Source organism: Helianthus annuus, chromosome 13 (assembly GCF_002127325.2).
Source record: "Helianthus annuus cultivar XRQ/B chromosome 13, HanXRQr2.0-SUNRISE, whole genome shotgun sequence".
Lineage (NCBI taxonomy): Eukaryota > Viridiplantae > Streptophyta > Magnoliopsida > Asterales > Asteraceae > Helianthus > Helianthus annuus.
In genome coordinates, this window is record NC_035445.2 from 123,867,000 (window position 1) to 123,939,088 (window position 72,089).

Sequence of the window (72,089 nt, forward strand, 5' to 3'; positions counted from 1 at the left end):
TTTCAATCAATTTGAAAACTGGGTTAGAAATTTCCTTTTTTTTTTTTTTTGTCGTTTTCCTCATTTAAATGGAGGGTATAATCGTCATTTTATGCCTGAACTCCATTAGGAGCTCTATCATTTAAATGAGGAAGACGCAAAAAAAAAAAACATAAATTTCTAACCCAATTTGTCAATTGGATCGAAATAACAACAAAAATAAAACCTTAGGGACGATTTTAGCATTTTACTCTATTTTTCTAAAATTTTTATTTGTATAAAGAGTTACCAGCGACTACACCAAAATCTTTTCTAATTTTTAAATGAGTGAATTGCAAGGATTGTCCTTTATCTTTATACCCATTTGCAGGCGTTGTCCTTTATGTTTAAAATTGACGAATTTTGTACTTTATGTTTTCAAATCATACACGTTTTGTCCTTTAGCCCTAACCCAGTTAGATTTTTCTGTCAAATCTGATCATGTGCAATGCACATGAGGGTAAAATTGTCTTTTCACCCTATTCCTTAAAAATACTTGTAATAGAAAAAAAAAATAAAAGATATAATAAATAAAAAAACCATGGGCTTTCTCTCATTCTCACTTCTCCCTCTCTGTCTCTCTAATTTACCACCACCACCATCCTTACCACAACCACCATCGCCAACAAGGCAACAACACCACTACCAGCCCTCCTTCAACAATCATCACCACCGCCATCTGCTAACCCCCATCACAACCCTCCACCTACCACCATCTACCAACCCACACGTCAGATCTGAATAGTCTCCATCAACGGTGACTGATGTCAGTCTGTACAGTCGACGAAGATTGGATCTGAAGAACAGTCCTCATCGGATCTGAGGAATTGGTGCTGGATATGAAGAAACCCATCATCGGATCTGAAGAATTGACAGTTTTTGAGAGATAAGAGGCACTTAACGGATACACTGTAGGCTCTAAAATTACCTTCATTTCCATTCGACCTATCATTTTTTCAACCTCTAATTCATAAATATAAACCCAATCATCATCATCACAAACACCACAGTGAATGCCCTGGACACAGATTGATGCCACTAAAACAGAAGTATACCCAACCCATTCCATGACTTCTTCCGTAAACCTAACCCCATTAATCAAGCCAATCTGATAAGTTGAAACTAGAGTAAAAGTCAAAAGTATAAAAATCCATCAATATTTCTAGTTTCTAACAAAGAGGAAAATGGCAATAGTGACGAACATGGTAGTGATAGTGGTGGTGGTAAGTGGGAGAGAGGGAGAATTGGGGAAGAAGAGGGTTTTGTTATGATATATGAATTTTTTTTACATATATTTTTTAAGAATATGGTGAAAAGACAATTTTACCCTCATGTGCATTGCACATGACCAGATTTGACAGAAAAATCTAACTGGGTTAAGGCTAAAGGACAAAACGTGTATGATTTGAAAACAAAAAGTACAAAATTCGTCAATTTTAAACATAAAGGACAACGCCTGCAAATGTGTATAAAGATAAAGGACAATCCTTGCAATTCACTTTTTTTAAATTTTTATTTTTACTAGGATTTTGACCCGCCGCGCGTTGCGGCGACGTCGAAAGTTAAAGTAACTCGTATTTATACTGTATATTTGACCCGACTCTTTACTTAAAAAAATTACATCGCCATCGAATGAAAACGTAGTATATCTGACCCGACTTGCTTCACAAAAAAAAATTATGTTGAAACGTAGAACAACTCAAATTTATACCGATACATACATAAAAATATGCACGTAAAAAATGTTTTTTTAAACAAAAACGTATTATATTTGACCTTACTCGTTTCCAAAGCAGAACACTTCAACAAAATAGAATAGAACAGAACACTTCAATGATTATTAATGCCTTACTGATCAAGTTTATTTGACTCTAGTGTATGTATTTTCAGAGCCGTCCCCGAGAACTTTAAAAAAATATTTAGGCCTCGGGCGACAAAAAGAAATTAGGCCCAAAAATTGTTACATAATACATGGATGCATATCTTGAGATAACTTTTTCACTCCACCACCAACATTTTTCTTACATAATACATGGATATATATATATATATATATATAAAAACTTATAAAAACTTTTCGGACCCTTTAAAAATTCGGGCTTCGAGCGACGGCACGGGTTGGCCGGCCCTGTGTATTTTTAATAGAAACATAATTCACAATATATAAACCTTTTTTCATAAGAAGAATTATTTCAGTAAAACTTGATGGTGATAATTTCTGAATTTGAAACATCAAATGTTAAGAATATAGAAAACATTAAAGTCATTAGGTGAACCAAACGTACAAACTAATTATTCTATTGGAATAAATACAATAATGGGCCAACACCCCAGGGAGTACCAAAAAAGTTGAATTGAAACAGAGAAAGGTAGGATCGAACCGACGTTGAAAGGATTCAAAGAAAACCTTACAAACCACTACAGCACCATTTACATTTGATTTAGTGTTTATATTATCAATATTTAAGTAAAGTAAAGTCGGTGGATTGATGTAATATCCACCGACATTTACTTTTAAGATTATACTAGTTTTTTTACCTGTCGCGCGTTGCGGCGGCGCCATACCCGACGTGATAAATTATAGACTACAATCAATCAGACTCGTATCCGGACTAAATTTACGTTGAAACATAGAGTAATCCGAATTCATGCCGTTGAATGAAAATATATTATATTTGACCCGACTTGTTTCCAAACAAAATTTACGTCGAAACGTAGACCAATCCAAAACGTACATAAAATAAATACTTGTGGCGGCATCGTACGCAACGTGATAAAGTATAGACTAAAATCGACCCAACTCGTTTCTGAACTAAACTTACGTCGAAACATATAGTAACTCAAATTTATCTCGTCGAATGAAACATATTATATTTGACCCGATTTTGTTTTCAAACAAAATTTACATCAAAACGTACATAAAAGTAAAACATTTTGTAACTGACCCGACTCATTTTTTTTTTAAATCACGTTAAAGCGTAGACGAACTCAAATTTATACGGACACGTACATCAAAAAAAAAACAACGCAAAAAATTAATTTTAGGATAAATTCGAAACTTTTGAATCTTTAGAGGTAAAAGTGACATGTATAAAATTAGAGGGTTTATTTTGTCATTATACCAAAGTTTATGGGGTAGAAGGGGTTTGAATCTTTAGAGGTAAAAGTAACAAGTATAAAATTAGAGGGTTTGTTTTGTCATTATACCAAAGTTTATGGGGTAGAAGGGGTTGGTGGATTTCTCCACCGACCTTATTATATATATATTAGAGGTTAAAGTGACATGTATAAAATTAGAGGATTTGTTTTGTCATTATACCAAAGTTTATGGGGTAGAAGGGGTTTGAATCTTTAGAGGTAAAAATGACATGTATAAAATTAGAGGGGTTGTTTGTCATTATATCAAAGTTTATGGGGTAGAAGGGGTTGGTGGATTTCTCCACCGACCTTCTTCTTTAATATATATAAAATAAATAAATTTTCCCTGTTGACTATTTGACCAAAATCTGAAAATGTACAAGCGGATTCGCATTGGGTACAACAAACACCGAGTCAATTTTTGTGCCAAACAAAAACCATAGTTTCGTTTAGTATCAACGTTTTGTAAAATACAACAATAACAACGACGCATGATTCGATGTGCAGGTAAAAGTGTACTACACAAAACTTCGAAAAACATTCTCAAAATCATCCCATCTTCAATACCCAAAGCCTGTAACAATCACATCATCAATTCCCATGTTTCACAAAGATTTTACAACAGCACCCGCCACCTGTTCGACGAAATGCCTCAGAGAGCACAACGTTTATACACCAACTTTTTTGATGTTCTTAATCTTGTTGAGTGTTGTAAAATGAGGCCCAATCTTCAAAGTGTAGTAAATGTTCATGCTTTAGCATTAAAAGCCGGTGTTCTTGCCCATTTACCAGCGTCCACGTCACTCGTTATGGCGTACTCTCGAGGGGGAGATTATGCTTCTTCGGTTGCGGTTTTTGGTGAGATTTGTTGTAAAGATGTGGTTGTGTGGAATGCGATGATAACGAGTGCGGTTAACAACGGGTTGGTTAGAGATGCAGTTTGTGTGTTTGTTCAAATGTTGCAGGATGGAATCAAGTTTGATTCTTTAACTCTTGTGATTGTCGTTTCAGCGGTTTCAAGAACTACGATCAGATTAGCATGTTTAGAACTTATTCATAGTTTAGGTGTAAAGAACAGTTTGCTTTCGGATTGTGATCTGCGTAACGCTCTGATTAATTCATACGCTAAACGCGGTGACCTGGGCTCGTCGGAAAGAATGTTTCGTGAAACAGAAATGAAAAATAAGATCTCATGGAACTCTTTGATAAGTGGTTGTTTAAGCAATGATCGACTCGATAAATCTTTATGGTATTTCAAGAAAATGGTTTCTTGTGGAACCGAGGTTGATAACGTCAGCTTATCGTGTGCGATTTCAGCGTCAACTTCTTTGCTAGATTTGAGTAATGGAAAAGTTGTTCATGGGTTCGCGATAAAACTCGGATACAACGAGACCGCTCATGTTTCTGTACTAAACTCTCTCGTTTCGTTATACTCTAAATGCGGAGATGTTGATGCCGCCGAAACTGTTTTTAAACGGATTTATGTCAAAGATTTGGTTTCTTGGAATACAATGATCAACGGGTTTTCTTCAAACGGAATGATTCTTGAAGCCTTTGATCTTTTAAGACAGATGCAGTTAACGGGATCAATCCTACCGGATGCGGTAACAATACTTTCTTTGCTTTCATTATGTGCAGATTCGATGCTTTTAATCGAGGGAAAAACCCTTCATGGATTCGTGATTAGAAGTTTTAGTCGTTTTAATCGATCGTGTGTTTTAGTGATGAACAGTCTTATGAACATGTACTCAAAATGCAACCAAATGGAAAAAGCCGAGACTTTGTTCACGTCTACACAAGATATCGACTTGATTTCGTGGAATACGATGATATCCGGTTATGCGCAAAATGGGAATTCTCGGTTTGCGCAACTTCTATTCAAGAAACTGATGCATCGGTGTTTGAAATGCACGCTATCAACGGTTTTAGCGGTTCTTTCTTCTTGCAATTCACCTGAATTTCTTCGATTTGGCGAATCGGTGCATAGCTGGCAACTGAAATTAGGGTTTTCAAACAATATTCTTTCGATTAACTCCTTAATCTGCATGTACACGAGTTGTGGAGATTTGAAAGCTTCTTACGCATTGTTACAAAGCGTTTCAACGGTTGCTGACACCGCTTGCTGGAATGCGATGATCACAGGCTGCACGCAAAACGGATATTATTCCGAATCTTTAGAAACGTTCAAGTTAATGAGACGAGAATCGGACACAAAACATGATTTCGTTACACTCGTAAACGTCATATCCGCCTGTGGGAACCTTGATTTGGTGTTTCATGGGAGACTCGTTCACGGGTTTGCGCATAAAACTTTAGTTGATAAAGACGTTCGTGTAATGAACGCGTTAATTACAATGTATGGCAGATTCGGGGATGTTGACTCTGCAATGTTGGTGTTTGACTTGTGTTCGAACCCCAATCTTTGTTCATGGAATTGCATCATTTCCGCTCTTTCTCAAAACAAGAAAGCTAAAACCGTGTTACAGTTGTTCCAAAATCTTGATTTTAAACCTGACGAGATCACTAATTCGACAATTTTGTCAGCGTGTACGCAACTTGGATCGATCAGGCACGGAAAACAGGTCCATGGACATGTTTTAAGATCGAACTTTCACGAAAATTGTTTCATAGTCGCGGCTCTTATCGACATGTACAGCAACTGCGGAAGATTAGACATATCGATCTGTTTATTCAACTCTTCGTCGGAAAAGAATATCGCAAGCTGGAATTCGATGATTTCCGCATACGGGTTTCACAGTAAAGGTCAAAAGGCGATAACTTTATTTGACGAAATGATAAAATCCGGTGAAAAACCGACGAAAACCACTTTTATCAACTTATTATCAGCTTGTGCTCATTCAGGTTTCGTCAATGAAGGTTTAAGATATTACAACCGTATGTCTGACGTATATGGCGTTGAGCCCGTTACGGAGCACCACGTTTGCGTGGTGGATATGTTGGGCCGATCGGGGAGGTTAAACGAGGCTTACGAGTTCATAGAGAAAACGGTGGTGAAACCAGATCATGGTGTTTGGGGGGCGATGTTGAGTTCGTGTAATTATCATGGAGATGTGGAAATGGGGAAGAAAGTGGGACAGATTCTTTTCGGTTTGGAACCTAAAAATGTCGGGTACTATGTTTCGTTAGCGAATACATATGTTGCTGCCGGAAGCTGGAGTGATGCAGTTAAGTTAAGAAACTTTGTGCAAGATGTGCGGTTAAAGAAGCCGGTGGGTTACAGTCTTGTTGATGTTGGTTAGCATTGACTAAAAAACAAATTGCAACTTAAAAATTTATTGGTCATAAATAGATAAAATATCTTGTACCAAATTTGTACACACATCTTTAATCTAACAAGCCTATTTAGCTTAAAAATGTGAAATATAACCAAATAGCGAATAAAGCCATAGGCGAATCCAAAGTGAAGAAAGACTACTAAAGGTTGTTAATTTTTGCGCAGTAAGTTGGTAACGACTGGAAAATCCGGTGTTATATCAACCGGAACCTGCAAATAATCAAGAAAATATCCATCAAATGAAAATATAGAAATATAAACTGGTAGTATTGATTTGGATTTTTGGTACGGGTCAAAACATGTCAAGTCAGATGACCAGAAACGAAGTTTTTTCCCAAATTTATATTTTTAAATATAATTAAGAGAGTAAAGTACATAGATGGTCCTGTGGTTTACCAAAATTTTGGATTTGTTCCCTAGCTTTCCAAAAGTACAAGGGTGGTCCCACTGGTTTGCACTTTGTAACGCATTTAGTCCCCGGCCATCAATCTAAAGGTTTTAGTATGTCCAAGTTAGGGACTAAATGCGTTACAAAGTGCAAACCACAAGGACCATCCATGTACTTCTAGAAAAAGTTAAAGACTAAATGTGTTACAAAGTGCAAACCACAGGGACCATCCGTGTATTTTTGGAAAGCTAGAGACCTAATCCAAAAATTTGGTAAACCAGAGGGACCATCCGTGTACATTACTCTAATTAAGAAGTCAAATATGATTATAAAAACTATAATATCTCAGTCATGATCTATTCTTCTAAAAAAAATGATGTGTGATGCTATGCATTAAAAACACTTTCAAGTTTTGACCCGTTTGAAGCTTTTAACAAGCTTGCTTTTTAAGCAATAATATTTATTCTAACCGGTTATGAGTAACAGGTCAAAATTGCCACCTCTTACCGGTGATTTGTATACGAGTAACATAAGTTCAATATCATAAAACTAGAACTATGAGAACCGATAACATTTGAAATTACCTGAACCTTTGCCAATTTTTCCAAAGCAATATTCAAAGGCTGTGTCATTGCCCCATATGTTTCAAGAAGCTTTTGTGCTGCGTCTTTGTCACCTTTGGCCTGTATCGTAAGTATTTCCCTACTTAAGCTCTCGACTGCGCCTTCAATCTATTAAAACATATGAAAAAAATCCAAATAAATATGAAATACTTTTATAAAAAAAAAAAAAAAAAAAAAAAGACTTGGAGAATCATGCCTTATCAAAGTCAACGGAAAACGTTTGGTCAGGATGCAAAACAAAGCCCCCTTTCTCAAATAACCAGTTAAACTGTAACGCTTGTCCCTTGCTGATTAACATGAACCAAAAACCAATTACCATAAATATTAAAACAGCACACAATGTAATAATAATAAAAATAATAACATAAAGTTAAAGAGTGGTGATTAGCTGAGTTACCCATGAGCTTCCTCTAGCCCGAAACGTACTGAGCGAAAGCAGCCAGCCAGGAAAGAAACATAAATAGACTTAACAAGGCTCTTTGGAAGCAAATCCTGGTCAACCAACTAAAAGTCAAACAATCTTGTTGATATATATTACTCTTGACAATCAACCAAATGTTAAAGTCAAAATTTTGTTGGCCGAAGCATATACTTCCATATACACACAGAACATTTATATTGATCACATAATTTTTACAAACATTATACAGCATACACGATACATGTACATATACTTATTGTAGGCAGTGTTGTAAGAATCGCTAGGCGCTAGTCCGCCGATGGGGTACCGACTAGCGATTAATCTGGATTAATAGGGATTAATTAGTTTGAGATTTTACATATATATACACACATTTTTATACGTAATTTTTTTAAGTAGACATGTTTTAACACCTTCTTCGACCCATATTAGGACGGAGATAGGATTAATTGCCAGAATTTACAGTTTTGGCCGGAACCTGGTCGGAATTTACAGGTTTTGGCCGAATCGCTAGACTGCCACCAATTTTTGGCCGATTAGGACCGGATTTGACTACTTCTGACCGCCTAGAGATTAATTGGCCGATTAGATGAAAATTACTCGGTAAACCTCCAACTAGCGATTAATCGACGACTAATCAGAGGCTAGGCGCGATTTTTACAACCATGATTGTAGGTAAAGTGATATAGCGAAGAGTTACTATTTAATATATTTTAATATTTTGAGATATGGACCTCATGTTACAAATAAATAACTTTACTATTTTTAGCACAAAAACTTAAATTTAAAGTGAATACGTATACGGTATACTATGCCCTTACTACTAACTAACCTTAGCAATAAGGAAATTTAGGGCCCAAAGGCCAACAATGTCGGCTTTAGCTTCTTCAAGGGCCGAGTGAAGTTCTTGTAGCTCCTGTTTCATAATGAGGAAACAAATCAATTACGCCATCCAAAAACCTATAGAGAAACTGTAAAAACGATCGAGAAACCGACCAATCTCACAGTAGACGTTTGACCACTTGGAAGTGTTATCGTATGCGGTCCAATCCCGTGACAGCACTCGTGGCATATTGTGTGAGTGAAAAAAGAGTCAAAGTCAACAAGTCCCCGCTGCTCTTTTACAATACACAAATCAGCTATAGGCTGAAGAATTAGCTTGAACCTGCTTAAGCATTAGGAATTAAGAAAACTGGTTATCAAATCATTTTCGCAACTTAATTTAAACGGTTCTAAGAATATAATCATGGAGTGTTAACTTTACTTTGCCTCAGAAACATTCTTCAACATGACCATTGATGAACCACGATCTTTTACGATACGCTCATCGTTTGGAAGATTGAAAGCGACAGTTTGAGGTCCCTTCACATCCTTCATTAACATTACAAAAAACAAATCTTATTTAAATGGTATTCTGTATAATTTTGTTAAACTAGAGATTTTAAACGCCGCACGTTGCGGTGGCATCAAAACGTAAAGTAACTCGGATTTAACCCGACTCGTTTCCGAACAAAACTTACGTCAAAACGTAGACCAACTGAAAACGTGCATAAAAATAAGCACGAAAACTTATTATACATTTATACCAGACCCAATTCGTCTCCGGAAAAAAATTACCTCAAATCGTAAACCAATGTGAATTTATACCAGCATGTACATAAAAATAAGCACTTAAGAATTTAGTGTTTTTTAAGTTAAAGAATGGTCTCACGCATTGCGGCGATGTCGAAACGTAAAGTAAGTCAAATTTATATAATCTAATAAGAACGTGTCCGATAAAATATACGTCGGAACGTAAACCAACTTGAATTTATGCCGACACGTACATAAAAATAACATAAAACTCGAGTGGGTCATAAAATGATTTGGTTCAAAGTTTTTAGAAAGTTAAGGGGGTGTAATAGTCAATTCTGAAAGTTGAGGGGTGATGTATACAAAAAGACAAAAAAGGGCATGGGTACTGTAGCTAACCCCATGCCCTTTTATATATAATAATTAGGCAAAAGATCAAATACAAATAATCTTAACATACTAAACATACAAATTGAAGGAAAACCCAAAAAGACAAGGTGGCATTTTTGTAATTACCACCAACTATCAAAGTTACAACCAAAAATACCTAAAAAAACACAAATTTTTTTTTAAACATTTTTTATTAAAAAATCGCTACTTTTAGTAGCAGCAAAAAAAAAAAATGTTTTTTTTTTGCTGCTACTAAAAGTAGCGATTTTTTAATAAAAAATGTTAAAAAAATAAAATAATTTGTGTGTGTTTTTTTTTTTTAGATTTTTTTAGGTTTTTTGGGGGGTTTAGTTTTTAGCATTTTAGCTTGGGGGGGGGGGGGGGGGGTTAGGTTTTTTTAGGTTTTTGGGGGTGGGGGGTTTAGGTTTTTTTTGGGGGTGGGGGGAGTGGTTAGGTTTTTTTAGGTATATTTGTAGAGTAACTTTGATAGTTATTGATAATTACAAAAATGCCACCTTGTCTTTTTGAGTTTTCCTTCAATTTGTATGTTTAGTATGTTAAGATTATTTGTACAAGAACTTTACCCATAATAATTATGTGTCTAGTAAAACAAAACTGAAAATTTTATGGACTCACCCCTGAATTATAAACAAGCTGGATGACTCGAATAGGTGCAGCTATCACATCTGGTGATTTGTACGTGTCGTCCATTGGAAGATTTTGTTCCAAAACCTATGTACTCTAATGGGTTAGATAAACTAATACATAAACAAAAATAAATAATATTGAAATTAAGTAAACTTGATCATGAATACATTCAACGTTATACCTGCAACTGATCCCCAAAGAGTTTAACTTGAGCGGTTGCTTTATCATCCCGAATCCCAATAAATGCCTCGAATGTCGCCTAAGGAAAAACCATGGTCATTACCCATGAAGTACATAACAACAAGAAATTAAAAAAATATATATATAAATAAAAATAAGCAAAGTTGCAAGACAAGATTACCTTGTACCCAAATAGAACATCTTCATAAGTCTCGTATGGGCCGATAGTAACATCCAACTTAGAGTCCTTAGGAAGATAAAGGAGGAAAACGATGAGAGCCAAATTTAGCAAAAAGAAGGTATTAGACAAATATATATTTAGTTTATATTAGAGGGTTTATTATGTAAATGTTTACTCTATTTATATCTCTTGTATTCTCCTTGATTACACACAATATTCAATACAATAGAATTACGTATTTACCAAGTTTAACTTGGTATCAGAGCCTTGACTCTGGAACCCTAATTCTGCCGCCACCATAATTACTCTATTTTCCGATCAGCCTATCAGTCGATCAGCCTTCATCTCCGATGGCACTCCTTCAATCCTTTTCTGATGCCGCCAAAACCACTCACAATTCCCACAAGTTTGCATTCAAACTGTCTCCCACGAATTATGGCTACTGGAAAGCCATTCTACACCCCTTTTTGGTTACAAACAACCTTTATGGATATGTGGATGGATCAATCCCCTGTCCAGCAGCCACCATCCCAGCAGCCTCCCCTTCCACCGAACAGCCTGCCCCCAAACCTCAAGATAATCCGAACCATGCAACTTGGCTGTCCAATGATGCGCATATTCGCATGCTTCTCTTGTCAACAATATCTGAATCTGCTTTTGGTCATGTTCAACACACCACAACATCACGTGACCTGTGGTTAGCCCTTGAACGAGCGTATGCTCCAAACACTATCTCACGTGAGTTTACACTCAAACAGCAACTATTGAAGATTGCCATGCAAAGTGACGAGTCACCATCGTCCAATCTTGAACGAGCACAAGAATATGCTGATGCACTTGCCAATATTGGTGAACCTGTCAAAGACAAAGATTTGGTTATGCTTGCTGTTGCTGGACTACGGGAAGAATATCGTGGTCTCAAAGGTAATATAGTTGCTCGACAATCTCCTCCAGCGTTCAGTGAATTATATGCACTCTTATCTGACCATGATTTTCTGGTTAGAAAACCCGAATCCATCCCCCCTACCCAAGCCTTCACAGCCGTGACCAACAGCCGTGACCAACAGCCCGCCTCTGACCCTCAACCTAATCCAACTCTTCAGGCCTTGCAACAACTTTTGACCCACCTTAACTTACAACCCACACCTACACAGCCACCATCTCAAGCCTTTTACACCAACAGGTCTGGTTACAACCGGGGTCGGGGCCAAAACAATCACAATAATCGTCGTGGTAGAGGCTCCTACAACAATTCCAACAACAACAGCCGTAACCCACCAAACAATGGTAATAACCGTAACCCGTTTCCATGGGCTTCTACCCAAACCACCGTGTATGGTACCTGTAACCGATGTGGCATCGGCCACATCCCGTCTCAATGTCCCAACAGGGACCCAACTACTATTCGGGGACGGTCACCATCTGCAAACTACTCGGATGTTCACTCTCAATCTTCCACACCTTGGCGTCCGGACACAGGTGCCACTAATCATGTTGCTCCTGATCTTTCTACTTTTGACTATTCCGAGCCATATTTCGGTGGGGACAATCTTCGTGTTGGTGATGGTAAGCCTCTCCCTATCCTTCATATTGGTTCTACTCGTTACTACTCACCCAACAAAACCTTTTCACTTAAAAATATTCTTCATGTTCCCCAAATCAAACAAAACCTACTTTCTGTTCAACAATTCTGTCATGATAATAATGTGTTTTTTGAGTTTCACTCTACTTTCTTTTCTGTGAAGGACAAGTCTACACGCACTACCCTCCTCACGGGTCCCAGCAATGATGGTCTATATACATTTTGTCTTCCTCGGATTCAAGATGTTCCCAAAGTTGCTTTCTCTACTGCTCGTGCCTCCTCCAAGACTTGGCATCAAAGACTTGGACATCCCCATCATCAACTTTTGAAGTCTAGTTTTGCTTGTGACTCTTGTTGCGTGGGAAAATCTTCCAAACTATCTTTACCTTTATCTGATTATCATAGTTCACATGTTTTGGATTTGGTTATTTGTGATGTATGGGGACCTGCATCTGTTACCTCATTTGATGGTCACAATTACTTTCTTTTGTGTGTGGATCATTACTCTAAATTTATGTGGTTCTTCCCATTAAAACTTAAGTCAGATGTCTTCGAAACATTTAAACAATTCATCACCATGGCTGAACGTCAATTTCAAACAAAATTAAAATCGGTTCAAACAGACTGGGGGGGCGAGTTCCGCAGGTTATCACCTCTCTTTTTGGAACGTGGCATCATCCATCGACTCTCTTGTCCACATACAAGCGAGCAAAATGGTGTTGTCGAGAGACGTCACCGCCATGTTGTCGAAACCGGGCTTACTTTACTGGCCCAATCACATGTTCCACAGCGGTTTTGGGATTTTGCTTTTGGCACCGCTGTTTATCTCATTAATCGAATGCCCTCTCGCTCGAACTCACGAGTCTCCCCATTCGAGCAACTTTTTCGATATCAACCCGATTTCTCCTTTCTCCGGGTATTTGGGTGTCAATGTTACCCACATCTTCGTGCATACAACTCCCACAAATTAGATTTTCGGTCTATCCCGTGTGTGTTTCTCGGGTACAGTACCCTCCATCACGGGTATCGGTGCTTTGATCCCAAAACCAATCGTCTCTATGTAGCCCGTCATGTTCGGTTTCATGAACATGTTTTCCCCTTTCAACCCTCACCTCGTGCCTCTCAACCCAGTCCTATACCCACATCTCCTTACTACTCCTCCTATCCCACTTCACATACCGTACCCTCGGCTCCATCCAACTCACCTACATCCTTTCCATTACCCGAGTCACCCACCAACAGCCCCTCCCCAAACCAGCCTACCACCCCTACTGGCCCAACATCAGCCCCTGATTCCACCTCTTCTACATCCCCAAACCAACCCACATCAGCCCCTTCAGCCTCACCGATTCCTACCCCTCCACCACCACCACCTATCCGCACCCGTCCACCAAATCTACGACCTAATCCAAAGAAAACCAACCGTTATAATCCTTCCGCAAATACCTCCTATATCTCCCCACCTACCGAACCTACCTCCTTTAGCGTTGCCAACAAAGATCCTCACTGGCGACAGGCCATGGCTGATGAATATTCAGCTCTAGTTCGGAATGGCACATGGTCATTGGTTCCACGTAGTCCGAACACTAATGTTGTGGATTGTAAATGGGTGTACAAAATGAAACAAGACCAAACTGGGGCTATCACGCGTTACAAAGCGCGTTTGGTTGCTAAGGGTTTTCGACAACAACCGGGTGTTGACTATCATGACACTTTTAGCCCAGTCATTAAGGCTACTACTATCCGTACGGTCCTTTCTATTGCTGTTACAAAAGGTTGGCCCCTCCGCCAATTAGACGTTCAAAATGCATTTTTACATGGGGATCTCAAGGAAACCGTTTACCTACAACAACCGCCAGGGTTTGTTGATCCCATGAGACCGGATCACGTGTGCCTCCTTCACAAGTCTCTCTATGGCCTCAAACAAGCACCCCGGGCATGGTTTCATCGACTCTCTTCTGTCCTACGCAGCCTCGGTTTTAGGGGCTCTAAAACGGATCCTTCCTTGTTTATCTACTCGTCAGGTAAAACGCTGCTATACATGTTGGTTTATGTCGATGATATCATACTCACGGGAAATGACTCGGCTGCTATTGACACTATCGTACGTCGTCTAAGTCATACCTTTGCTCTACAAGATTTGGGAAAATTGTCCTACTTTTTGGGTATTGAGATTGTTTACCGTGACAGGGATATTGTTTTGTCTCAGAAGAAATATATACTAGACTTGCTTCACCGGGCCAACATGTCTCTTGCTAAACCGGTTCCATCTCCCATGACCACTTCGTCTAATCTGTCTCTCAGTGACAGTCCTCCCCATGACAACCCAGTTCAATATCGCCAAATGGTTGGGGCACTACAGTATGTTACATTGTCTAGACCCGACCTTGCCTTTGCAGTCAACAAAGTCTGCCAATTCATGCAGGCTCCTACAACTAATCACTGGTCAGCGGTTAAACGAATATTACGGTATCTTCAGGGCACAATCAATCATGGTCTTCTCCTTCGTCATGATTCGGGTTCGTTACTTCATGCTTATACGGATGCTCAACTCACTGCCTTCTCTGACGCAGATTGGGCTGGTTGCCCGGATGACCGTCGATCCACCGGCGGATTTGCTATATATCTAGGCAGGAATCTTGTCTCTTGGGCTGCCCGTAAACAGAAAACTGTCTCTCGGTCATCTACAGAATCCGAATACAAAGCTCTTGCAGACAATGTTGCTGAACTGACTTGGCTTGAGACGCTTTTGAGAGAATTATGTTTTCCTGTTAAGATTGCTCCAACATTGTGGTGTGATAACTTGGGGGCTACCTACTTGTCGGCTAATCCGGTCTTCCATGCAAGAACGAAACATGTTGAAGTTGACTTTCATTTTGTTCGGGAAAAGGTGGCTCAACGAAAATTGCATGTCCAATTTATCTCCACACATGATCAGATCGCTGATGTGTTTACTAAGGCCTTACCGTCACAACGATTTCTTCTTTTGAGATCCAAGCTACAGGTCGAACCTCGGCCTTAGCTTGCGGGGGAATATTAGACAAATATATATTTAGTTTATATTAGAGGGTTTATTATGTAAATGTTTACTCTATTTATATCTCTTGTATTCTCCTTGATTACACACAATATTCAATACAATAGAATTACGTATTTACCAAGTTTAACTGAAGGAAAGATTTTTTTTTTGTATTTATGCTATCTTCATAATGTACACCTAGGGCTGCAAACGAACAGAACGTTCAGTGAACAGTTCGTGAACCGTTCGGCAGGAAGTTCGTTTGTGTTTGTTCGTTTAATAAATGAACGAACAAGAACAAGAAATTTCATTCGTTTAGTTAAACGAACGAACATGAACAGAGGGTGTGTTCGTCCATTTATGTTCATGAACATTCGGTAACCTATTTGTTTATGTTCGTTTGTGTTCGATACTTCGTTAGGGTTTTTAAATTTTATATTATACCTTTTGATATATAAAATTCCCACTATAAAATATATTTAATAATTGTTTGCATTCGTGAACATTTGTTTGTGTTCGTTACCTAAAGTCGACAAACGAACACGTTCGTTTCCTCAATGAACGCACACGAACAGAAAATCTCGTTCGGTAAGTATTCATAAACAGTTCATGAACACATTTATTTCCTTAACGCGTTTGCAGCCCTATGGACACCAATATCTTTTATATAGAAAAACAATACTTTGTACTTTGTGTAATATAAAACTTCATTTAGAACATACATCGGAAAAATGGTGATATATAATAGAGTGAAGTGTATACTTACCAATTCCATCCAGGCTATATCAGAGTCGTAATAATCATTTGAGAGGAAAGCATCAGCCTTGCTATGTAATAGTCTCTTCAAACTAAAAAAATCATTAAAAACGAGTTTAATAAAGCACGTACCATAAAATACGTATAAATACGAAGTTATCAAGTTAGATGATTTAATAAACTCTATACCTAGGTGAGCTGGTCAAATCCCCTGCTTTATGCAATAACTCAGCAGCTTTTGCAAGAAACAATGAATATTCTTTAGAGTACGGGATGATATAGAGATCACTAGAATTATTAGAATGAGAGTCGTTATGTCTTCTTATAACGTTAAAAAAGCCTGTTGCTTCTTGCTTTTCGTTCTCTGGAAGCGATTCCATCCATGATTCAAATTCCTGACACAGCAAAGGTTATATGATTAGTCTTAAGTAGAAATGGGAAGATGATAGGTTGGGTAACGGGCCAAAATGGGTTCGAGTCGAAACGGGTCACTTTTAGTCCGGTTCGGGTTGGGTTGACCCGCAAAGCTTTTAACTTTCTAATAAATAAGTTAAATTAATTGTTGCTATTACTGATAAAATTTATGAATGTATACCGCTAGATTGGTAAACAAAGATTACTGTCATTACTGAAACTGAAGGGGCATGGTCCCAAATCCTGTGCAAGGGCTTACAAACCATGCGCGCAGAGGACCATACCCAAACTTAATCAGCACAACACTTAGCTATTTCCAAAGCTCTTGTGCGGACCCCATCCGCGCACACACGGCAATGACAGCTACGGGCCTACGGCAGGTACAACTAGTACAAGTGGCAGGAGTCTGCAGCCAATCAGTGTGCGCCAGACTCTGCCCATACAATTCCCACGATGATCAATCGTGCAGGAGATAAGAAGTACAAAAGGACAGTGACGTGTAGCCAATCAGCGTGAGCATTCACTGTTGCACGATCTCCACTAGCAGCCGATGACAGACTCAACAACAAGTACACTGGGCAAGCCACATGGCACCAACCACCGTGCGCCAACACCCCTCTACCTCTGCAAACATTATTTGTCATGTCAGAGAGGACAAACCGGATATTCCATGTTGGTGACGTCCGGCCCAAGGCCCATCAGCCATCTCCTTCTCCACACTCTTCGGCTATAAATACCAACCTTCAACCACAAGTCTAAGGATTCGTTCTCTCACTCTCTCACACTAAACATACACCCGTTTTATCCCTTAAAGTGATTACTTATTCTCATGTCGCAGGGCGGTTACGAGGAGAACCCCTATCTGTCATTGTTGTGTGTGCACGAATGGGGTCCACGCAGGAGCTCTGGAAATAGCCGAGCGTTGTGTTGACTAAGTTTGGGTATGGTCCTCTGCGCGCATGGTTTGTAAGCCCTTGCCCGGGACCATACTCCTTCAGAAACCCAACTGGCCGTTTGAGATTTAGAATTAACCAAAATTGACCCATTCATAAGTTAATGGATCGAAATTAACACCTATAACCTCAAAACAAAATTTGTCATGAACATAATTTAAGTATATGAGTGAATTTAGATTGTAAACATGATTGCAAGAATAATAAAGAGGTGACAAATAGAGTAAAGTACACAGATGGTCCCTGTGGTTTACCAAGATTTTGGATTTGGTCCCTAGCTTTTCGTAAGTACACGGATGGTCCCCGTGGTTTGCACTTTGTAACACATTTAGTCCCCAACTAACTAATCTTAAGGTTTCAGGAGGTCCGAGTTAGAGACTAAATACATTTACGAAGTGCAAACCACTGGGACCATCCGTGTACTTTTGGAAAGCTAGGGACCAAATCCAAAATTTTGGTAAACCACAGGGACCAACTGTGTACTTTACTCCTGACAAATATATAAACATAAAAATCATATACCATTTTATCCATATCTGGAGGGTAGAAATTAGCACCAGGCGGTTTCAAAATGGGAAACGCAGCTCTATATTCAAGACCTTTCCAATTAGCAACCGGTTTTGTGGCTTCCGGAAGCAATTTCACAGCAGAGTCTGCGGTTGTCAAAAACGCTTCATTTTCATCTAGACATGACCTGTGAAAAATCTGTTAATTCTAACATCTTACAAAAAATAGTAGATTTATAATATGAAAAAGATCCTACACAAGAGAAGCTATAGTGCTTTTAAAAGCGGGATCTTACCATGGACTCTTATTTATCGAATAATACTTCCATTTTAACATGTCTAGTTCAGATAATTGATCACGCCCCTTTAACCATTCTCTTAAAGATGGATTGCTGCACCAAACCTGTTTTTTTTTTTTTTTTTAAAGTAAAGATGAGAACCAAATTAAGAAAATATTTCATGAATTTAGAAAAATATGTTGAAATTAATTTAATAAACCTGTTGGTAAAAGATATCATCCATTATTCTTGCAGCTTGTATTAGTAAAACCAGAACTTCTTTGTCCTCGTCGGTGACACCTGTCAACTGTTATAAATAAATTTTATTAAATTCCTAATTATTATATTAAAACCTACACGATTACGTAAAATTTATAAAATATGAAACAATATTTTATTACAAAAAAAATGTGATCAAAAAATTATATAGAGGTAAAGGATAGAAAACAACGTCAGCAGTGAGTGAGATAGGAGAATAACGGTTAAGCTTCTTTTGCAGAAGTTGACTTCGTGCTTGCGTGTTGTCTTGATATCTATCAAAAGTTCCAAGTAAACAATAAGCTGCATACGGAAACGTAAAACGTAGTTTGTTAACTTAAACAGGATTACGATGGTAAAAGATGTACCTTTTGGTTATTATGTCAAATAGTTGACCGTATGGTCCATCCACATCGTAGGGTACATGATGAGGATCTCCTTTAGCAAGTAACTGCTTGTAATCCTGGATCGAGATATACTTAACAGCTGAAACTTCAGATTCCTACGAGAGAAAAAAAATAGTCAAATTGGTCAACCCTTGTATTTTCCCGAAAATAAACAATGATTAGATAAACCATTACCTGAAGAGTAAAAGCTTCCAAAGGAATCGGGTGAAGTGTTGTCACGAGATAAACATCGTCTAATTCATTATCGATGAACTTTCCGTTATTTGTAACACTACAACGGACCAAATGCAAAATATTCACAATAATAATATTAGCACTTCTTTCCCGAAGGGGCTAGACACTAAACAAGGAAAGTGAAAATTCTTTCATTTAATAAAGTAACATTGCAAAACATCTAACGATCTTAAAAAACTTAACGATCACACGCGAGTCGGATAGAACGGCGTCTACCTTTCTTGCAGGAAAATGAATAATAATTCAAAGGCGTCATTTGGGAGGGTTACACCAAGCTCTTCTTGAAGCTCTCTCCTACAAACATAACATTTATAAACTAATTTATTATCATGGAAACCACATAACCATTTAAAGGGATATATAAAGATAAGAGTAAACTTCCGTTTTGCTCCCTGTGTTTTGGTCACTTTAACGGTTTTGCCCCAAACCTTTAAAAATAACCATTTTCCTCCAATAGTTTGCTATGGTTTTTCCATTTTGCTCCCCGCCTCTAACTCCATCCAAATTGTCTGTTTTCCATTTTGCTCCCCGCAGGGAGCAAAATGGAAAAATCATAGCAAATTATTGGAGGAAAATGGCTATTTTTAAAAGTTTGGGGCAAAACCGTTAAAGTGACCAAACCACAGGGAGCAAAACGAAAGTTTACTCTAAAGATAATAATTTAAGGAAGAATTTATTAAACAAGTGTTTCGATAGGGTGTGATGATCTACCTGGCGGTGATAAGGGATGTATCTCCGGCAGATACATGACCTGCACTGGATATGTCCCATAATCCGGGCCATGAATCCTTCCAATCGGTACGTTTTTGGAGAAGAAGTTGTTGTGTACTTTCGGCAAATATCCAAATGTGAACTGCTCGATGATAATCGCCGTCTCTATGAACAGCACTTCTGTATAAAATAAATACGGATATGCAACCTTAAGACATTATGTACAGTTGTAAATTAACAAGAACTACTTAAAGTACAAGAAACTAAAATTCATAAATTTGACTTATATGTTTGATGATCAACACAAAGACACGCAAAGCTTTTTTGTTCCTCTTAATTCACTCAATTTTCGTAAGGCGTTCCAATCTTGTGAACTTATATCATAAATGTTAATGAATTTTAAAATTGAGGCAAAGGAAACATACATGAATCTTGGTTAGTATTTTGTGTTTTTTTTTCTTTTTCTCAGTTTGACTTTAAATTGAACAATTATGAAACTTTATTATTATTTATAAGATTTTTTTTTCTTCAATATTACCTGATATTTCAAGTTAACTGGAAAAAAAATATCACTAGATAGTAACCAAGATCCATACAATTTCATTTGCCTCACTTAATTTTAAAAATTTTAAAATATTTATAAAAAATAAAAACATAAGATTGTAAAAGACTAATAGCTAATGAAAGTTGAGTTAAAAAAAAAAAAACTAGGTTATCATGATTCATGGGGAGCTTTTATAACATTATTGATAGTGGTTTTTTCGGATTTTTTCCCGGGGTTCCAGGTTTTTTGGGTCGGGTTGTTTGGGTTTTCAGCTGGGAAAAATTAACCCAATAACGGGCCCATTTAAAGTTCGGGTTATTATGGTTCGGTTTTCAGGTTTAGATGTAAAATGAAAAAAATAAGTATTTTTTATACAAAATATCATCAAAATTCATATCGCTACTAAAAAAATCATCAAAATTCAAACATCATTTGCCAATATGATATAATAATGTTCAAAAATCCCAAAATTAATGTTCCAATACAAGAGACTCCAAACCAAAACACTTAAAAAAAAGACAATAAATATTCTGGTTTTTTTTTTCGAGTTTCGTGTTTTTCAGGTCGGTTTGTTCGGGTTTTTTGCTAGGAAAAAGTGACCCGATAACCGATCCATGTAAGGTTTGGATTGGTCGGCTTTCGGGTTTTTCGGTATTCTCTGATTCGGATTCGGGTTGGGTTTCGTGTAAAAATGGGCAGCCCTAATTATAGATATAATCTATAACCAAAACCCTAGAAATGTATATAAACATCAAACTTGAAGAATAATCACATGTTTAATTTACTAACAAAAGCTATAATCAACATGGGTTTACTTTCAAAATCAAGAAATCATAAAATAAACAAAAAAAAAGATGAATTTTGACAAGAAATCTGACCTGGGTTTAGAGACACCAGTTTTCAAACCAGTTTTAGTGAGGACATCGAAGTGTTCTTCAAGTGCCTGATCACCGTCGCCCATTTGTGTTGTTAACAAGTGAAATTGAAAAAGGGTGTGTGATTATTATTGAAAAACAAGAATGGTGTGAGTTGAAATACGCATCAGTTTTAAAACAAGAAGATGCTTTGTCGCCTTGGAATATCACTCAAAGATCAAAAGACAGAAACAGGGTAAAACTTTCTATAATATTTTGAGTTAAATGCTTGGTTGGTATATGTGGTTTGCAAATATTGCAGATTTGATCCCAGTAATTTAATAATTACACACTTGGTTCCAGTGGTTATAAAATTGTAACACGGGTGAGCCCAATGGTTGCGTTTTCATAACATGAATGGTCCTTACCAGCTAACATAGTTAAATACTCCAGTTAAGTCCATATCAAATTACCAAACTACCTTTAGTTATATATTACAAAAGAAAACAAAATTATATATTTAACATTTCTGGGTCCCACCCAATTCTTCTTCAACCTCTGATCTCCACCATCACTACCACCACTGCAACCCAACCCCATTTAACATTTTGAAAACGAAGATTAAATTCCGTTTGGATTTTGATTTTAATGCGTTTTATTTCTGTGGGTTTCAAATTAAGGGTCTTTTTATGCTTCTGCAAAACTGAGCTTTTATTATGTACGTTTTTTCCCACATTTAATTCTCACTTTTGTCTGGTCTTTGACTTTCCCAAGCAAACCCCATTTCTGTGTTGAATCTTTTGGTGTGTGTGTTTGATTGAGAGAATGGTAGTTGAGTTTGGTGATAATCAATACTCCACCATTATAATCTCTCCCTCTGTATTCTTCCAGCAGACCCGCCGGACATCGGCGTCGATGCCGGCGGTTAACCGACGACCACACCCACCCCACCTTCTCCCACCTCGCACCACCCTTACACGCACACGTATGGTCTCGAAAGAGAGAGAAAGTGACGAAGGGGAGAGAGAAATCGGGAAGAGAGAGAGAGCGGCGAAGATAGGCAATGGCACCGCCGCCGTGTGGTCGACGATGATGATGAAGACGACAGTCGTGAAACCAGGTTCTCTCCGTCTCAACTGTTTCTTTTCTTTTAGAAATGATGACGATGTGTCGATGATGATGATGACGACGATGTGATTATGTCAAGGATGGTGATGACAGACAAGGCGGTGGTGGTGTGACAGACAAGGATGTGTTTTGACTTTTGAGAAGGAGGGGGTGCTCTGATTTTGGAGCAGGAGGTTAAAGAAGATGAATAGTTCTTCTTTATATATATTTTTTATTTCTTTTAATTCTTTAAGGGTAATATAGTCATTTTACATACAGTTAACAGGGAAATTTAACAGAGGTTAGGTCAAGGGACCAACCGAGTTCATTTTTAACAACTTTTGGGACCACGTGTGTAATTAGTAAACCACTAGGACCAAGTATGAAATTTTTGCAAACCACAGGGACCAACCAAGCATTTAACTCTAACGTTTTGAATATAATATTTTGAATGAATTTCAAGAATTGTCCTTTATCTTTATACCCAATTTCAGTCGATGTCCTTTACCTTTAAAATTGATGAGTTTAGTACTTTATGTTTCCAAATGCTACACACTTTGTCCTTTTGGCCTAACCTAGTTAATTTTTTTTTTTTTGTTAAATCTTGTCATGTGCAAGACACATGAGGACAATTTTGTCATTCTACTTTGCAGGTACTAATTGTGCAAATAACTTGAAAATGAGGATCGATGATTACTTGACTACTGATTAAGTCAACATCATTTATTTTCTTCCCACTGTAGATCAAATGTCAACAAATTCATTCTCAAGGTAAAAAGGAAAAGGCTTTGGGATCTTGTGCAGGAGGTCAGAACCAAGACACTTTAGCCAAAAGTCCATCCCAAATCCTACATACAATCTGAAATCACAGTGCGACAATCTTAAATCAAAGCGAGTAACTGAAATTGAAGGTGTAAGCCCTAATTGCTATTTGCAAATTTTTTTTTTTTTTGGGTAAAGTGCTATTTGCAATTTTTGAATATTCGGGTTAGACATTAAAATAAAGTAACTGAAATTGGATATCCTAAAGGCAGAATTTAAAATACTTGTTTGTTGCAACCCACCAGCAAGCAATCGGAGTGAAATGAAGGCCTGCAGCTCCGAGCAAGCCGATCACAAAGGGGCCGTCTAAATCCATGAAAGATTACTTTTGTCCGTCAACACTATCCGCCAGAGGTTAAGATTTGATATCATCATCACCAACCAGCCTACATACAAAATAAATTTTAAATAAATCACACAAAAGACTGCATTTATAAAAGGAAAATAGAGGCTGATTTGTTACTTGATAGACGCAGGTCTTTGAGTTCAAACTTATAGAAGGTGGTGGTGGTGGCGGCAGTGTAAGAGTGGTGGAGGGTGGCAGTTGGTGGTGGCTATGTGAGAGTGGTGGAGGGTAGCAGTGGAGAGAAGTAGAGAAGGGGGTAAAGAGACATGATTTTCTTTATATTAGAGCATTCACATCCAATCCATCATATTTTCACCCTAAATTACACTAAAAAACACTACATTTTCTATCTCCTTTTCAATTAAATAATATTTTTTATACCTTTATCATTACCTTTTCTCTCTCCTTCACTCACAACCACTTTCAAAATATATTAAAAAATTATAGGGGGTGAACAGTGTCCCCCAAATATACAGATGAACAGTAACATTTTCTCTCTCCTCCACTCACAACCACTTTTTATACTTTTTATATTTTAAAAATACCACACACACAATTTGATTATTTGGATGTGAATTATAACTCTATATATTATTAGTTTTTAAAATGTATTTTGTTTTATTTGTTAAAATATTTTTAAATGACAGGAAAAAGACTTAAATACCCTTGTGTGATCTGATCTAATGAAAAAAACTAACTGGGTTAGGCAAAAATGACAAACTGTGTAATATTGAGAAAGATAAAGTACAAAACTCATCAATTTTAAAGGTAAAGGACAGCACCTGAAATTAGATATAAAGATAAAGGACAATTATTGAAATTCACTCTAATATTTTTGTAGTCTTTTTAAAGATTATAAAAGAAAAGCATTTGTTTTTGTAGGGTTTTTTAAAGATTATTGTAAAAAGATAGTATTTATTGAATAAGGGGCTGAATGGGTAAGTGCTGAACTAATAATATGTCTGAACCACTAAGTGCTGAACCAGTAAGAGTTTTGAACCATTAAGAATCTGTATAATGCTTAACCGTTCAAAGGCAAATGTCTGACTAATTCAGATTAGAGGTCTTAACCATTCAGACTCTGTATAATGCTTAATCAATCAGAGGCAAATGTCTGAACTATTCGTACATCTGCTCGTGAAACAAAATGTCTAAATCATTAAGTGTTGAACCATTAAGAGACTCATTAAAAGATAAATAAACAGCCCCTTAGCCCTATTGAATTTCTTAGAAGAAAAAATTTAATGGACTTTTGTAGCTTTTTTTTAAATTATAAAAGAAAAACATTTGTCATCACCACTTTGATGGGGTGGTAGAGGCTTTGTGTCTCTTGAGGAAAGAACATGGTTCAATTCCTGACATGGGGTAAAATTTGATGTAATTTAGGAGTAGTGTTTTGTAATCTTTGTCGTTCAAATAAAAAAAAGCATTTATTGAATAAACCTTTATTGAATTTCTTAGAAGAAAAAAATTTAATGTTATTGAATTTCTTAGAGGAAAAAATAATGTATGTTGGTAGCTTTTTTTTTACTTATAAAAGAAAAAGCATTTATTGAATTTAGAAGAAAAGAATTTAATGTATGTTGGTAGCTTTTTTGAAATTATAAAAGAAAAGCATTTATTGAATTTAGAAGAAAAAAAATTTAATGTATGTTGGTAGCTTTTTTGAAATTATAAAAGAAAAGCATTTATTGAATTTAGAAGAAAAAATTTTTAATGTATGTTGGTAGCTTTTTTGAAATTATAAAAGAAAAGCATTTATTGAATTTGTTAGAAGATAAAAATTTAATGTATAGCCACCGAGGGTGGGAATGATCCAAGCTGAGCCTAACCGGGCTTGTTCTCAATCTCGATTAACTTATGAGAGTTCGAGCTCAGCTTGTTGGTAGTTTCTTAAGCTCAAGCTCGCTCTTTTATAATTTATTAATTGATATATCAAATAAAAATAATAAACTCGTTTAGGCTGATGAGCTCAATAAGTGAAGCTTGGGCTTGACCTCGTTTACCAAACAAGCTTATTTTAGGTTCGAGCTCAACTCGTTTTTTAAATACGCTCGGATCAGCTCGGTTACTAGACAACTTTAAATAAAAGGTAAATGTTATTAAATATTAATAAAAACTAATATTACAATAAGACTCGATAAGACTCGACGAGCCTGACAAGCTTCACATACCATGCTTGAGCTCGGACTCGATAAATAAACGAGCTTTATTTTAGGCCCAAGCTTAGCTTGGGCTCGATAAGGCTCGGCTCGTTTCAAGCTTATTATTATTATTATTATTATTATTATTATTATTATTATTATTATTATTATTATTATTATTATTATTATTATTATTATTATTATTATTATTATTTGAGCTAAGGTTTTTGTAGTTTTTTTATTTGATATGTGCAGGGCACTTCTTTATATGGTTTAACACTTGGCTCCTCCTTTGATTTCTCCTTATGTGCCTACACCGACGCTGACTGGGCTGGTTGTCCATACCCGCCGATCAACGTCTTGCTATTGTGTATGTATATCTTGGCCCCAATCTTCTCTCTTGGTCCTCTAAACGCCAAGCTGTTATTTCCTGCTCTAGTGTCGAAGCCGAATATCGCGGGGCTTTATTGGATTCGCAATCTGCTATTGGAACTTCATAAACCCTTGACCACTGCTAGTCTAGTCTACTGTGACAACATCAGTGTCGTCTACTTGTCAGGAAATCCAGTTCAGCATTACCGCACACGAAGCATATTGAGTTGAACATTCACTTTGTTCGTGATCTTGTGCAACGAGGGGCGATACGAGTTCTCCATATTCCAGCTCGTTTTCAAGTGGCCGACATCTTCACTAAAGGTTTACCCAAGGTTCTGTTGGACGACTTCAGATCCAGTCTAAGCATTCGGCATCTTCTCGCTTTGACTGCGGGGGTATAATAGATAATAGTAATAGATAATATGATCTCAATTGTGATTATATATATTGAATGATGCTAATGAAAAGACGGCAACGATTATCATTCTTTTAAAAAGGACAATGACCCATCCTATTCTCTTTCTTTTTAATACCCCATCATGACCCACTCTTTCATTTTTCATTTTACCCATTTAGACCCCTTTAAAAATATTACTTAACCTACAATGACCCACGTGCTTCTAATTAAAGTCCAAATGAACCCAACCTTAGGTATATGGGCAAATACCCCCCCCCCCCCCATGTTACGATATGAGTTACAATTAGAATAAAACAAATACGAAAAAAAGGGGTAGAAGCAGAAAGCCTGAGTTTGATACGGTTCCTTAAAAAAATTCAAGTCTTTCAAGCAAACTCATTTGTTTCCCAGGTGGGGTGGGGGTTTAGGTTTTGGGTGATGGTGTAGTGGGTTTAGGTTTTAAATTATTGAACACCTGTCACTCTATAAATCCTTCTTACACTTCTTACAATTAGGAGTCGTTTTAAATTAATTAACCCATATTGAATGTTCAGTAACCTTTGATCTACAATCTGCAAAACAACAAATTCACCAACATCCAATTCTAGTTCTGTTACAGAGAACTGAACATTGATTATGTCAAGGTTCGCTACGAGTGAGTCTTATCCCATATACATGGTTATAATCTAAAAAAAAAAAATTCTATCAGTCTTATGAAAACAAGTAAAAAAATGCAGCAAACAACACTAATTAGAGTGCAATACTCATTACTATTATAACTACTGATTCTTGAAAATCAGATGATCCAACATTCATGGCTGAAGCCAGCTAGCTACAAGATCACCTAGCTAATGTCAAATGCTAAAAACTTGAATGGAACAACACGACATGTGTTTTTAAGGAACCGTTAGTCGGCCTTTGTGTCCCAATGACTTCCAAGACGATTCAAGCCTCAACAAATGCAACTTCTCCACAAAAGGTTCCAAGATTTCCGCTTCTTCTTCAGGTGCAAAAGCCATGCAAATGCTTAGTTCTTGAACTGCCTCTCCATATTCCCTGCGATGAACAAAAAAGACAAGATAAAAAACCGCGCGCATGTGTGTGTGTGTGTGGGGGGGGGGGGGTATAAAGAACACTAAGTGAAACCATCATACCTCATGAAATATAACATCATGCCATGATCTCTCCTTAGCGCCCAGTTATGAGGCTGCAATATCAGTAGTTTCTCGGACGCCATGATAGCCAGCCTAGTGCATGACAACAGATGCAACATGCCAAACACAAGAAACCAACCGACTTAGCGTTCAAGTTTAAGTTTTTATCATGTACGATAAGACACTAATATACATGACCATATAAAGATTCCAAATATGACTAGTGAGTTGTAAATATTATATCAGTAAAATATGGTAGTTTTTGAAACATGACATTATATGTCCATTCATGGACTGATTCCGCACATTTAAAATGAGTTCAAGAATGGACACTTTGCAAGTTTTCAGCGGATCGTGTATTAAAAATTTTATCTTTTTTTCTTTTTAAATATTAGAAAGTGGGGATTATTGGGCATTGGTCACAGTTTAACAAAAATCTCCTGTCAATTCTCATGTCAATCCTGAAACCTGTAGGAAAAAGAGAGGCGTCTAAATAATTAGTAAAGCGGTAGCGCGATACCTAGGGATATTGTTAATTTAATACATTTTATGTTTACCTTAGATCTTGAGGCCGCAACAACGGTACGCTTGAACCATCGGACTTATCGTCATGAACAGGCCTAAGTGGAGACGTCAACATTAACCCACGATTCATTCTTGAAGCACGTTTCCAGTGAAGCCTCTGATCAAAAAAAGTATCAAGAAAGTCAAAAGTCAAAAGTCAAAAAGTCAAAGCTTTTTTATGCTGATTAAGGGTTATGCTGAATTTCTTACAATCAAATTAGCAAGATAAATCCCAATAATATCCCGGTTTGAAGCAATGTCGAGTCCCAGAAGTGAACTGCTGTTTAAATCCGATGCTTTTGACTTTGGGTCCTCGACACACCGCCCGTTGACTATCCCGAATAAGCTGTGCCCTGAATTTACCTTAAAAAGCTCCTGTTATAGAAAATAATCATCTTTTAACCGATAATTTGACCCTCAAATATATGATAATCTAAGCAAAATATATTTATCCATTCATTCTAAAAATCTGTAAAACCATCTTACCTCGGGATTTCCTGTTTCGGGCCAGATCAAAAAGTCTTCCCCGACACAGGATCCAACAATAGTCAAATTAAGTCTTCGACAAACCTCAATGTAAATAATGCTAAGCAAAATTGCTGTCGAAAACATAACTGTCAGGTAAACGTCTTAAATACTTTACTAAAGTACAAAACTTGCCGAAAAAGGAAAGACGGTTTACCACTGCCACATTTGGAACTTAAAACAGAATGCAAATAGGAACATTTGGAATCCACAATGTTTGACCTTTTGAAACCCATCGAGTCAAACAGAACTTTGTTGACTGCCTCTAAAACTTCAGTCAAATGGCAACCGATGTCTCTTGACATCAGTTCAACCTCAACTTCTTTTGCAATGGCATCGAGTTCCGCCAACCAATCTTCAATTTTCTTTCCCGCCAAAAGCATAGACTCTTTTTCGTCTAAATCTTGGCCGTCGGATGACGACTTGCTACCCTCGCGCTCGTTTTGGAATGAATACGCATCCATCTCACGGTTATAAGCAATAAACGCTTCATCTTCAGCAGAAATATACAAAAGAGTCTGCAGAAAACATTCCAATTTTGACAAAACGAAATAAATTAGAGAAGGGAAAATGGGCGTTGAGTAACGGGTCAAAACGGGTGACTGGCGGTTTTTGTGTCTAAATTGTATTCAAGAAGCTAAAACAACTTGTGTTGAAGATGATAATAAGAAATATACAATAACACATGTAATCTGATTTATTGGATAAAACACGTTAGAAATTGAATGCATTAAAAATACACTTCGGGCCACTTTTGACCCGTTTGACATGCTTCGTTTATTAATTGATAACGCAGTGGGCAACAAGTAGAAAATACTTTCATAATCGAACATTGAATTTCCTCTTATAAAATGAACAGTTGACTTTTTATTACACTTCACTTAAACTAAGTATGAAACTTGGAAAGTCAACTTGACTCCAAAAAGGGCATGAAAGGTTAGATTACAGATCATTCTTATGTCTAATAAAGAAGATAACAAATGGCTTTAATTTCTATACAAAATGATAAGTTATAAAAATACAAAAAAAGGTATCTTTAGTTAGGCAAAGATACCATAACAATAGAAACCCTGAAAGGAACTACAAACATTTAACATAAAACAAATAGAATACTACTATTCATCGACAACAATTACGTCACTAATCACTAAAAAGTTCGGCACTTTAGGTAATAATTAGTTAGAGGCAGTGTTCATGTACCAGAAAAAATAGTAAATTTTAAATGATTGAGCTAATTTAACATACTAATTATCAAAAGTTGAATAATTTAACATACAAATTCAAGATTAACATCAACATTAACCTCATCATAATCGAGCCGAAAAGACGCAGATGTATCGACACAATTGTGCAAATGGTCAAGAATTTTTATCCTAATTGAATGATGGTGTCTTCAACTACTTACAGAATAGGAACAAAATCATGGGACCACTAAAAGATAATATTATTATTCATGGTAATATGCCTTTTTCTTCTAGCCAATTATTTGAGATAAAGTAAAGTTCTTTATGGAAAGTTACCTTAGCAAGGGATATATCTTTGTCTTTAGACTGGAAAGATATTTCTTGTGTAAAATTTGCTCTGGCTGCAGTTAAAGCCTACATTTTTCATGATAAAAATGTTAAATTTATTCAATAAATGCACAGAAGAAAACAAGAACATTAAAGGTTGGTTGACTCCAATTGCAGAAATACATAAAAGGGTATACAAATGAGACAAAAATAGACATGAATTCAGGTTTCAGACCTCCTGGTAGAATTTTGGAGATGAAAAATCGCCGGTTTTGACCGGAGCAGCTGCGGCCATGGGTGATAAGCTTAACCTACTCCTCTTCTTGTGCTTGATCATGGCGGTAGAAGCGGTGAAATCTGTCAAGTTCTTGAACTTTTCATCAACATTCCGGTTAACTCGAGACCTGATAATGACAATTTATCCCAATATTAACTAATAAGTACCAAAACCCTCATCTGAATTTGCAAGATTAACCAAAAAGATTGATACCCATTTGCTAAAATCTTGAAATAATAACACCCAAATGATAAAGAAATTCAACATAAGTACCAAAACACTCATCTGGATATTTATAAAATTAACCAAAAAGATTGACACCCATTTGCTAAAATCTTGAAATAGTAACACCCAATTAAAGGAAATTTAATACAAGTACCAAAACCCTCATCATAATTTTCATAATTAGCCATAAAAAATGACACCCATTTGCCAAAATCTTGAAATAACAACACCCAAAGAAAATAAATTCAACATGAGTACCAAAACCCTCATCATAATTTTCATAATTAGCCATAAAAAATGACACCCATTTGCCAAAATCTTGAAATAACAACACCCAAAGAAAATAAATTCAACATAAGTACCAAAACCCTCATCATAATTTTCATAATTAACAAAAAGAATGATACCCATTTGCTAAAATCTTGAAATTATAACACACCCAATGTAAAAAACTACAAAAAAAACATACCTTAAAAGAGGCCAGTGAAACTTAGCACATGCCATCTGTTGGTGACAAAAACCCCCAGAAAATGAAGCAAGCATCATAATTTCTTCAACAAGTATTAAAAAGTTTAAAACTTGACAACAAAAAGATGATAAAGATGATCACTTTCAATTGTAATTTTCACCAGCAAAATGGGTCTTGATGGGGTTAGAAGAAGGGTTAGATGAAGAAGATGATGATGCAGACATCAAATCAGAAAAAGCAACAAAAGACATCAAAGAAGTATGATTGTAAAAATTGTAGTGAGAAATGAGAGTGTTTCTTTCAAGATCCATGGATGGTGTTGAGTTGTTCACAGTTTCTATATCTTTCTCACTCTATATAGATATACATATAGAGAGAGAAAGGATCAAAACGGTGGGGTTTTGAGTTTGCAGAGCGGTAGGATGATGAAATGATGGTTTCTTTCTTTGGGTTTCATGGTGATAAGTTCATAGCAATTTATAGGGTGGTGGTTGAGTGGATAGCAGAAATTAGTCCAAAAAGAAAAGATAAAAATAGTATAGAAAGATTGGAAAGGGGGAATGGGTACGGGAATCATTAATCATTATCATCTATTTTTTTTTCCGTTAACATGGTATAGCCCAGTTGGTCAAGTGAGTTTTTCATAAGGTTTCTCTTCTTGGGAGGTCTCAGGTTCGACGTTACATATTGAGATTCCAACATTGAGTTGGGCCTGAGCAGGGTTTAAGAGCTTGTCTCACCGTCCTTTGGCCCCTACAATTGTCGTTTAAAAAAATATCTACTTATTTTCTATCAATATAAATATATATTTTTATGTTAAAAAGAATTAGGTTTCCCTCCTTAAATTGTTTTAAATTTACTTTGTAATTTTTTACTATTTATTGTTAGAAATTGTGGTAAAGTTAAGTTAATTTACTAGATTTTGTGTACCTTAAGAATATTTTAACATGACTAGTTACCAAACCTATTTTTTATATATATGCTTAGCTTAGTGGCATATTTGTGGACTTATTTTGTAAGTAATTGGAATTTATGTTTCTATATGGGTTAATAACCAAGGCGGATCGAAAACTGAAAAAACAGAAAATGAACGAAGACCAGACTGTGACGTGATCACAAGATTCTGGTTTGAGTCGCATTTAATATCAAAAGTATAAACATGCGGCCCGAATCATTTAAACATGTTTGGTTGATTAGATGGTGATACCGTTTTGATCGATACAAATATTGCATGGAGCAATTTCTTACGAAATTCGTATTTATTTTTAATATTTGATAAAAAATCATTATATTTGTATTTCATAAAAATGGGTATTTTTTTAATGACAAAGGGTACATTATTCATACTCCTAAATTACATCAAATATCAGGATTTGAACTCTAGTCTTTTCTTAAAAAGACAAAAACCTCTACCACCTAACCAAATGCGTAGTTAAATGTATCCCAATTAAAGAGTCTACATGCGTTTCCGTGTAAGCCTTAATCTTAAACATCAAATTAATCTGTGTAGCTATTTAATGGTAAACTAAACTACCATTAAATACTACTATAAATGCACTTTTAATGATTTAAACTTTTAAAGCATTCACAATCCGTTCCTCAAATTCTGTGAAAAGGCTTTTTATATTATGAAAAGTGATTTTTTTAAAAGGTAATATTTCATTAACCACCAAAGCCGACCCAAGCCGGGCCGACCAAAACTACACCACTACAAAAATTACATATTTACAAAAGAACTTCATTCTCCCCACTCTATACCTTTATACTTGGACCTATTAGCAAACCAAAAATAACCCAAAGCCTTAACCTCGCTAATAATATTATCAATCCTAACCGACTTGTTAGCAAAAACAAAATTGTTCCTAGCCCGCCAAATGCTCCAGCACGCTATCATTATGATACCTTGAACGGCTTCTTTCTTTTTATCCGACACCCTGAGCTCCTTGTAGATGCCGAGAAGGTCCCGAATAGAAAAGGCAAAAATATTGGGGGTCTTACACCACGAGCTTATGCCATTCCAAACCACCGAAGCCACATGACACGCTATGAAAATATGATCTACTGACTCTTCATCCGATCCACACAACGGACACGCTGAATCGTCAAGATGCACGTTCCTGTTTTTAAGAGCAACTCTTGTAGGAATTTTCTCCATCTCCATTCGTCACGAATGAATATTCACCTTGGCAGGGGACCAATTACACCATTCATGATATATCTATCACTTATGTCAACTTCCGCCCGAATCAAAAGCCTGACAGCCTTAACCGAGAATTTCCCAGCCGCATCGGACTTCCAAGACCAACGGTCAGCAGCATCCGAGACTTGAATGTTCTCCAGTAACAACTGAAGTTGCTGGAAGTCAGCAACCAGCCCCGGTTCAATGACAGCCTCCCTCCAGCTCCACTGAAACATGCATCCACTGCCAGAATTCACAATACGGTCCGCGACCACACCTTTTTTATTATTCTCCAGCTTAAACAGATCAGGGAACATGTTTTTTAATGGTTCGTTGCACACCCAAGGGTCGAGCCAAAACGTAACAGTCTGACCATTACCAATTTCTCCTTTAAAAAGTTCCGAAGAGGTGAATCCCCAACCTTGATATTAATGAACAATTTAGCTATGCTACTCCAAACACCATTTAGCGTTTTTTTTAAAGGAATACATTCCCAGCCAACTCTAGTGAAATGCAACGCATCAATGATTCTTCTCCAGAGGTTATTAGGTTCCGTTTTGTATCGCCATCCCCACTTGACAAGAAGGGAGGTGTTGACTTCCGAGAGCTTTTTTAAACCAAGACCACCTTCTTTCTTACCGCACGAGACCCGATCCCAAGCTACCCAGTGCATCCTTTTTTCTTCAATGGATCCTCCCCAAAGGAATTTTTTAATCATAGATTCTAAATCCGAGATGACCTTTTTTAGGAGCTTTATAGAGAGAAAAATAGTAGATAGGTAAACTTTCCAATACCGACTTTATAATCACCACCCTTCCCCCTATGGACAAAAGATTCGATTTCCATTTGGCGAGCCGAGCACGGAAAAATTCATAAACCGGAAGCCAGTTACTTATTCGGTTCATATTAGCACCAACTTTCAGCCCGAGATACTTGAAAGGCGTAGTATCCGGATTACACCCAACCTCCTTAGCCATATCTCCAATCTCATCCCAACCCACTCCAATTCCATATATATTAGATTTGTCTAAGTTAATTTTCAGCCCCGAGCAAACATGGAAAACCCGAAGGATTCTAACAACATTAGAAACCTCTAACTTAAACCACTCCCCAACCATTATAGCGTCGTCCGCCTACAAAAGATGCGTCATGGTCGGCCAATTGTTAGGAGTGGAGATTCCTTTCAACGACCCCGCTTCTCTAGCACAATCGACCATACACGAAAACGCTTCCATAACTACCAAAAAAAGGAACGGAGACAGAGGGTCTCCTTGTCTCATACCTTTCTCGCATTTGAAAGAGAATGTAGCCGCACCGTTAACCAAAACTGAGGAACTAGCCAACCTGAGAATACCCAAAATCCAAGCACACCACTTGTTTCCAAACCCCATTTGTTTAAGGACATCAATCACAAAATTCCAACTTACATTGTCATACGCCTTCTCGAAGTCGATCTTGAGGAAAAAAGCCTTCGACTTTCTCTTTTTGATCCACGAGTTAAGCTCGTTAACAATTAATGGCCCATCCAGGATAAATCTCCCCTTCAAGAAAGCTGATTGGGAGACCGAAATCACACCATCCAAAACCTTCCTTATACGATTGGCTAAAACTTTGGAGATCACCTTACTAATTACTCCGACTAAGTTGATCGGTCTGTAATTATTGAGGGCCACTGGATCTACGATTTTAGGAACAAGGGTGATAAAAGAGGCCCCACTACCTTTACTAATCTCCCCACTGCCATAGAAGGAAGCAAAAATTCTAGTGAAATCTTCTCTAAACAGTTCCCAAAAGAACTTGATGAATCTGAAGTTTAACCCGTCTAGACCTGGGGCCCGATCATCTCCACATTCAAAGACCGCTTCCTTGATTTCTTGAAGAGAAAAAGCATCTTCCAACATACTACACTCCGAATCCGAGATCTTTTTGATGTTATAACAGTGCAACTCAGGTCTAGTCGGATGCAACTCTTTAAACTTCTCCCGGAAAAACGTATGGATATGTTTTTTAATGGAAGCCGGCTTAGAACACCATTCCCCATTGATAGACAAGCCATGGATAGCGTTGACCGCTTTCCTGTTGTTAACCGATGCATGGAAGAATTTCGAATTCTCGTCTCCATCTATAGCCCATCTTATTCTAGCCCTCTGTTTAAGATCAGATTTTTTTCTATTATCCACTTCTTTAATGAGTTTCCTACTTTCCGCCATTATCCATTCCTCTTCCTCCGTAAGGTCCCTATTTTCCATTTCATTCTCTAAACTTTCTAACTCCGCCAACGCCAAACTTTCGGTTTCCTTCTCCTTGGCAAGGAACTCATCCCTCCAAATCTTCAATGTTGACCTAGTTCGGGCAAATTTAGCAGTGAGACACGTGTCCAGGGGGGGTCAAACAACTCAAAACCCTCCAAAGCACCCTTAACTCCCGCCTCGAATCCCGGTTTTCCAAACCACAAATTATAAACCCTAAAAGGCCGGGGGCCGAAATTTAATTCAACCAACTCCAGAATAATAGGACAATGATCGGAGTACCTACTCGGTAACACTCTCACACAAGCCGTTGGCCATTTGTTGAAAAAAACTGGACAAACCAAGAAGCGATCCAACTTACTTAACTTCTTCCCGTTATCCCTAATACATGTATACTTCCGATCCTGCATAGGGTATTCTAACAAGCCGTTATTGAAAATAAAATTATTAAAATTCTCAGCACATACCGGCTTGAAGTTGGAGTGTTTTCTTTCATCCGATGACCGCACCGCGTTGAAATCACCGGCAAGAACCCATTTCCCAACATCCGGGTCAATAAAAGAAGAAATTTCATTCCACAACTGAAGTTTCGCTGCCGTACTCTGAGGGGCGTAAATATTAACCAGGTTAATAGGGTCCCCACTACCTGTAACGAAGCCTCTTATCACCAAATAAAATCTATTCTGAACAACAGACTCAATCCTCAACACTACAGGATCCCAAATCCAAGCCAACCCCCCAGATAGACCAACCGAGGCCGAACAAGCAGACTCGAACTTTCCTTTTCCCCAGAAACTAGCACAACAGGAACTGGACACGGACTCAACCTTGGTTTCTTGTAAAGCAATAACACTAATCTTGTTCGAAATCCTGATATCTTTAATCCACGATGCTTTAGCTCCACCGTAGACTCCCCTGACGTTAAAAGACATAAGATTCATCGGGGAACCACATTAATACCTGAGGTAGCGATTGAATCCCAAAGAAGTTGACAGTGATTGCCAAGGTTTGCTCCCACAATGTTTCCAAGCTGAATGGTGGCCTTGACTTCCTCATTAATTTGAGCTTCTGATGAATCTCTGACCTGCTCCGACGAATCCACCGCCACATTGACAACCGTACCAACCTCTTCCAGTTGGATATTACTGTCGGGGATGTAATCGTCTTGGAGCCTCGATGCCAGAACTGGGGCCGAGAAGACCTTTACCGGAATTGAACTTTCACCTGAGGGAGGAGTATAGCTGGGATCTTCCTTGTTACCGTCGTCTGAAGCCCTTAGGTTGAGGTCGAAAGTGAAATCCTTGTCATCTCTTATCCGTTTCCTGGGTCTGTGATCAGAATTTGGGCTTATGTTTCTTGACCGGTGCTGATTACCATTCCTGGGCCTGTGTCTAAAGGAATATCTTTTGGGCCTTTGGGCCTCCTCTGAGGAATTAAAAAATAAAACATTACTGATCTGGGAGATCCTCAGACTAGATTCTTTCTGGCCCCCACCACCTTCCCTTTGCTGCTCACTTTGCTTTTGGAAAACCGAAACGTTACCCACCTCCTTGGAACAAGAGCCTTCTCCAAATCTTTCTCTTTCTTCACGCATGGGGTCCAAGTTTGCATGGGGGGCACCCATAATCAGACAAAGGCGACTTACCGCCTCCCCCCACCTTACCCGACTGATCCGATCCATCTGCTTCCAAGATCGATGGGTCCGGCCTGCTAATCACCGGAGAAGACTTCATCGGAGATTCAGAACCGGAGCTCTGCGACTGATAAGACGAGTTACCCAGACAATCAGGAACCCATGCATCTTGCTCCTCCTCCACCCATATTCTAAAACTCTTATTCTTCCACACCAGCGACATAACTTCCCTGATCCTTTTAGCTTCTCCCGCTAAAACCCCCACCCTGACCAACGAGAGATCCTGATCAACGTCCAGACTTTTAGGATAATGTATAACTCTCCCGAAAAGCTCCCCAACCATAACAAAAACATCCTCTTCCAACAAGTGAAGCGGGATACCAACCAGATTCAACCAAGCCAACCGCTCCAGGGGAAGAGACTGACCCTTCCAGACTTCTAACTTGGAAAACCAAGGACCCGAGACATCACGAGATTTCAGGAAGCGATTTGCCGACGCCTCATCTACGAACGAAATGAGGATAGAGAGCCCACCCAGGTATTGAATCCTGACAACCGGAACCTTCGCAATCTGAAGGAGCTTATCAAAATCGACCAACGTCTCGAGGTCCACCGTTCTACCAACCACCGAAACCCCGTAACAATCTTTGAACACCGACGTCCTATCAGGCACCACTAATACCTTGCTGTTACAAACATGATCTTCCTGCACCACACCTGAAGCACCAGGGAAAGGCTTCGTCCCCGAAAAAGAAGCTTTGGGATCAGAGTCCTTTTTAAACAATTCACTGAAGAGGTGGCCACCACCTTGGTTAGCAAAAGCTTGACTCCTTCCAAAAGACTGTTGAGCTACTCCATAGTTGTCTTTAGCTATTCCTTTCCCCTTTTCCTGGAACATGAGGCCAGACCTGCCTGAGTTTTCCACCGAGAACTTGGCAACATTCACTCTAAGTTTCGAATCACCCATTTTGGTCCCGTTTAGAGCCCTCTCCAGGTCTTTCACATCCCGAACATTCTTAAAACTGATGAAGCCGAACCTATTGCCGAACTTATCCTTCTTCCTGGCTATATAAACTTCCCCGATTGTAGATGGTTAGAAGTGGTTATGAATAAAGGAGAGAGAAAATGTTAGTGTTCATCTATAAATTTGAGGAGACAGTGTTCACTCTCTATAATTTTTTAATATATTTTGAAAGTGGTTGTGAGTAGAGGAGAGAGAAAAGATAATAATAAAAGTATAAAAAATATCATTTAATTAAAATGGGAGAGTAAATGTAGTTATTTTTAATGAAATTTTAGGATAAAAAAGATGAAAAAGGATGTAAATGCTCTTAATATTTAGAATAGAAGAGAAGTATCTTATCGTAACACCAAAAGCAATTAATATCGTTCTAGAAATATTAAATTTAAGTAAGATATATACATATTTTCTTTCATTGTTATTAGCGGTAAGTATCCTTTTTAATTAAAATGATCCTAGTTTAACTAAAATGATTAAAATAATTGCAAGCTAAATACATCTCAATTTGGGGTGTTTTTTCCTATTATGGTGTTCATAGAAAAACTATTTACCAAAATGGTGTTATTGGAAAAATATTTATCAAAATGGTGTTTTTAAGGATTTTTATTTGTTTCTCACTTTCGATAAATCCAATTTATTATATAATTATTCATCTAATCATGTTTTTAAGAATCTTAAAAAAACTATTTTTTAAATAAGACATACTTTAAACCAAAAAAAAAACTATTTTAAAAATCTAGAAATCAGTATTTGATAAAAAAAACCCTAGGTGTGATTCTAATAACTTAGTTATACACACATATTTATGTTTATGTTATTCAGTAATAAAACTGAAAATATACTCAAATCGATAATTGTATATTTTATTTAAAAATATCATTGTATACTTCCATTGACATTTTTTTTCCTAAATAACACAGTATAGTATATTATCTATCTAAAAGAATTTTTTTTAAGAAAAAAAAATTCCAATCAATAAGAATGCTTCATTTTACTTCATTTAATATTTGCATTTAATTTTAATATAAGGGTATATTGGTAAACTTACATAAATCATTAATTTGTAATCTTCTCTTTTAATAACTACCTAAATTAAATTTGTAACTCCTTTTTCAAAATATATACTTTTTCCAAATTAAAAAAAAAACTTAATTTAAAATGTAGAATAAATTACTCGCTGTGTAGGATAAATTATGAGTTGTGTAAGATATATTTCGAGATGTGTAGGATAAATTTCGACTCTGTAGGATCAAATTCTATAATGTGTAGGGTATATGTAGGAAAATTTTGATATGTGTAAGTTTTGTAGATTATATGTAGCATAATTAATGATTAGTTGACTGATGTGTGTAAAATGCAACATATAAATCACATCAATTAAGGCATAAAACTAACCCTTTTTAAGTACTAATGTTGGAAAAAGAGTGTTTTTGTCTTCCTTTTGTATTTTCAGGATGAAATGAGCTCAAAATCACAAAAGAAGCAAAAAGACAACTAATTCTACCATAAATACAAGAAAAGGAACAAAAGTGGACTGCCCGGACCCTCAACGGCACCTCCCAAGGCAAAGGAGAAGAAACAGAGTCTGAACACGCCCCGTGTCCAGCGAACACGGGGGCGTGCCCAGGAAGCAGCAGAAAAGACAAACCAATAGAAGCTTCCATTGCCCACCACGGGGCCGTGTCCAGCGAGCACGGGGGCGTGGTGAAAGTACAGCAGGCGCATTAATTGTAATTCGCAATTACAATTAATGAAGTGAGAGAATGTCAGACGGGCACGGGGCCGTGTCCAGCGGACACGGGGCCGTGTCCAGCCTTCTGTTCAGCCTATAAATAGAGGAGCTTGGCTTCATTCTCTCTCATCCCTTGGCACACCACCTCTCTTGTGACAACTCGTACAAAACCCTATTACGCTTCTCTTTTGCTTTGTAACTACGTGTACGCTATGTGAAACGAATATGATGTTTGATTAGAATAGTTGTGTTAACTTGGTAATGCGTTACGTGAATGTTCTATGTATGTGTTATAATATAAAAGTTAGTCGCACTAGAAGCGAACCGGGCCGCACACCTCTTTTGCAAATGGTCAAGATCCTTCCTCCTTGTTGAATCATGCTCGGCCCAGACAAGTAAAACCCAACCCCACCCGTACCCCTTCTCCCTAAGGCCCATTAGCTCAAGTAGCCCAACACCCCTTGTTCCAAGTATATATACGTAAGTTTGTTTGCATGGAAAAAAAAAAAAAACCCTAATTCCCTTTGGGATCATTGGGTGCGTCGGCAGCAAGAGACCCCCCCTTCACTACACCCACCTCTTCCCCATTCTTTGTTGTATAATCCAACCAGTAGACTGTTCCCCCGACGGTAGAGCTAGCGATTGATGTCGACAAGTTCAAATCAGTGAAAGAGTCCGTAGAGAAGGGAGAGCGGCGGAGTTGTATCGCCTACGGCGGTGACGGCATCATCGGTTTTACGGTGACTGCCGCTGATGTTGACGATGATGACCAGTGGAACGACGGCGTTGATGGTGACGGCCGACGGCGGTCGGAGAAGGCAGTAGATGGCAGCGGTGGGTAGGGGCGTCCGTGGATGAAATCGTGACGGTGGATGACTGCTGAGATGGTGGTGATCTTGTTCAGTCAAGGGCGGTGATCGAAGCTGGGGGTGGTGATTCTGGTTCGTGGCTGGTGGCAGCAAACGTACTAAAGAAACCCTCGGTCAAGTATGTATAAACACCCTATGTCTATATTTGTTAAACTGTGAAGTGAAAATCGATGGCTTTTGGCTGTCTAATTGTTCCGAATTCGCTGTTTTGCTTTGTAAATTCTGAAGTGAAAATGGTTAGTTTGTTTAGTATGCTGTAAAATATGTGTTGCTTCATCTTGTGCATTATTTCATACTTTAAGTTGAAGAGTTGATAATTTGGTTTGAGGATCTTTGATATGCAAAAACTGTTAACTGTTGTGGGTTTAGATTAATATAGGGTTCAAAAATTGTTGTAAACTGCTTTAATTTAATTGAAAGAATGATAACTGTTTGTTGATATAGTGCATGTTTCTTTTAATAACTATTGCTTGTAAACGATGAATGATATTCTTCCACTATTCTTGACCACTAATAAGTTAAAATGCCATATAAGTGCTATGCATATAATAAGTTGGAATATTAAATGTTAAGTGAACATTTATACTATCAATATGCTAAATTTATACCAATCATGATACTGTTTATATGCCTATTATGTATTGATAACCTTTGCATAATATTACAATATGTATGAATTGATTATTCGCGGCTGTGGGAGACGAGAACATCTGAATAATGGTCTTGTGTAGAAATTGTATTAATAGGCTCATGCTTCTATAGTGGAGTGATTATGATAAAAAGGGTAATTGATAGTTAAAGGAAATAATTAGGGCATGAGTTATTGTTATACATACTCATTCATGTGAATGAAGAGTGACCTGTTCATGTGTGCCATTGTGATATATGCGTTTGAATGTGAAATACATATAATCCGAATACTCGTTACAACTTGCGTGATAAAATGTGCCATAATTGCTTATCACTTGTGGAATGTATATAATGAATAGGTGAATTCTGTGTAAACGAAACTGATTGTATATACGTGCGTACTATAGGTCGTGACTGATTATTTGTGAGCGTGTATTTCTTTATCATACCGAGCAAACCAAGGTGAGTTCACTGCACTTTTCTCAAGCATGCGTCCCGGTGGTTTGGGACAACTGGTAAACATTTGGAAGGGAAACATTGGGTAAATAACTTAATCGGTTTTGGTTATTGCCTGGAGGGCAATGGGGGTGATTAGTTGATAGCGCTATTAGGTGGGAAACCTCACACCGGGCCGTAAGGACGGGCGTGAACTAATTACCTGGGTATGGCTATGGTTGTTAGAGGCACACTCCTCGGATACATATGGGCACTCTCCCTAGGGTATCTAACGAAGGCAACATAGCAATCGGTCGTTAAGGGGTACCCACTCCCCGGATACACATGGGCACATTCCCTAGGGTATCTAACATGAGCAACATTGTAACGCAACATTGACTCGCATTAACATACGTCTGGTAACTCAACACGTTAACAAAACCTTGAACTCACCAGCGTAGTCTGACACACTTGTTTGCATGCTTGTAGGTCATTAACGTTTGGAACATGGACTTGCTATCTGGGAGTGCTGGAGTGGTCATGGATCGAGACTCATGGGTTCACTTATAAACAATGCATTGATTTTGGTTATTATTATGAAACGATTACATGCTTCCGCTACACAACTTTTGAGAATTGATAACATGTTGACATCGTATTTTAGTAGTTAATGTCATGACTTATTTAAACATTTATTATTGGTTCAATGTGATTGGTGGCTCGAACTCTGATGCGTAACACGCCTCGCGGGGTTTCCGCAGGTGGAATTTTGGGGGTGTTACAGTTGGTATCAGAGCCACTGGTTATAGAGAACTCGGTTTGAAAACGTTTTCATAAAACCAGACTATAACCGAACAACTTCGAAAATCGATCATGACACTCAGCTCCAGATTGCAAGGTTCGTCTCTCTCTCACTTTATGCATTACTTGCTTAGTAGTCACACACTCACAGCATACATGAACTGAAACGTTTAACACCATAGTGACTTGATAGTGTGACACTACTCTTCGACTCCTGTAAACCATAGAACTGTGATATCATCTGTTGTGTTGTTTGAACGGGGGAAACTTCGAGCGCAAGCTAAGAGGCATTGAGATAAGCATGCAAATCGCCTTATTACTATGGGTGCACACATAATAATGACGCGAGGTGCATGCAAATCCCAGTGAGGCTTAATGAGCGTGAGAGGGGTTCTGCCCTATTGTGTGTAAACTTGGTAGTTTGTAGATTTCAATGTGATACTCGACTTTTACCTCATTCCGACCCTTAAAATTGTTCCCTTCTCTTATATAGAACCATGAGGGACAACGGAGGACGGAGGTATAAGTTAATCAACTCCCGGATAAACATGATGACATAAACAATAATCTTACTCCTTGTGTTGCTAGAATCGCTATTACATAACAGTTTTCCTCTCTAAACTAGTCTATCCCCTAGCCCTTGCCTTGGCCGACGCTTACCGTTTAAGGTGACAGTTAGTTACTGTTCTTGATATAGATAAACCTATCATTCCATTATCATGGTCACACTACATTCTCGATTGTCTACGCATAAACTCCTATAACATTGTGCTCTAGTTTAAAAATAACCTGATAAACTCTTCTTTTGATACGTAGTGATCACTTCTTGTACTCTGAGGATGGTTGTGTATTATTTTATAACCATATCATTTCGAAAATATTTTCGTGTCCTTGTAATGAAACCTTTTGGTGACGTACTTGATGTTCCTAATACACACGCCATAGTTCAACCCTTCAAAGCTGGCTTCATACATGTTCGACTAATTACACACTCAATTTCGTACATAGATTTTAGTAAACCATTCTTATTCGCATACGGCAGGCTTGATGACTGTGGAAAACGCTCCGAATAAACCGGATCACTATGAATTCGACCAACCGTTACTCTTCAACATAATTCTTATTGTGTCAACACCCTCAATGTAACGCTTCCAATGACCGGCAGTGTCACCTTATTTCTACTTATACCGCTTGTGTGTGCAACCAACTACACCATCATCATCGGGTTTGCTACTTTACTCATGATTCTAAAACAATTAGATGGAACAGATTGATGATAACCGCGTTTTGGTATATTCTTCGCGTCTTATCTTGTTGTGCTAAAATGAATGCCATAGTTCTTGCATAGCCCTGTTATACGCTAATCCTCGCTTGGCTAAATCACTCTCTACGAACGTCACTCGAGGAATGAGTCATACTTAAGATCATCAATGTGCAATAACATAAAAATAAAATTTTTACTTACGTAAGGTATGCCAAGGTCAAAATTCCCTCTTGTGTGAAAGCACCATACTCATGTATAGCTTCATCGACCTCTTTGTTCCATGCTTATCTCCCTTTGACCGAAGGCTGGTCATCTACTACAACCAACTGCGACCAAAATATCACGATTAATATCAACTGAAAATCTCTTTTCCCTCTGAACGAACGAGTCAAGATGATACCAGTCTGAAATAGGGATTAATGCCTAACTTGAGTTTTCATTCAATCGATTGATCGAATTGCTTGAATCACCTGTTCCAAGAAATTATATTCTCTTTCTCGAATTCTTACATACGATGGCATCACCTTTGATCTTCGATAGGGGTGACTGCACCAGTTCTGATCGCCGGTAGCGATACCATATATAAACATATATCTCTTACACTCACTTTATCACATTCACATATTTTGCTTCGAGAAAATCTTGGTGGTGCACCCGACACACGTGATTTGAGGGTTGAGCATTTTAGCCTGTAACAAACTACCTTAACACATTTCCAGTTCGGTTTATCTCGTCGACCCTTCGTTTATGATGTACGACATTCGCCTCAATTCTGGTAAGCTCTAGATATACATTAGATACACTTGCTTCGTGAAGTGTTGGCTACTTAATATACAACATCCATGATAACTAAACACTGCCTTTCTGCAAGTCCCCAAATTCGAAGGCGTAAAGCTCACCCAAGTTATATTTAGTACAACAACCCCCCCCCCCGGTCGCACATGTTAAATGCATCAGGCAATGCCATACAGATGTATGACACACTCGTATTTCAACTTTTGTGAGCATCTCTTGAGCTTAGCATAACTTGTCACAACATTCTTCATTATCAAGCTCCTATTAACTCAACTTGTGTTTCTACTTAAGAGCAAGATATTTTAGTTTAACACAATTAACACAAACTTTATTACCTCAAACACTCATTCATGCATAACACTCACATAACGGTAATTCGGGGAATTACGGAATTACACATGGGTTGTACTCGAACGTTGATGAACAATTAGAACACTATTCCTGAACAAATAAAGAAATATAACTTATGTGAATTTATATGTTATCTGACTTTATATGCTATATGACATATATATTATTTAGTGAACTTTCGTGAAACCGTATTTAACTACGTGTTTAGTGAATTATCGACAAACTCATAATTGGAGCCTAGAGTATAAAATAGCCTAAATTTCGAGGACGAAATTTCTGTAACATGGGGAGGATGTGACACCCGAGCAAAATCCGCAATAATCCTAATTTCCTCACTTCACTCCTTAGTTCTTACTTGTCAAATTTCGGGACGAAATTTCTTTCAAGTTGGGGATGATGTGACAACTCGTACAAAACCCTATTACGCTTCTCTTTTGCTTTGTAACTACGTGTACGCTATGTGAAACGAATATGATGTTTGATTAGAATAGTTGTGTTAACTTGGTAATGCGTTACGTGAATGTTCTATGTATGTGTTATAATATAAAAGTTAGTCGCACTAGAAGCGAACCGGGCCGCACACCTCTTTTGCAAATGGTCAAGATCCTTCCTCCTTGTTGAATCATGCTCGGCCCAGACAAGTAAAACCCAACCCCACCCGTACCCCTTCTCCCTAAGGCCCATTAGCTCAAGTAGCCCAACACCCCTTGTTCCAAGTATATATACGTAAGTTTGTTTGCATGGAAAAAAAAAAAAAAACCCTAATTCCCTTTGGGATCATTGGGTGCGTCGGCAGCAAGAGACCCCCCCTTCACTACACCCACCTCTTCCCCATTCTTTGTTGTATAATCCAACCAGTAGACTGTTCCCCCGACGGTAGAGCTAGCGATTGATGTCGACAAGTTCAAATCAGTGAAAGAGTCCGTAGAGAAGGGAGAGCGGCAGAGTTGTATCGCCTACGGCGGTGACGGCATCATCGGTTTTACGGTGACTGCCGCTGATGTTGACGATGATGACCAGTGGAACGACGGCGTTGATGGTGACGGCCGACGGCGGTCGGAGAAGGCAGTAGATGGCAGCGGTGGGTAGGGGCGTCCGTGGATGAAATCGTGACGGTGGATGACTGCTGAGATGGTGGTGATCTTGTTCAGTCAAGGGTGGTGATCGAAGCTGGGGTGGTGATTCTGGTTCGTGGCTGGTGGCAGCAAACGTACTAAAGAAACCCTCGGTCAAGTATGTATAAACACCCTATGTCTATATTTGTTAAACTGTGAAGTGAAAATCGATGGCTTTTGGCTGTCTAATTGTTCCGAATTCGCTGTTTTGCTTTGTAAATTTTGAAGTGAAAATGGTTAGTTTGTTTAGTATGCTGTAAAATATGTGTTGCTTCATCTTGTGCATTATTTCATACTTTAAGTTGAAGAGTTGATAATTTGGTTTGAGGATCTTTGATATGCAAAAACTGTTAACTGTTGTGGGTTTAGATTAATATAGGGTTCAAAAATTGTTGTAAACTGCTTTAATTTAATTGAAAGAATGATAACTGTTTGTTGATATAGTGCATGTTTCTTTTAATAACTATTGCTTGTAAACGATGAATGATATTCTTCCACTATTCTTGACCACTAATAAGTTAAAATGCCATATAAGTGCTATGCATATAATAAGTTGGAATATTAAATGTTAAGTGAACATTTATACTATCAATATGCTAAATTTATACCAATCATGATACTGTTTATATGCCTATTATGTATTGATAACCTTTGCATAATATTACAATATGTATGAATTGATTATTCGCGGCTGTGGGAGACGAGAACATCTGAATAATGGTCTTGTGTAGAAATTGTATTAATAGGCTCATGCTTCTATAGTGGAGTGATTATGATAAAAAGGGTAATTGATAGTTAAAGGAAATAATTAGGGCATGAGTTATTGTTATACATACTCATTCATGTGAATGAAGAGTGACCTGTTCATGTGTGCCATTGTGATATATGCGTTTGAATGTGAAATACATATAATCCGAATACTCGTTACAACTTGCGTGATAAAATGTGCCATAATTGCTTATCACTTGTGGAATGTATATAATGAATAGGTGAATTCTGTGTAAACGAAACTGATTGTATATACGTGCGTACTATAGGTCGTGACTGATTATTTGTGAGCGTGTATTTCTTTATCATACCGAGCAAACCAAGGTGAGTTCACTGCACTTTTCTCAAGCATGCGTCCCGGTGGTTTGGGACAACTGGTAAACATTTGGAAGGGAAACATTGGGTAAATAACTTAATCGGTTTTGGTTATTGCCTGGAGGGCAATGGGGGTGATTAGTTGATAGCGCTATTAGGTGGGAAACCTCACACCGGGCCGTAAGGACGGGCGTGAACTAATTACCTGGGTATGGCTATGGTTGTTAGAGGCACACTCCTCGGATACATATGGGCACTCTCCCTAGGGTATCTAACGAAGGCAACATAGCAATCGGTCGTTAAGGGGTACCCACTCCCCGGATACACATGGGCACATTCCCTAGGGTATCTAACATGAGCAACATTGTAACGCAACATTGACTCGCATTAACATACGTCTGGTAACTCAACACGTTAACAAAACCTTGAACTCACCAGCGTAGTCTGACACACTTGTTTGCATGCTTGTAGGTCATTAACGTTTGGAACATGGACTTGCTATCTGGGAGTGCTGGAGTGGTCATGGATCGAGACTCATGGGTTCACTTATAAACAATGCATTGATTTTGGTTATTATTATGAAACGATTACATGCTTCCGCTACACAACTTTTGAGAATTGATAACATGTTGACATCGTATTTTAGTAGTTAATGTCATGACTTATTTAAACATTTATTATTGGTTCAATGTGATTGGTGGCTCGAACTCTGATGCGTAACACGCCTCGCGGGGTTTCCGCAGGTGGAATTTTGGGGGTGTTACAGTTGGTATCAGAGCCACTGGTTATAGAGAACTCGGTTTGAAAACGTTTTCATAAAACCAGACTATAACCGAACAACTTCGAAAATCGATCATAACTAAGATAATCTCTTAAACAAGTGCAAAAGTGCGAAAATAATCAAAGGTTATACTAATACACGTGTCGGATCCAAGTGATTCATCTTGTCTATCTGTTTTTATTTTATTTTTATTTTCAGCATTTAGTTAGTTTTTATTTTTCTTAGTTTAAAACATTTTTCTCACTTTTTGATTTGATTAGACGTTGAGGATAAACCGGTATTAAAAGCTCTTGTGTCCTTGGACGACCTCGGTATCTTACCAACACTATACTACGTCCACGATGGGTGCACTTGCCCATATGTGTGTTTAGTGTTAGTGAATATCGTGTTTTATAAATTTAAAACTTGGCTAAAAGTGTAAAAAGGGGCTTAAATACTCATCAAAAATATAACACACTTCACGCACATCAAGTTTTTGGCGCCGTTGCCGGGGACACAAGGATTTTAAGAAAGTTAGGAATCAACGGCCTAATCATATTTTTATTTTTCTTTAATTTTTTAGGATTTTTTCTTAGATTTTCAGCTTCTGCAGAGCTCAGCACGGGGCCGTGCCAGGTCGGACACGGGCCGTGCTCAGCATCGTTACTGGCAATTTTTGTTTTTCAAGTTACAGAAGGCTGACCACGGGGCCGTGCCGGTGCAACACGGGGCCGTGTCCAACTTCCAGTAACTGGGATCTGAAAAACAATCACTGTAATTCCGACCACGGGGCCGTGTTCGCTCAACACGGGGCCGTGGTGAACCTTCTGACCAACATTCTTTTCTGTTTTTATTGCAGGACTTGGAACCCGACGCCATCCTCACGTAGTGTATGAGCTCCAGTTCCAATAAAGACATAAAGGAACCGCTAGAAGAACCCGAACGCTTTCTCAGAAAAAGGTTAAAAGCCAAAAACCAAGAGAAGGTTTCGGGTGATCCACCCCCAATGGCGGACCAACGTACCCTTATGGATTATCTACGGCCCACCGTAGGTAATCTAGGCGCCGCTATCAATGCTCCGAATGTCGAAGCCAATAACTTCGAACTTCGACCGCATTTGATACAAATGCTCCAAAACTCTGCAACCTTCCACGGGCTTGCGGACGAGGATCCTCATCTACATATAACTAATTTCTTAGAAATATGTGATACCTTTCGGATCAATGGAGCATCAAACGACGCCATCCGCCTCCGTATGTTTCCATTCTCACTAAAAGACCGAGCGAAAGCTTGGCTCAACACCCTCCCAGCTGGATCGGTAAACACCTGGGATGAACTAGCCCAAAAATTTCTATATAAGTATTTCCCTCCTGCTAAAACTGCTAAATTAATGGCTGAAATTAATACATACTCACAAGAGGACGGGGAATCCTTATATGAAACTTGGGAAAGGTTCAAGGAGCTATTACGCAAGTGTCCCCATCACGGCCTCGCAATATGGCAACAAGTATCCAATTTCTACAATGGATTGTTGCCACACACTAGGCAGACACTTGATTCTAGCTCCGGGGGACTTTTAGGTAATCGACGCCCACACGAAATATATAATCAGATTGAGGAAATTGCTCAAACCAATTTTCAATGGCACACTCCCCGGGGAAATAAGTCTATCGCCCCGGGCGCCCATAAGGTCGACGAAAGCACTTCTTTACAAGCCCAAATCGAGGCCCTTTCTTCAAAAATAAAAAAAATTAGAAATGACAAAAACAGTCTCGGTTATGGCTTGTGAAGGGTGTGGTGGGTCACATGAAAATTGGAGTTGCATGAAAGAAACGGACGATCAACAAGAAATGGTAAACTACATTGATAATAGACCTAGGCCGTCGGGTCCTCCAACGGGAACTTACAACCAAGGATGGCGAAACCACCCAAACCTTGGTTGGAGGGAAACCGGCAATAGTAGTAACCAACAAACCCAACGAACAAACTTTCAGCAATCAAGAAATGAGTCACAAAATTTCACTCAACAACAAGGTGGACGAGAAAGGCTCGAAGATACTATATCTCGCCTCGTCTCTGACACTGATAAGAAAAACTCGGAAAGATTTCTACAATTAGAATCTAATTTTAGGAATCAACAAGCTAGCATTCAAAACATAGAAAAACAAATAAATCAACTAGCACAAAATTTTTCCGAGAGACCGCAAGGCGCATTACCTAGCAATACCGAAACAAACCCAAAGGCGCAAGTTCACCTCATCACACTACGAAACCGCACCGTAGGGCCTGCAGAAGTACCTCCACCTGCGGAAGAAACAATGCCAACACATCTGCAGGAAAAGAACTCTCCCCCATCACCAGAGCCTACCAAGGCTCCTTGAGTTCCGTACCCCGGTAGGTTAATTCGTCAAAAGACCAATGAGCAGTTCGCAAAATTCGAAAGTCTGTTAAAACAATTGCATGTCAATATTCCTTTTATCGAAGTCCTAACCCAAATGCCCAAATACTCTAAATTTATGAGGGACTTCCTTACACATAAAAAGAAAATTGAAAATTTGCAATTAGTTAATTTAGGCGAAGAATGCTCTGCCCTCGTACTCAATAAACTACCCCAAAAGAAAATCGATCCCGGAAGTTTCACGATTCCATGCTCAATAGGGGAATCACCCGTTCGCAATGCCTTGGCCGACTTAGGGGCTAGCATTAACCTCATGCCCTCATCGATGTTCAAAAGGCTTGGCTTGGGAACCACGAGCCCTACAAAAATAAGCATACAACTCGCTGATCGATCAGTCAAGTTCCCACAAGGTGTCATCGAGAATGTCTTGGTAAGGGTAAGCAGATTCGTTTATCCAGTTGACTTTGTCATACTCGACATGGAGGAAGACACCGAGGTCCCCCTTATACTAGGGAGACCCTTCCTTGCCACAGCACAAGCAGTGGTAGACATGAATGACGGGACACTGACTTTGAGGTATGGGGATGATGAGGTGAAGTTCGGAGTTGGGAAGAGAATAGAGGACGACGACCCAGTGAATTACATGAAGGTTATTGATTCAAGTTTGGATGCCGCTCTCCGACGGTGTAACTTGGGAAGCAAGGCACTCCACTCAGAAGATATATAACCTGGAATCGGGTCTAGCCAAGGACCCTTATAAACGTGGCGCACCACGGAGGCATTCCGCGGATCTATCCTTAGTTTAGTTTAATCTTTTAGTTTTTGCAGAATAAAACACACTCATGGTGGTAATGGATGAAAAAGGGAACGAGAAAAATGGAACCATGCACGAAGAACAGAGCAACCCGACAAAAATCTCCATCACAGAAGGCTCAACACGGGCCGTGCCCAACCAACACGGCCCCGTGCTGAGCCCCCTGCAGAAAATCACCCAGTTCAGGTAACTGGACATGGGCCGTGTTTAGCGGACACGCCCCCGTGTCCAGGCTTCTGTTTCAATTCTGTAATTTTTGTTACTGGCACTTGACCACGGGGCCGTGCCCGGTCAACACGGGGCCATGTCCAGGATGCCAGTAACATAAATCTTTGCTTTTTAACCCACTTTTATACATTCTAATCAACCAAAAACTTTATTTTTGGACACATTGAGGACAATGTGTAATTTAAGTGTGGGGGGGATGCTAAAACCTTGAAATTTTGCAAAATCCTAAACGCAAGCCTTACACAAAACTCTATTGGAACCGCTAAACACCCCAAATTTTTTCAAAAACTTTTTCATTTTTTTATTTACTTGTCTTAGTTTAAGATGGGAATAACAAGTTCTAAAAAGGTTATATTTTTACAAGTTTACAACCGATAGCGTCGTGATAAAAAAAAGAACCAACATAAGAAAATTATGAAACGGTATAACAAGTCTAGTTAAAAATTCGATTATATATACTTGGTCACATTAAAAACCCATTCCCACAAAAGTGAGTTTTGAGCCTTTATTGAGCATAAAAATACACATATTTAGATTAAATGCTCATTTTTCGTTTCTTGTGTGAATAGCCGCTCGGTTCTTACAAATCTAGAACTTGCCACGACGATACATTCCCGGTCCTTACCAACTTAAACCCAAGTAAGTAAATGATGGAGGCATTAGGACTAACCATTTTTTTTTTCAAAACCATTATTTTTCATTTTTTTTACCTACCCAAAATCCCCCTAGATAGCCCCTTTGAGCCTAAACCTTTCATTTCATTACCCCAAAACCCTTTTTACCCACCAAAAACCTTTTTATTTTTTTCACCCTTTATTTTAGTAACAAGCTCGCTTTTTCGTAAACTCACCTTTTTATGTGACGATCAAAAAAAAAATGATGATGATGATGAAGTCAAGAACAAACAAAAGCTATAAAAGCTTGTTTGGAGAAATACTTCAAAATAAAAAGTCACTAAAAACAAGGTACTTCACGAAAATCAACGCTTGTTACGATTTTTGCCCTTTTTACTAACCACTAACCGACCACCCACCTTTAACCCAAGCCTAACCCTTCACCCCAAAAGTCCTCTTGATATTTACAAAGGTAAAAAGTTAAAAAGGAGAAGGATTGATTGCTTGGCAAGCCTATGGAAGGCGTAAGTTCCGTGCCGCTCTCGAGTGATTCACTAAAATATACACCTTCGGCCGAGTGTTGAGTGATCTCCCGTGAGGTATGTGAACTTGTATATAAATGGAATTTTAATAAGGCATGCTATGCCCAAATAAGTAATTTATCTTATGAAACGTTCAAAATAAATCATAACGAATAGGATTGTAAATAAATAAAAATAAAACTTGCAAAGACCTTGGATTCCCGACTCTCTATGACAAGCCAAAAACTTTCTCTTCTACCTATTCCATTTGGGAGTGTAAGCCACATTTAAAGAGTTTTGCTTGAGGACAAGCAAAAATTCAAGTGTGGGGGTATTTGATGTGTGTAAAATGCAACATATAAATCACATCAATTAAGGCATAAAACTAACCCTTTTTAAGTACTAATGTTGGAAAAAGAGTGTTTTTGTCTTCCTTTTGTATTTTCAGGATGAAATGAGCTCAAAATCACAAAAGAAGCAAAAAGACAACTAATTCTACCATAAATACAAGAAAAGGAACATAAGTGGACTGCCCGGACCCTCAACGGCACCTCCCAAGGCAAAGGAGAAGAAACAGAGTCTGAACACGCCCCGTGTCCAGCGAACACGGGGGCGTGCCCAGGAAGCAGCAGAAAAGACAAACCAGTAGAAGCTTCCATTGCCCACCACGGGGCCGTGTCCAGCGAGCACGGGGGCGTGGTGAAAGTACAGCAGGCGCATTAATTGTAATTCGCAATTACAATTAATGAAGTGAGAGAATGTCAGACGGGCACGGGGCCGTGTCCAGCGGACACGGGGCCGTGTCCAGCCTTCTGTTCAGCCTATAAATAGAGGAGCTTGGCTTCATTCTCTCTCATCCCTTGGCACACCACCTCTCTCACACTTCATCCACCACCCACCACCACCATAACACCATCATCCACCACCATCATCCATTGTCCATCGTAGAGTGTGTGAGTCGCCTCGGGATCCAAGATTGATCGTAAGAGTTCTTGACAATCAAGGCCATGTTTGCCTGAGTCTCTTACATCACTTGGTGAAGACAAGTGTTTAGTATAATACTTTTTATTTTTAATCTTTTGCACTTTTTATTTGGTTTTGTATTAATGACTTTAATAACTAGTTACTTATGTTGAAGGTGATCTTTCCTTATCGTTTGTCCGTGGTGTCTTGGCATTATTTTACTGTCTATATAAAATAAAAGATTTTCACCATTCATATCTCCACGGTCTATATGGAGGTATGTTGGCTACCTGGTCGGGGGTTAAGGGAACGGTTTGGTAAGGGTCTTGCCCTTGTTCAGCGTTTAGAGGTCCTGCTTGGGACCTGGGTCAAATTTAGTAGGATCTCCTTCAATGCCCATAGATATTGGATGGCGGGGATCCAAACTCTTTGACCCCCTCATAAGTTAACTACTATTAATACTATAACCCGGCTATTTAGGACTGTATCCCTGCTGACTCAGACTACTTAGCCAAGGGTAACGTCACCGCCAAAAGCGGGGCCTACCACAATTTGCATTAATAACTTAATTCATTATCTTTCAATAATCCGACCCTTTAGGATTGTATCCTTGCTGACTCAAACTACTGGGTTGAGGGTAACGTCGCCTTCAAAAGAGGGGCCTACTACAATAACTAAGATAATCTCTTAAACAAGTGCAAAAGTGCGAAAATAATCAAAGGTTATACTAATACACGTGTCGGATCCAAGTGATTCATCTTGTCTATCTGTTTTTATTTTATTTTTATTTTCAGCATTTAGTTAGTTTTTATTTTTCTTAGTTTAAAACATTTTTCTCACTTTTTGATTTGATTAGACGTTGAGGATAAACCGGTATTAAAAGCTCTTGTGTCCTTGGACGACCTCGGTATCTTACCAACACTATACTACGTCCACGATGGGTGCACTTGCCCATATGTGTGTTTAGTGTTAGTGAATATCGTGTTTTATAAATTTAAAACTTGGCTAAAAGTGTAAAAAGGGGCTTAAATACTCATCAAAAATATAACACACTTCACGCACATCATTGACTAATTAATTAAAGAGAGAAAAATTAATAATATGAGTTATAAATAAAATAGTATTTTACTAATATACCCTTTCTTCTTTTTCTTCTCACATTAAATTTCTTCTCAAATGAACCTTCTTCTATCTATCTAAATACTAACTATGTTAGTTAAAGATATTAGTGTTGAGAATAGACCTTATAATTATTTGATATAGTTATATTGGTTTAAAACACAATATATGTGGGTTATTCTTACAAAATACTAGGGGGAATACCCGTGCGATGCACGACATGCATAATAGTTGTTGTTTTTTCCTGGAACGACGACTGATATAGATAGTGCGTGACACGGTACGAAAGTACGAATATAGTATAGATTTTTAAAACAAAAACCGGGTTTTTTTAAAGTTAGCCGTTTGACCATGGTTATTTTGACCAAAGTCCACCCCTCATTCGGCGCTTTGTGGTAGCACCACCAGTCAAAAAAGGCCCAAAACACCCGAGGGTACAGTGTTCCCCCACGTTAAGACGCTTTGAGAGAGGTTTGTGCCCCACCACATGTGGTCTCACAAAACTTCAAATCTATGGACGTGTGGTTTCTCAATCCTCTTCAAAAGACGTCACAGTTTTCAATTTTTTTTATTTTTTCTTTTTCATTGTGTTTTAAATGGTGTAAAATAGATGTTATATATATATATATATACATATTATACTACATACACATATACATATAAATTTAGTTTTAACATCTAAAAGTCAAATTGCAGGTTTTGTTCCCTTTTATAGATCAGAAAGCAGTTTATAAACCAACAAAATTAACAAATCCTAACAGTTCTTCAAGTGTTTAGTTATATAATCTATATATTTATTTACTAAAATTTATTACAATTAACCCAATACTTAATAAATAGGGTATGCAGGACTTAAAAAGTGTTATCTGGACACGTATGTCACTCCAGCTTGCCAATCTTGTGTACCGACTCCAGGGTAACATTTTCAAATGCCTGCAACACATCTGGTTATAAAAGTAAAAAATAAACAAAAATGATGTTTTAGATTTTTACCCTGGTCTCAAACTTAATGTAGTTGTTTAGTCCATTTAATTAAATTTTATTTTTAGTTGACGCATAGGTACAATGTAGTCCTCTATTTGTGACAATTGTCATTGTGCTTATAGTCATGTGATGTTGTTTTAATACCCGTTAACCAACTCGTTTCGCCTCTATTTCTCAGTTATTTAAAGAAGCAACATATACATCAGAACTGTCAATGGTACAATAAACTTACCTCAAGACTACCATTTGCTAAACTGGTAGTGTATCTCAGAGTCCAGAAATCCCGTGCTAGAGCTATTTCAATTAATATATGGAGAAAAGGAAGAGCCGCATTGATTAAACATGGTCATAAAGGCTCGTACTATTTCATTAAAGTTAATTGTAATATTAAGTATTAGTTATCTAATAACCAATCAATCCTTTAAGGTGAATTGTTATGAAAACTCTATAAACCCTAACTTAAACATTAATATACGGAGAAAAGGAAGAGGCTCATTGATTAAACATGGTCATAAAGGCTGGTACTATTTCATTAAAGTTAATTGTAATGCATTTAAAGCAACCATAAATTTTGATTTTAAATATAAGATATAGCTAAACTTAGAAATTGTTTACTGAAAGTTGAAGTTGAAATAAATCATATTCAGATAATTATTTTTTATATGCAAATTCAAACAGACCTATCAAAATATGTAGGAAAACTCCATGCAAGTCTAACTCCGTCACGCTTAAATTCATGTAACCTGAATGCGATTCATTACTTATTTAACCCATTTATTTAAATAGGCAGGCGAGTAGTAATCGGGTTGGTGGGTTGTAAAACTGTGTTAATTTTACCAGCATGGTGGAAGTCAATATTCTACCAGCATCATTACATCCAACTTTTTAAAAGTAAACAAATGGTTTGATAATATGAAAACTATTTCAAATGAATATTAGTAATGTATAAATTTAAACGAACATTCAAATGAAAATAAAGAATGGTTACAAACGAACGCTAATAAGAGAGAGGACAGACATAAACGAAAGTCAATCATCGAACATAAATGAACGAAAATAAACGAACATAACATTGAACCTCCAATTCGTTTACGGGTTGCACCTACTTCTGTTTAAAGCAAGATGTATAGATTATGCAACGTACCTTAACCACGCGTGTGTGTGTATGTGAATATATGTTTTTAACTTGATCCGCATAAATAGTTTTGAGCCAATAGAAAGCGAACCGGGGACTAGATAAAAAATGGAACCCAACTAAAAGCGAAAACCAAGGAAACTGAAACCAAACCTAAACGAACCAAAAAACAAAACCAGACCGAAATGAACCTATACAAACTGAATAATTTTACCGAAACAAATAAGCTGAGACAAATAATGTTGCTGAAATGAAAACCGAACCTGAACCAAAAACAAATAAAGTGAATCTAACCGGAAAGGAAACTAAATTTACACAAAACTAAAAAAAACTGAAAACGGAACAAAAAACGTAAAAGATCTTACCGAAACGAACTCAAAAAACTTAGATCGAAACAAAACAATTGCTGGGAAAAATCAAAACCAAAACGATGCAAAAAAATAAAACAACCTAAAACCAAACCGAAACCAAAAACTGATAAAAGTAAACAGAATTGATTCAAAATCGACCCGACAATAAAAACGGTCACGTTAATAAAGTATTCACCTTCACACCTGGCAGGGGTGATTAGTATATGGTAGCAAAACAATCAAATAGTTAACGAACAACAAAAATGCAGGTACCTTAACAACGGTAGTGACTCGGTTAGTGACTATCAATTGTTCGGAGATTACTTTGAATCAAGAGTTAGTATGCTAATGGGCTATTAAGCAGTTAGTAATAAATAACCGAGTCACTAACAGCTCTATTAACCAAAAATGTTGCACCAGTTCTACTAAAATTGTTAAATAACAATTGATAGTCCTTATTATTAACTCTAACAACATTAGCATACTAAAATTATTATTGACTATCAGCTAATTATTTATTACTAAAATGTTGTATTAACTTTATTCTGCAACATATTCTTTATAAACTATGCTTACCTTGACATAACCTAATAGCTATATTTCCTTATTAGAAGTCAATGATAATTGAAAATTAGTACATATTATTACCTTGCTGGTGAACACATTTACTCTATGTTTAGGGCACAATTTGATTAGGTTGCTGATACTGAATTGAATATCACACCAAATTACAATAGCAGTTTATATTGCTACTATTCACCCAAATCAAGCACCTTAAATAAGTCAGTGTTTCTCTATATTCAAAAAACGAACTATAACTGACGATCATTAAATCGCAACAGTCAATTCAATCCAAATACTGCAATAGAAACATAAAATCTACCACAATTCGTTGGTTAATCACGTATAGTTCTTAATCGATTAGAATCAGAAAAAGGAAATTGACTCATTGTAACTTAAAATCAGGAAGAAGGCGAACAAAGAGGCGGAGTTTTTCGAAATCAATGACCCCTGTCTTTCATTGTTATTCCTTGAATGAGGTAAGCAAGACCCCATACTACACACTGCATACACATACATAAAAATTGGGTTCAATATTATTTGTATAAACACCGATTGGAAACCCTCACATTGCATTTGATGAAACCCTAATCAATATAAACACACACACTAACACTCACGTATCGAATTTATAAAAGGAAAAATTCAGGCTGTTTTTACCTCTTGCTGCTCCAAATCTTCATTACCATACATTATCTTCATCTTAGAAATATATATATTGCACTTAAAGGTTGCTGGAGAGTCGGAGGATGATGTGTAATTAAAGGAGCAAGTAAATGACCCATTTTGATTCCAATTGAAGTTGCCGACTGATGGAGAGCCTGATGGAGAGCCTGTGCAGGAGATCAATCGAAGATATATGTCTGAGAATTGTGTGCCAAATCTATGAAGATCTTCAATTGGGGAGAAGTTAATTACGATTCCAATTGAGTTACCGACTAATGGAGAGCCTGAAGGCGAGCCTGTGCAGGAGATCAATCGAAGATATATGTCTGAGAGTTGTGTGCCTAATCGATGAAGATCTTCAATTAGGGAGAAGTTAATTATGGATTGGAGAGCATATATTGAGAGGCGAAGGATGAGTATCACGGACTCCAAAGTCCCCACAAACGCCAGTTAAACAACCCTTTCACTTCCGGAAGTCCTCTTCTCGCCGTTGCATCCGTCTCCGGCGACTCCTCCACTACCTCATGTTCTTCCTTTGCACATTCTTCAACTAATGAGATGTCGTACGGAGGCGAAACCGAAACCTCTGGCGGAGGATTTAAAGCTTTTCCGGCGAACCTCCGATGACTCGCCTTCTCTTTCTTCTGGTTAGGTTTAAGGCCGCGACAGTTAACCTGTTCACTACTGGTAAAGTTTTCTTCAATAGCTTCAATTACTTGATGAATTAGCTCTCGGTTAACAGACGTGTCCCACCGGAACGAGTAGTTCGTGTAATAATCGAAGCAATCGCAGTTGAATACCGGAGATTTGTGTGCGGCCGGAGCTTTCTTCTTATTGTTATTATCAGATGATCTAGGGTTTGTGGAATTATTTTTGTGGAATTATTTTTGACACAAATGATTAAAGTAATGTAACATGTGATTATTAAACTGGAATTGTTTTTGACCCAAATGATTAAAGTAATGTAACTTGTGATTATTAAGTAAATTAAATGAAATTAATAGCATTCTTATAGGCTGGTGCATTTAAAAGGATTTTTTACATATATCCCCTTATTAAAAGCCCTTATTACATATTTGTCCAATCTTTAAAATCAATTACATATTTCCCCCTTTCTTTATGAAATTACCCTTTTACCCTTTTTCTTAATTTCTTATCTCTTAACTACAAAATCAATCTAGTCAATACTCTATATGTTGTGATAAAATCTTTAAAATATTTCTTTGAAAAAAAAAAAACGGTCATACCCATTTTATAAAATAAGTGACCTTTTTACATATCTAGTTACTGGTTAAGTTTTAGTTTACATATTTTTTACAACCGACCCATTATACATTTAAATTTTAGTTAACTACACTAACAATTTACGTTAAAATATTGATTATCTAAAATATCTTATATAAAAAACATATTGTTATACGATATACGTTTGTTTTTTTCAAGTCGTAATCAATTTTTCTTTAGCCTAAATCTTAGTTCGATCATCAACATTTTAATTGTTTTGAAGCAGGAGCTAAATTTCCATTTTTTTGTGTAATACTATTTCAGAAATCTAATTGTCATGTTTTAAACATTCAAAATAATATTGAAAAAACTGTTTTACAGCAAAAGTAAAATTTTAAACCATGGTCGCATGACTGTTTTCTTTAAAAAAAAAATAATGCTTAAGAGCTATGGCGTATTATATATAAGCAAAACTTTCAATTTTCACATAACAGAGGCAGAAGCTTATAAAAAAATAGGCAGGGCTTATAAAAAAAATGAATTCATATCATTAGGTTAATATCTTATTTGTAAACAATTATATTACACATTAAATCATAAAATATGTAAGTAATGGTATTAGAAAGGGGAAAAATATAATAATCATTTAATAAGTTCATTAAGGGTAAAATAGTAATTCAATAGGAGTGATTTTAATAAAATGGGTAAATATGTAATATGTATGGTTTAAAAGGGGGAAATATGTAATTGATTTTATGGGTTGGGTATATATGTAATAAATGATCTTAGGAGGGTGATATATGTAAATGACCTCATTTAAAACAACCATAAATTTTGGTTTTAAAATAGAACATATAACTAAACTTTAGAATATATATTGATTTTATTCAAAATGCGATTTAGACTTTTAAGTTTTATCCATTGTAATTAATGCCAGAAAATATGTTTTTGTAAAAGTAAATAAATAAAGCCTTTTTATCTACCTGTTAAACTATAAATTTTATTTTTCGAGAAAAATGCCCGGATAGTCCCTGTGGTTTCGCCTTTTTTCACCTATAGTCCCCAACTTTCTAAAACTACCTGAATAGTCCCCAAGTTTTCAATTTTTGTTCTCGGATAGTCCCTGGGTCTAACTTCAGTTTGTTTTCTCTGTTAAGAGGGGTGTGAAATGACAAAAATACCCTTTCCTTAAAAGACCAAACCACAGGGACTATCCGAGCATCTTCTTCATTTTTATTTATAAAACCCAACCACCACACTTCATCTTCAACCTCCACCCACCATCACCCTCCTCCACCCTCCACCATCACCGCCACAGTCACATTCTACCAAATCAAAGCACCACTCTCACCATCAACATCCTCAGTTATCATCATCAATAATCTTTAGCTTATTTCTTTAGCTTGCAGACCTAAAAGCGAACAGAATTCAATGGTCAAAATTGTTACCCATGATCAAAGAAAATGATGCTACTTCAAGTGGTTTTTCAGGTGCACCAACAAGAACAAGCTTTCCATGGGGTGTAAGTGCATTAAGCAATGGTGCAATTGGATGATTTGCAGACACTGTGTCGATGATGTCATCAAGTGTACCCCTAAAAGCCTATTAACATGATCAAACAAAACCCAAACCCAAATCAAAATCCAAAACATATACTAATTAGCAATATTATTTAGTATAAAATCTCACCTCCATCTTTTGTTCATCCTTGCTGTTTATGAAATGATCAGCGTTAAGTCCCTCAGTTGCTTCTTTCTCCTTAGCAGAGGTGGTGCTAAAAACAGTAACTTCAGCCCCAAACGCCGATTTCTACCGCCATCACTTCCAGCGGCGCCGCCGCCGGGGGGTCGCCGGTGATCGGCCGGCTCCCTTCTTCTTCTTCGGTCGCTCTCCCTCTCTCTTTCTCGCCTGTTTCTATCTTTCCACCGGTCGCTCTCTCTCCTCTCTGCCATCTCGGGTCCGATGTTAACCACCACAGCGCCACCGGCTGTGGTGGTTCTTGTGTTCTTTGTCGTCCGCCACCACTCAGCAGATGGTGGTTGGCGGTTTGTTTGAGAGGAGAGAGAGGAGTAGATGAGGGAGGAGATGAGTGTGGGTGTGAGGTTATCATCGAAGAAGGAGAGGGCACAGGGGTTTTGTCTGGTGTGTGGGTTATGATTCACAGGGTGGTAGGGGAGGGTGGAGGAGGGTTGGTGGCGGTGATGGTGGAGGGTGGAGGAGGGTGATGGTGGGTGGAGGTTGAAGTGAAGATGAAGTGTGGTGGTTGGGTTTTATAAATAAAAATGAAGAAGATGCTCGGATAGTCCCTGTGGTTTGGTCTTTTAAGGAAAGGGTATTTTTGTCATTTCACACCCCTCTTAACAGAGAAAACAAACTGAAGTTAGACCCAGGGACTATCCGAGAACAAAAATTGAAAACTTGGGGACTATTCAGGTAGTTTTAGAAAGTTGGGGACTATAGGTGAAAAAAGGCGAAACCACAGGGACTATCCGGGCATTTTTCTCTTATTTTTCCTGTTTTACTAATGAAGAAATAAAAATCGCTTAACTGAGACCTTGGAAACATGATTTAAAAAAAAGTAATCAACAGAATGGGTGACTAAAAAATTCAGAACCATCGGTATTTTTATATGCTTCTTTAATATATTAAGTTAATATAATAAGATATCACATATTTATAAGGTCCATTTTTTAAGTGTTAAAAATATCTTAAACTAGTAAGTTATTTTCAAGAAAAAAAAGTATACAATATTGCGTGATTTATATTAAAAAAAACAAGTAAAAAAATTATAACAGTGATCGTATAAAATTCTGAATGAACTGTTCAGTTTTTTTATATAGTATTTTAAGGGTTTAAATTAAAACACAGGTAGGTTTTTTTTTCTCAAAGTAGGTTTTACAAAAAAAGATAGGTTATTTAAGATTCTTAAATAAAATAGAGTTAAATATCATTTTATTCCATGTGATTTGGGTCATTTTGTCACTTTAGTCCAAATGTTTCATTTTTCTTTCGTGGGCCCAAAAAGGTTTCGTTGTTGCCATTTTAATCAACTGGGTTAATTTCATCAATTATTTATGTTAACGAGAAGGGCAATTTGGTCATTTTATACGGTCGAATTGCCTTTCTAGTTAACATAATCACATATAAAATGACCGAATTGCCCTTCTAGTTAACAGAAAAAATGGATGAAGTTAACACAATGGACTAAAATGGTAACAATGAAACCTTTTTGGACCCACGAGAGAAAAATAAAACCTTTGGACCAAACTGTCAAAATGACCCAAACCACAGGGCCTAAAATGGCATTTCACTCAATAAAATAAGTTAGGCGAGAGATACAATACCATGATTAAATCATTAGTTATTTAATGAATAGTTTGTCCAATGAGATTTGGAATGAGAAAAAAAATCTTTAAGAACACCATTCTGGTAAATACTTCTCTAACAACACTAATTTAATAAATAGTTTTCCCAATTTGAGTGTACTCTGGCCATGAAACCACTCACGTTGTAACGACTTTTTCAAGGGTGCAAGCTGTCACGGGCCAAATAATGTTTGAAGATCGCAATGCTATGGGCTGTGCTAGAACGCTTGGGTTACTGGCTAGTCTTGGACTTTATCGGGGGACGGGGTCAGTGTCAATGAAGAGGTGTACGTGCCTAGTCGTGCAAACGACGATCGCACCACTGGTCGAGAGCTGGCGCCGCTCTCCTGATGAGTCCAAGGCAGGACGAAACCAGTGACCCACACAAAGAAGCGGGATGGATTGGCTTGTCCCCGGGAACTTGGGGACGCCACACGGGGGTCGAAAAGTAACCCCGTGACAACTTGGTATCAGAGCAGAACGATTATCAGATACGTTGGAACGTGACTCTTAACCAAACGAGCTTAACATTTAGAGTATGGTTGCGCAATGGTGGTGGGAGAAGACCAAATATGGGTTTGCTTCGGCAAAGGTCTTTGTACTCCGCGAGTATGGGATTGTGAGAGCCGCTCAAGTATAGTTGCAGTGAAGCCCTCCGTGTTATGTTCAAAATTCTACGGTTCAAGCAGCGCCGTAAAAAGGAAGTTTTGTGAAAGCTACTACAACTATTCAGGTCCCTGTATTCCTGAAACAAGGTGAATCATCAGCACCAAATCCGATGCGGCGGGCGTCAGCGCCACTTATAACCAGAACTGACGCACTATATTGAACATGCATGACAGAAGATCATTGTTGCTGTGCTTTCGGGTGTCCTACCCTCCCAAAGTGAATCATGCTCAACATAAGGGGATCATACATTGTCAAGTATGCGAGTTGTTATGGGACGGCGAGCATGCACGAGGACGTGCATGAAATGGTGGTGGGAGAGTGTCACGGGCCAAATGTTTGAAGATTGCAATGCTATGGGTTGTGCTTGAACGCTTGGGTTACTGGCTAGTCTTGGAATTTATCGGGGGACGGAGTCAGTGTCAATGAAGAGGTTTACGTGCCTAGTCGTGCAAATGACGAACACACCACTGGTCGAGAGTTGGCGCCGCTCTCTTGATGAGTCTAAGGCAGAACGAAACCAGTGACCCACACAAAGAAGCAGGATGGATTGGCTTGTCCTCAGGAACTTGGAGACGTCACACGGGGGTCGAATTGGTGTTTGGATATTCACGTTTACTTTTAATTGGTGTTTCATCATTTGTGTTCGTTAATCTATGTTTAGTTATTTTCGTTTATGTTTGCTCATTTATGTTCGTTTAGGTTCGTTTATGTTCGTATGCTCGTTTATGTTCGTATGCTCGTTTATGTTCGTGAACTGTTCTTTTACACTATTAATAAACGAACTCGAACATTTTCATTTTCTAAACGAACGAACACGAACAAGAAAATACGTTCGTTAAAATGTTCATGTCCGATCGTTTGTTCGGTTAAACTTTAACGAACGAACACGAACATGCCTCATTCGTGTTCGTTCAGTTCATTTACAAGCCTACACGTTACACCGTATTAACTCGCAAAATTTAGAACGAAACGTAAAACAAAAAATTTGCGAAATATGATAAGTATAGGGGACCAAAGTTAAAAATAAAAAAAAATTGTGAGATTAAATTGCAAACGATAAAACCTTTTAGGTTAAAAGTGAAAATTTAAATAGTTTTGGATTAAAGTGTAAACTCAATATTTTTTTGATAACACCCCTAAGCAAGTAAGCATGATGTACAGCATTCAATACATATATATGATTGTATACATATATTAACTAGCAACAAGATCCGCGCGCGTTGCGGCGCGGGTGCATCTCAAACATCAAATGAATTAGTCCAAATGTTATGTGATGCAATAAACATATAAAACACGCGTTTAGAAGTGATCAATTGAACTCAATGTAACCTATATAAACAATGTGATTGTATCAAAACATAAAGTAAAACAAATTTATACCGTACAATCATAACGTATTACATGTGACCCTAGTCATACATAGAAAATGTAACATGTATAACGGAAAAGTTAACACGTATACTCAAAAGAGATTAATTAGAGCTTTTAAAAAAAGGGAAAAAAGAAACCACAATGACTCCACTCCGATCGAAACAGAAGTTACATAACATTCATAAAATAATCACGAAAACATATTAAATTTAACCTGACTCGTTCCCCAAAAAGTTTATGTTGAAACATACACCAACTCGAATTCATACCGAAACGTACATAAAAATGTGCACGAGAAAATGGTTTTTTGTTAAATGAAAACGTATTATTTAACCTGAATCGTTTCCAGGAAAAGTTTACGTCGAAATGTAGAGCAAATAGAATTTGTACTGACACGTACACAAAAATAGGCACGTAAAAAAAATTAGTTTTCTTAAGTAAAGGGGCATAGTGGTAAACTCGAAACAAATTATTAGCAATAACTTAATAGGTTAAATACGTTCTAAAAATCGTGACAAGTAACACTAATGCCACACCATTGACAACGACCACCAACATTAGAAGACCTCGTAAAAATAAAATAAAATAAGTAAAAAAAATAACACCGAACGAAAAACATACGTAAAATCGTTGAACCACACACGCCCGTTGTGACGTGTTAATGCGAAGAAATTAGCCATAAACGTTAAACGTTGAAAATAATAACTAAGTCGATCTAGGACCCGAGCATTGCAACGAACTTGTTAAACGAAGAAAAATAGAAGCGTTGTGACTGGTCTGTCAAACGGGAAAAAACAGATGAAAAACGGTTGAATCTCATACGCACGTTGCGGCGTGTTGACTTGCAAAATTTAGAACGAAACGTAAAACGAAAAACTTGTAAAACATGAAAAGTGTTAGGGTTAAATTGTAAAAGATGAAAAGCTTTGAGTTAAAAATTAAAAAAGTCAAAGGGGTTAAATGCAAAAGATAAAAACCTTTGGGTAAAAAATGGAAAATACAAAAACTTTTTTGAAAAACACCCAATACATAAAAGGGGAATTGGCTTGTAATAATCTCACCTAGACCTTATTGGCCACTAATATTCCCATCTCAGAATATTCCCCCCACCAGTCTCACCTTTCACCTATTTTTCCTATACAATGGTCCCCCGTTAAAAAACCTTAACGGAGTTAAGCTTTTTTCCAAATTACAAACATATTTTTTAGGGCTTTTGATTAGAACGACGATACGAGTCCATTGATGTAAAACTTGCCTCGAAACGGTGCTCCAAACGATGAAAATGGTGCTTCAATTCGGGTGTTTAAATTTCTAATTAACCAAAATCAAGTCACTTGGAGCACTATTTCGAAGTAAGTTTTACATCAATGGAATTGTATCATTGTTCTGATCAAAAGCCCTAAAAATGTGTTTGTAATTTGGAAAAAAGATTAACTCCGTTAAGTTTTTTTAACGGGGGACCATTGTAGGAAAAATAGGTGAAAGGTGGGACTGGTGGGGGGAATATTCTGAGGTGAGATTATTAAAGACCAATAAGGTCTTGGAGGGATTATTAAAAGCCAACTTCCCTACATAAAATACAACAATGTAGAGCAACAAAATGTTGCTAATTTATATTTTGTAAACACCCTCACATGCAAAGTATGTGAGGGAACTTAACCAAGAAAACAAACAGGGTTAGTGATAAATGTTGACCCTATAGTAAAACATAAACATAAAGGTTGGGTTTTACGTATTTTATAGTAAAAGGTATAAAGAGCAGTTTGGGTATAACATAAATGTTGATCTGTGCATTTACACTCCTCGTCTTATGACATGTGACGCCTCCTAATTATTTCTCATATCTCTTTCTTATGACATCTGTCGCCTCCTAGTTATTTCTAAGGCTAAAGGGTGTGGGGGTCATGGTTGGAACATGATTCTTCACGTAGGAATATGAATGAAAGACTATACCACCCCTTCCCTAATCTACCATGGTTTGCATGGATTAAACCATGGCAACCGTGGTCCTCCTTTCAATTTTTCAAGTAATCATTTCCTTTTGATTTAGAAAAAAAGATAAATTAAAATAAATAAGGGGATAGTGGTTTGAGTCATGACCACACCCTTAGGGTAGTGGTTTTGGATTATAGATTAGAGGTGGGTGACATGGTAATGACGTGGAGAATCATGATGGTCATGAGGGTCATGACCACACCCTATAGCCTAATATCTCTATCGGTCTTTTTTTATTTTATTTTTATTTTGACATAATTGATACCTAATCCTATATGTTTTTTTTATAATGGTAAGTTATTATTCAAACCAAAGTAAACCCCTATCAGCAAGGAACTAACACTATGTTCTCGAGTATCACTAAATGAGAGAAAATAAAAGATTTGAAAGCAAATAATTTTTAGTTGTGTTCCAGAGTTTCATTAAAGGAGAGAAAAGAAGAGAAAATGATAGATTTTTTTGTCTAAATTAGTCTTTCCAAATTGGAAAGAACCGAAGAGAAAAGAAAAGAAAATGAAAGAATCCTTTTTTTTCTCTCTTTAATTTAACTCGGAAACACAATGTAAGAGGGGCTACAGCCAAGAAAGAAAACAAACATCAGCCCTATTCAAAACTAATACCATCAAAGCCTCTGCTTCATTTTCCTAAAGAGAATATTCTTCCATTTAGTTCTGTTTTGAAGCCACCAGATTGATTTTTTCCTATCCCTAACCCTGTATGTAGATTAATAAAACAATCCTATAACCTAAAAGTATATTCGTTCCAAAAAAGGTAAACAAAAAAAAAATGATCCTACCCAAATATCAAAATATATACAGAAGACTTTTTATTAAGCCGGGGCCTACCCAAAAAGTATTCTATAACTAATCCACCACAAAAGAATTTAAAATTTGAACTTATGAAGTGGCACTCTAATGTAATTTTAAACGTTGAAAATAATGATAGTTAGGATAATGTAATTTTGAGCTAAGGTGATGTCATGTTAGAAATATCGAACTATTTGGGGGGGGGGGGGAGGGGGTGTTTCTTATAAGGATATGGTATGTTTGGTAAAAGTAGCTGATGTTTGGAAGCTGTTGGTTAGTGACTAGAAGCTGTTAGCTGGTGGCTATAACTTTCTAGATATATTTATGTGTTTGGCAGAGTACCTGAAGCTTTTAATAAAACCAAAATGGACATAACTAAAAATTTAAAAAGTTTGTGCATTAAAAAGTTCATTATTATTAGAGGTTAAAATAGTCATTTTTCCTAAAAGCTTATACCTCCTTCTAAACGCTAATAGTAGGAGCGTTCAACCAAAAGCTTCAAGCTCCTGACCTAAAAACTTCAACCTCCTTCAATCAAACAAGTCTTTTCTTAAAAGCTAAAAGCTCCTAAAAGCTACATGCCAAACATACCTATGCGTTGTTATTTCTCTTTTAACTTTTAAGTTTTGACCTAAGACTATGGTTGGTACGGGCTACGTGTAGGGTTAGCGACAGAGCCCACTCTCTTGATGCCTCAAAATTTTTAATCTTTTATATATATATATATATATATATATATAGGGCTGGGCTCTATAAGAAACCCTATCTTCTTTAAAAAACCTTGGAAACCCAATCTCATCCATTGATTGTCTTTCATCCAACTTGATCAATGGCTCTCATCATTTTAGTAACAATTATAATTAAAAGAAATAGTATAATGCACATTTGAAAGTCTGTGAGGGCATTTTCGGTAGAACAAAACCCACTTTTTGGCATTGAAAATGACAAAACCCACTTGTGTCATTATCTCTCTCCTCTTTCTTCTAGTCAAATCTTTCAATTAACTATTATCTCTCTCCTCTTTCTTCATCATTGAAAAGAAGAAAGTTTCATGGTCTTCAATGGTGATCCTTCAATGGTGATCTTCATTTGAAGATAATTTGAGCATCATGTGGTCTGAAAAAATCACAAAGACACACGCACGAGTGTGTGTGTGAGAAGAGCGAAGACAAGATGAATGTTTTTAGAGAGAGAAAGTTGATGTTTTAGATAGAGAAACAACAATCTTTATCACAAAAAGACACCCGCACGAGTGTGTGTGTGAGAAGAAGGTTTGAAGATCTTCTTCGTGTTCATCGGACGGGTATAGATCCGGTAAGTGTTCTTGAAATATCATTTCACACTTGATTTTTTGTTGAAATGGTTGTTACTATGTTTTTGTGTGCTGAAAGTGTTTTAGTATTGGTTAATGGGGTATCCATGGTTAATGTTAATGTATTTTAAATAAATCAAAAACTTTAGGATGAGATTTTGAACGGGTTTTTTTTGTTGGTTTGGTTGCTTGTTAGGGGCTTTTGATCTTAACAGTAGCTGTTTTTTTTGTTGGTTTGACTTGCTTGTTTGGGTTTTTGATTTGAACAGTAAGTGTTTTTTTGTTTGGTTGCTTGATTCACAGACTCAGGCCCATAACATGTGTTAAGCCCCCCTGTTATAATGTTATATAACGTGTGTTGATTTACAGAAACAAACCCATAAAGATATTCAATTGAGAAGCTGGATGGATGTAGGCGAAGTTAATGTCTGTTCTAGTAATGGTTAATGTTAATGTATTTTAAATAAATCCAAAACTTTAGGATGAGATTTTGAACGGGTTTTTTTTGTTGGTTTGGTCGCTTGTTTGGGGCTTTTGATCTTAACAATATTTTTTTTTGTTGGGTTGCTTGATTTACAGAGACAGACCCGTAACATGTGTTAAGCACCTGTTAGAATGATATATAACGTGTGTTGATTTACAGAAACAGATCCATAAAAGATATTCAATTGACAAGCTGGATGGATGTAGGCGACGTTAATGCGGGGACATTGAATAAGTCACATCATTTGGGAAAGAAGTCTTCGTTCATTTATAACATGTGTTAGTGGTTCATGCTGTAACAGAACACCATGATGTAAACCTGATATGTATTCATGTATAACGTGTGTTAAGCCCCTGTTAGAATGATATATAACATGTATTAACCTTTTGTTAATTAAAAAAAACAAGTAATATCTATTTTATTTTTGTTGATGTTTAAAATATCTGATAATGTGGATACTAAGCGTAAAACTTGTACAAGTTAGTATGTAACGTGTAATATGAAATGAGCCATTTATGGTAACACATGTACCGGTAATTTTTGAATATATAATATGAAACGGGTCATTTGTTTTGCACATTTTGGAATGTATAACATGTGTTAAGCCACTGTTATAATCTTTTTGTAACCTGACATGTATTCATGTATAAGCTAGTGGTTTACAATGTGTTAAGCCTCTGTTATAATCTTGGTTTAACCTAACATGGTGTCATGTATACCTGGGATAAAATGTGTTAAGTCTCTGTTATAAACTTGGTTTAACCTAACATGGTGTCATGTATAAGCTAGTGGTTCCAAAACACCATGATGTGTATATACATACTGTAACATGTATTAAGCGACTGAAATATATAACATGTGTTAAGCATCTATTATAACATGTGTTAAGACTTCCATAATAGATGCATAAACTCCAATAGTAACTTAATAACAACAGAGTAAACCTGATATAACGTGTGTTAAGCCTCTATTATAACATGTGTTAAGACTTCCAGAATGGATGCATAAACTCCAATAGTGTGTTAAGACTTCCAGAATGTGTTAAGTCCAATAGTAAACTCCAATAGTAATATGTGTTAAAACTTCTAGAATGGATGCATAAACTCCAATAGTAACTTAATAACAACATAGTATACCTGATATAACGTGTGTTAAGTCTCTTTTATGACGTGTGTTAAGACTTCCATAATGTGTTAAGTCCATACCATTTTAACATCATGTACTAGACAAAACAATAAGAGTCTCAAAATACATATTACTAGTAAACGAAAATACATAGCACTAAGAAAAATGGTGGAGCTTCCTTTGACAGTCTGCCTTAGCTTTTCAGCGGCTACCTTTGCTGCCTTAGCTTTTCAGCGGCTACCCTTGCTTTATTGTTTGGGTCGGTCTTGAAATGGTTTGTAAACATGTGGGTGTGCGTATGCAATGGAAGTTATAAAAATGTGTTTTCATGTCTCACGTAACACGTGTTACGTTGTACATGGGTTTCATGTCACATGTAACACATGCATGTCCGAGAAGTTCAAACTATAACACGTGTTAGTTGTGTTGTCCTGTAACATAAACATGGTCATGATCCTTGAGCATCTGATCCACGTTTGACGAAACCAACGTTTGCTATAACACGTGTTATTTGTGTTGTGCTGTAACACAAAAATAAAAACCTGCAAATTACATAAACATTTACCCCTTTTAAGAACCATTTTAACAAAAAAAAAATCATGTTTCATCTCTAAAACAGCCATTACACAAAAACCTATTAACAACCAGGTTTTATGAATATTTTTTGATATTTAAGTGTAAAAAATGGAGCCAGACGTTGAATATCATCTTATAAAGTCCATACCTATATCAATTTTAAATTCAATATTTTATTGGTTCACTATTTAAGTGTAAAATAGTAGAACCGTAAATTATAACCATATTTCAAAAGTTCATACCTACATGCTCAAGTTATCAACTAACATAAACTCCAAAAAATCAGAAAAATCCATACGAAATACCCAGAATCGAACATATATGAAAACATATGTTGCATAAAACTAAAAGAGTGTAAAAAACTCACAAATATCAAGATCTGAAACAACATATACAAATCATATTTTATATAAACAAAAAAAGTGTAAAAAACTCACAAATATCCAAATCTGTAACAACATTATGAAATATGTGGATGCGCTGGCCCTGCATCAAAAAACGAAAAGGTTATGAATCTGGTATATGTCAGGACAAAAGGTTAGAAGGCTGTTATATGAGTTGGGGAATTATGGATCGGCGACATTAACTCCAATGTTGGTGGATTTG

The 72,089-nt window shown here is 37.3% G+C and overlaps 4 protein-coding genes, 1 long non-coding RNA gene and 1 other non-coding gene across 7 annotated transcripts; 1 reads left to right on the top strand and 5 right to left on the bottom strand.

The window, feature by feature from the left end:
- Positions 1 to 3,533: 3,533 nt before the first annotated feature.
- Positions 3,534 to 6,526, top strand: LOC110901632 (pentatricopeptide repeat-containing protein At4g19220, mitochondrial). The gene has a single exon (XM_022148443.2). The coding sequence runs from the start codon at positions 3,648 to 3,650 to the stop codon at positions 6,414 to 6,416; it is 2,769 nt and encodes a 922-aa protein (XP_022004135.2). The 5' UTR covers positions 3,534 to 3,647; the 3' UTR covers positions 6,417 to 6,526.
- LOC110899234 (nudix hydrolase 3) lies at positions 6,435 to 21,621 on the bottom strand. The gene is made up of 21 exons (XM_022146117.2): positions 21,395 to 21,621; positions 19,973 to 20,152; positions 19,478 to 19,555; positions 19,202 to 19,298; positions 18,989 to 19,122; positions 18,814 to 18,895; positions 18,583 to 18,669; positions 18,381 to 18,487; positions 18,101 to 18,272; positions 16,401 to 16,606; positions 16,222 to 16,303; positions 10,855 to 10,920; positions 10,675 to 10,752; positions 10,482 to 10,577; positions 9,148 to 9,254; positions 8,880 to 9,048; positions 8,716 to 8,799; positions 7,860 to 7,954; positions 7,659 to 7,749; positions 7,424 to 7,570; positions 6,435 to 6,661 (listed from the first exon to the last, which is right to left on the bottom strand). The coding sequence occupies exons 1-21, from the start codon at positions 21,475 to 21,477 to the stop codon at positions 6,602 to 6,604; spliced, it is 2,301 nt and encodes a 766-aa protein (XP_022001809.1). The 5' UTR covers positions 21,478 to 21,621; the 3' UTR covers positions 6,435 to 6,601.
- A 1,350-nt stretch (positions 21,622 to 22,971) lies between these two features.
- LOC110903202 lies at positions 22,972 to 23,890 on the bottom strand. Its single transcript, XR_002571739.2, has 3 exons — positions 23,763 to 23,890; positions 23,542 to 23,685; positions 22,972 to 23,336 (listed from the first exon to the last, which is right to left on the bottom strand). It is a non-coding gene; the product is annotated as an uncharacterized LOC110903202 (long non-coding RNA).
- Positions 23,891 to 27,293: 3,403 nt separating this feature from the next.
- On the bottom strand, positions 27,294 to 31,904 carry LOC110899233. 2 transcript variants are annotated; one of them, XM_022146116.1, is made up of 9 exons: positions 31,287 to 31,904; positions 30,551 to 30,719; positions 30,325 to 30,402; positions 28,962 to 29,322; positions 28,766 to 28,878; positions 28,490 to 28,654; positions 28,273 to 28,397; positions 27,716 to 27,808; positions 27,294 to 27,617 (listed from the first exon to the last, which is right to left on the bottom strand). In XM_022146116.1, exons 1-9 carry the CDS (start codon positions 31,361 to 31,363, stop codon positions 27,458 to 27,460), a joined length of 1,341 nt encoding a protein of 446 aa, XP_022001808.1. In that variant the 5' UTR covers positions 31,364 to 31,904; the 3' UTR covers positions 27,294 to 27,457. The 2 variants fall into 2 exon arrangements, 1 of the variants encoding a protein (XP_022001808.1); XR_002570030.2 differs by having other exon boundaries at positions 27,312 to 27,617; positions 27,716 to 28,183.
- A 1,560-nt stretch (positions 31,905 to 33,464) lies between these two features.
- Positions 33,465 to 34,583, bottom strand: LOC110901631. Its single transcript, XM_022148441.1, has 2 exons — positions 34,250 to 34,583; positions 33,465 to 33,886 (listed from the first exon to the last, which is right to left on the bottom strand). The coding sequence occupies exons 1-2, from the start codon at positions 34,581 to 34,583 to the stop codon at positions 33,465 to 33,467; spliced, it is 756 nt and encodes a 251-aa protein (XP_022004133.1).
- A 15,004-nt stretch (positions 34,584 to 49,587) lies between these two features.
- On the bottom strand, positions 49,588 to 49,694 carry LOC118486170. Its single transcript, XR_004878026.1, has one exon. It is a non-coding gene; the product is annotated as a small nucleolar RNA R71 (small nucleolar RNA).
- Between the last annotated feature and the right edge of the window lie 22,395 nt (positions 49,695 to 72,089).

What these genes read in the sequence shown, in the direction of transcription:
- LOC110899233 (XM_022146116.1), bottom strand. Translation starts at nt 31,363, where the DNA reads ATGATGCTTGCTTCATTTTCTGGGGGTTTTTGTCACCAACAGATGGCA. An exon ending in TTTCACTGGCCTCTTTTAAG is followed by an intron (nt 30,720 to 31,286) that starts GTATGTTTTTTT and finishes TGTCATTATCAG; the next exon opens with GTCTCGAGTTAACCGGAATG. An exon ending in CTCCAAAATTCTACCAGGAG is followed by an intron (nt 30,403 to 30,550) that starts GTCTGAAACCTG and finishes TGAAAAATGTAG; the next exon opens with GCTTTAACTGCAGCCAGAGC.
- LOC110899234 (XM_022146117.2), bottom strand. Translation starts at nt 21,477, where the DNA reads ATGGGCGACGGTGATCAGGCACTTGAAGAACACTTCGATGTCCTCACT. An exon ending in ACATCCCTTATCACCGCCAG is followed by an intron (nt 19,556 to 19,972) that starts GTAGATCATCAC and finishes TTATGTTTGTAG; the next exon opens with GAGAGAGCTTCAAGAAGAGC. An exon ending in TTTCCGTTGACTTTGATAAG is followed by an intron (nt 7,571 to 7,658) that starts GCATGATTCTCC and finishes ATGTTTTAATAG; the next exon opens with ATTGAAGGCGCAGTCGAGAG.
- LOC110901631 (XM_022148441.1), bottom strand. Translation starts at nt 34,583, where the DNA reads ATGGTTGGGGAGTGGTTTAAGTTAGAGGTTTCTAATGTTGTTAGAATC. An exon ending in TATAAAGTCGGTATTGGAAA is followed by an intron (nt 33,887 to 34,249) that starts GTTTACCTATCT and finishes ATTAATATCAAG; the next exon opens with GTTGGGGATTCACCTCTTCG.
- LOC110901632 (XM_022148443.2), top strand. Translation starts at nt 3,648, where the DNA reads ATGATTCGATGTGCAGGTAAAAGTGTACTACACAAAACTTCGAAAAAC.